This window comes from Struthio camelus, chromosome 11, assembly GCF_040807025.1.
Source record: "Struthio camelus isolate bStrCam1 chromosome 11, bStrCam1.hap1, whole genome shotgun sequence".
Classification (NCBI taxonomy): Eukaryota; Metazoa; Chordata; class Aves; order Struthioniformes; family Struthionidae; genus Struthio; species Struthio camelus.
Genome location: NC_090952.1, coordinates 2633424 through 2700162, shown reverse-complemented (window position 1 = coordinate 2700162; position 66739 = coordinate 2633424).

Genomic DNA, 66739 nt, shown 5'->3' with positions numbered 1-66739 from the left:
GCCCCGACGCAGTGGTTTTAGGCTTGATGGAGTGGTTTCAGCCCCGACGGAGGGGTTTTAGGCTTGATGGAGTGGTTTCAGCCCCGACGCAGTGGTTTTGGTCCTGGCACAGTGGTTTCAGCCCCGACGCAGTGGTTTCAGGCTCGGCGGAGTGGTTTCAGGCCCGACGGAGTGGTTTTAGGCTTGGTGGAGTGGTTTCAGGCTTGGTGGAGTGGTTTTAGGCCTGACGCAGTGGTTTCAGGCTCGGCGGAGTGATTTCAGCCCCGACAGAGTGCTTTTCGGCTTCACGCAGGGGTTTCAGCCCCGACAGAGCGGTTTCAGCACTGGTGGAGTGGTTTTGGCCCCGACGGAGTTGTTTCAGGCTCGGCGGAGTGGTTTTGGCCCCGACGGAGTTGTTTCAGGCTCGGCGGAGTTGTTTCAGCCCTGGCGGAGTGGTTTCAGCCCCGACGGAGTGGTTTCAGCCCCGACGGAGTGGTTTCAGCCCCGACGGAGTGGTTTCAGCCCCGACGGAGTGGTTTCAGCCCCGACGGAGTGGTTTTGGCCTCGGCGGAGTGGTTTCAGGCTTGGTGGAGTGGTTTCAGGCTTGGTGGAGTGGTTTTGGCCCTGACGGAGTTGTTTTGGGCCTGACGCACTAGTTTCAGCCCCGACGGAGGGGTTTTAGGCTTGATGGAGTGGTTTCAGCCCCGACGCAGTGGTTTTGGCCCAGGCGGAGTGGTTTCAGCCCCGACGCAGTGGTTCTGGCCCTGGCAGAGTGGTTTCAACCCCGACGCTGTGCTTTTAGGCTCGGCGGAGTGGTTTTAAGGTCAGACGAGTGGTTTTGGCCCTGGCGGAGTGGTTTCAGCCCCGACGCAGTGGTTTTCGGCTTGGCGGAGTGGTTTTGGCTCAGCGGAGTGGTTTCAGCCCCGATGCAGTGCTTTTAGGCTCGGCGGAGTGGTTTTAAGGTCAGACGAGTGGTTTTGGCCCTGACGCAGTAGTTTCAGCCCCGACGCAGTGGTTTTAGGCTTGATGGAGTGGTTTCAGCCCCGACGGAGGGGTTTTAGGCTTGATGGAGTGGTTTCAGCCCCGACGCAGTGGTTTTAGGCTTGATGGAGTGGTTTCAGCCCCGACGGAGGGGTTTTAGGCTTGATGGAGTGGTTTCAGCCCCGACGCAGTGGTTTTGGTCCTGGCACAGTGGTTTCAGCCCCGACGCAGTGGTTTCAGGCTCGGCGGAGTGGTTTCAGGCCCGACGGAGTGGTTTTAGGCTTGGTGGAGTGGTTTCAGGCTTGGTGGAGTGGTTTTAGGCCTGACGCAGTGGTTTCAGGCTCGGCGGAGTGATTTCAGCCCCGACAGAGTGGTTTTAGGCTTGATGGAGTGGTTTCAGCCCCGACGGAGGGGTTTTAGGCTTGATGGAGTGGTTTCAGCCCCGACGCAGTGGTTTTGGCCCAGGCGGAGTGGTTTCAGCCCCGACGCAGTGGTTCTGGCCCTGGCAGAGTGGTTTCAACCCCGACGCTGTGCTTTTAGGCTCGGCGGAGTGGTTTTAAGGTCAGACGAGTGGTTTTGGCCCAGGCGGAGTGGTTTCCGCCCCGGCAGAGTGGTTTTGGCCCTGGCGGAGTGGTTTTAGGCTCGGCCGAGTGGTTTCAGCAACGACCGAGTGGCTTCTGCCCTGACGCAGTGCTTTCAGGCTCGGCGGAGTGGTTTTCAGCCTGACGGAGCAGTTTCAGCCCCGACGCAGTGCTTTTAGGCTCGGCGGAGTGGTTTTAAGGTCAGCTGAGTGGTTTCAGCCCCGACGCAGTGGTTTCAGGCTTGGCACAGTGGTTTCAGCACTGTTGGGGTGGTTTTGGCCCTGATGGAGTTGTTTTGCGCCTGACGCAGTGGTTTCAGCCCCGACGGAGGGGTTTTAGGCTTGATGGAGTGGTTTCAGCCCCGACAGAGTGGTTTTAGGCTTGATGGAGTGGTTTCAGCCCCGACGGAGGGGTTTTAGGCTTGATGGAGTGGTTTCAGCCCCGACGGAGGGGTTTTAGGCTTGATGGAGTGGTTTCAGCCCCGACGGAGGGGTTTTAGGCTTGATGGAGTGGTTTCAGCCCCGACGCAGTGGTTTTAGGCTTGATGGAGTGGTTTCAGCCCCGACGGAGGGGTTTTGGTCCTGGCACAGTGGTTTCAGCCCCGACGCAGTGGTTTTCGGCCTGATGCAGTGGTTTTAGGCTTGGTGGAGCGGTTTCAGCCCTGACGCTCTGCTTTTAGGCTCGGCAGCGTGGTTTTGGCCCTGACGGATTTGTTTTGGCCCCGACATAGTGGTTTCAGGCTTGGCCGAGTGGTTTCAGCCCCGAAGCAGTGGTTTTAATGTCGGCGGAGTGGTTTCAGCCCTGATGCACTGGTTTTAGGCTCGGCGGCGTGGTTTTGGCTCTGACGGAGTGGTTTTGGCCCTGGCGGAGTGGTTTGAGCCTCGATGAAGTGGTTTTAGGCTTGGCGCAGTGGTTTTTATGTCGGCGGAGTGGTTTTGGCCCTGGTGGAGTGGGTTTCGGCTTGACGCAGTGCTTTTCAGCCTGACGGAGCAGTTTCTGCCCCAGCACTGTGGTTTCAGCCCCGACGGAGTGGTTCTTGGCTTGATGGAGTGGTTTTAAGGTCAGCCGAGTGCCCTTGGCCCTGGTGGAGTGGTTTCAGCCCCGACGGAGTGGTTTTGGCCCTGACGCAGTGGTTTTAGGCTCGGCGGAGTGGTTTCAGCCCCGACACAGTGGTTTCAGGCTTGATGGAGTGGTTTTGGCCCTGGCGGAGTTGTTCTCGCGCCGGCGGAGTGGTTTCAGCCCCAACGGAGTGGTTTTGGGCTCGGCGGAGTGATCTTGGCCCCGACGGAGTAGTTTTAACTTGGCGCAGTGGTTTTTATGTCGGCGGAGTGGTTTTGGCTCTGGTGGAGTGGTTTTCGGCCTGACGCAGTGCTTTTCAGCCTGACGGAGCAGTTTCTGCCCCAGCACTGTGGTTTCAGCCCCGACGGAGTGGTTCTTGGCTTGATGGAGTGGTTTTAAGGTCAGCCGAGTGCTTTTGGCCCTGGTGGAGTGGTTTCAGCCCCGACGGAGTGGTTTTGGCCCTGACGCAGTGGTTTTAGGCTCGGCGGAGTGGTTTCAGCCCCGACGGAGTTGTTTTAGGCTCAGCGGAGTGGTTTTGGCCCTGGCGGAGTTGTTTTTGGCCTGACGCACTAGTTTCAGCCCCGACGGAGGGGTTTTAGGCTTGATGGAGTGGTTTCAGCCCCGACGGAGTGGTTTTGGCTCAGCGGAGTGGTTTCAGCCCCGATGCAGTGCTTTTAGGCTCGGCGGAGTGGTTTTAAGGTCAGACGAGTGGTTTTGGCCCTGACGCAGTAGTTTCAGCCCCGACACAGTGGTTTTAGGCTTGATGGAGTGGTTTCAGCCCCGACGGAGGGGTTTTAGGCTTGATGGAGTGGTTTCAGCCCCGACGCAGTGGTTTTGGTCCTGGCACAGTGGTTTCAGCCCCGATGGAGTTGTTTTAGGCTCAGCGGAGTGGTTTTGGCCCTGGCGGAGTTGTTCTCGCGCCGGCGGAGTGGTTTCAGCCCCGACAGAGTGGTTTTAGGCTTGATGGAGTGGTTTCAGCCCCGACGGAGGGGTTTTAATTTGGCGCAGTGGTTTTTATGTCGGCGGAGTGGTTTTGGCCCTGGTGGAGTGGGTTTCGGCCTGACGCAGTGCTTTTCGGCCTGACGCAGTGCTTTTCAGCCTGACGGAGCAGTTTCTGCCCCAGCACTGTGGTTTCAGCCCCGACGGAGTGGTTCTTGGCTTGATGGAGTGGTTTTAAGGTCAGCCGAGTGCTTTTGGCCCTGGTGGAGTGGTTTCAGCCCCGACGGAGTGGTTTTGGTCCTGGCACAGTGGTTTCAGCCCTGATGGAGTGGTTTTCGGCTCGGCGGAGTCGTTTCAGCCCCGACGCAGTGGTTTTCGGCCTGATGGAGTGGTTTTCAGCTCGGCGGAGTCGTTTCAGCCCCGACGGAGTGGTTTTCGGCCTGATGCAGTGGTTTTAGGCTTGGTGGAGCGGTTTCAGCCCTGACGCTCTGCTTTTAGGCTCGGCGGCGTGGTTTTGGCCCTGACGGATTTGTTTTGGCCCCGACAGAGTGGTTTCAGCCCCGACGGAGAGATTTCCGGCTTGGCGGAGTGGTTTCAGCCCCGACGCAGTGGTTTTGGCCCCAACACAGTGGTTTCAGCCCCGACGGAGTGGATTTGGTCCTGGCACAGTGGTTACAGCCCCGACGGAGTGGTTTTAGGCTCGGCGGAGTGGTTTCTGCCCCGACGCAGTGGTTTTAGGCTTGATGGAGTGGTTTCAGCCCCGACGGAGGGGTTTTAGGCTTGGCGCAGTGGTGTTAATGTCGGCGGAGTGGTTTTGGCCCTGGTGGAGTGGTTTCAGCCCCGACGCAGTGGTTTTAGGCTTGGCGGAGTGGTTTCAGCCCCGACGCAGTGGTTTTCGGCTTGGCACAGTGGTTTCAGCCCCGACGCAGTGGTTTTCGGCTTGGCACAGTGGTTTCAGCCCCGACGCAGTGGTTTTGGCCCCAACACAGTGGTTTCAGCCCCGACGCAGTGGTTTCTGGCCCCGACGCAGTGCTTTTAGGCTCGGCGGAGTGGTTTCAGCCCCGACAGAGTGGTTTTAGGCTTGATGGAGTGGTTTCAGCCCCGACGGAGGGGTTTTAGGCTTGATGGAGTGGTTTCAGCCCCGACGGAGGGGTTTTAGGCTTGATGGAGTGGTTTCAGCCCCGACGGAGGGGTTTTAGGCTTGATGGAGTGGTTTCAGCCCCGACAGAGTTGTTTTAGGCTTGATGGAGTGGTTTCAGCCCCGACGGAGTGCTTTTTGGCCCCAACACAGTGGTTTTAGGCTCGGCGGAGTGGTTTCAGCCCCGACAGAGTGGTTTTAGGCTTGATGGAGTGGTTTCAGCCCCGACGGAGGGGTTTTAGGCTTGATGGAGTGGTTTCAGCCCCGACGCAGTGGACTTGGTCCTGGCACAGTGGTTTCAGCCCCGACGCAGTGGTTTTCGGCCTGATGCAGTGGTTTTAGGCTTGGTGGAGCGGTTTCAGCCCTGACGCTCTGCTTTTAGGCTCGGCAGCGTGGTTTTGGCCCTGACGGATTTGTTTTGGCCCCGACATAGTGGTTTCAGGCTTGGCCGAGTGGTTTCAGCCCCGAAGCAGTGGTTTTAATGTCGGCGGAGTGGTTTCAGCCCTGATGCACTGGTTTTAGGCTCGGCGGCGTGGTTTTGGCTCTGACGGAGTGGTTTTGGCCCTGGCGGAGTGGTTTGAGCCTCGATGAAGTGGTTTTAGGCTTGGCGCAGTGGTTTTTATGTCGGCGGAGTGGTTTTGGCCCTGGTGGAGTGGTTTTCGGCTTGACGCAGTGCTTTTCAGCCTGACGGAGCAGTTTCCGCCCCAGCACAGTGGTTTCAGCCCCGACGGAGGGGTTTTAATGTCAGCGGAGTGGTTCCAGCCCTGACGGAATGGTTTTAATGTCAGCGGAGGGGTTTTGGCCCTGGCAGAGTGGTTTCGGCCCCGACGCAGTGGTTTCAGGCTTGGCGGAGTGGTTTCAGCCCCGACAGAGTGCTTTTCGGCTTCACGCAGGGGTTTCAGCCCCGACAGAGCGGTTTCAGCACTGGTGGAGTGGTTTTGGCCCCGACGGAGTTGTTTCAGGCTCGGCGGAGTGGTTTTGGCCCCGACGGAGTTGTTTCAGGCTCGGCGGAGTGGTTTCAGCCCTGGCGGAGCGGTTTCAGCCCCGACGGAGTGGTTTCAGCCCCGACGGAGTGGTTTCAGCCCCGACGGAGTGGTTTCGGCCCTGGCGGAGTGGTTTCGGCCCTGGCGGAGTGGTTTTGGCCTCGGCGGAGTGGTTTTGGCCTCGGCGGAGTGGTTTTGGCCTCGGCGGAGTGGTTTTGGCCTCGGCGGAGTGGTTTCAGGCTTGGTGGAGTGGTTTTGGCCCTGACGGAGTTGTTTTGGGCCTGACGCACTAGTTTCAGCCCCGACGGAGGGGTTTTAGGCTTGATGGAGTGGTTTCAGCCCCGACGCAGTGGTTTTGGCCCAGGCGGAGTGGTTTCAGCCCCGACGCAGTGGTTCTGGCCCTGGCAGAGTGGTTTCAACCCCGACGCTGTGCTTTTAGGCTCGGCGGAGTGGTTTTAAGGTCAGACGAGTGGTTTTGGCCCTGGCGGAGTGGTTTCAGCCCCGACGCAGTGGTTTTCGGCTTGGCGGAGTGGTTTTGGCTCAGCGGAGTGGTTTCAGCCCCGATGCAGTGCTTTTAGGCTCGGCGGAGTGGTTTTAAGGTCAGACGAGTGGTTTTGGCCCTGACGCAGTAGTTTCAGCCCCGACGCAGTGGTTTTAGGCTTGATGGAGTGGTTTCAGCCCCGACGGAGGGGTTTTAGGCTTGATGGAGTGGTTTCAGCCCCGACGCAGTGGTTTTGGTCCTGGCACAGTGGTTTCAGCCCCGATGGAGTTGTTTTAGGCTCAGCGGAGTGGTTTTGGCCCTGGCGGAGTTGTTCTCGCGCCGGCGGAGTGCTTTCAGCCCCGACAGAGTGGTTTTAGGCTTGATGGAGTGGTTTCAGCCCCGACGGAGGGGTTTTAATTTGGCGCAGTGGTTTTTATGTCGGCGGAGTGGTTTTGGCCCTGGTGGAGTGGGCTTCGGCCTGACGCAGTGCTTTTCGGCCTGACGCAGTGCTTTTCAGCCTGACGGAGCAGTTTCCGCCCCAGCACTGTGGTTTCAGCCCCGACGGAGTGGTTCTTGGCTTGATGGAGTGGTTTTAAGGTCAGCCGAGTGCTTTTGGCCCTGGTGGAGTGGTTTCAGCCCCGACGGAGTGGTTTTGGTCCTGGCACAGTGGTTTCAGCCCTGATGGAGTGGTTTTCGGCTCGGCGGAGTCGTTTCAGCCCCGACGCAGTGGTTTTCGGCCTGATGGAGTGGTTTTCAGCTCGGCGGAGTCGTTTCAGCCCCGACGGAGTGGTTTTCGGCCTGATGCAGTGGTTTTAGGCTTGGTGGAGCGGTTTCAGCCCTGACGCTCTGCTTTTAGGCTCGGCGGCGTGGTTTTGGCCCTGACGGATTTGTTTTGGCCCCGACAGAGTGGTTTCAGCCCCGACGGAGAGATTTCCGGCTTGGCGGAGTGGTTTCAGCCCCGACGCAGTGGTTTTGGCCCCAACACAGTGGTTTCAGCCCCGACGGAGTGGATTTGGTCCTGGCACAGTGGTTACAGCCCCGACGGAGTGGTTTTAGGCTCGGCGGAGTGGTTTCTGCCCCGACGCAGTGGTTTTAGGCTTGATGGAGTGGTTTCAGCCCCGACGGAGGGGTTTTAGGCTTGGCGCAGTGGTGTTAATGTCGGCGGAGTGGTTTTGGCCCTGGTGGAGTGGTTTCAGCCCCGACGCAGTGGTTTTAGGCTTGGCGGAGTGGTTTCAGCCCCGACGCAGTGGTTTTCGGCTTGGCACAGTGGTTTCAGCCCCGACGCAGTGGTTTTCGGCTTGGCACAGTGGTTTCAGCCCCGACGCAGTGGTTTTGGCCCCAACACAGTGGTTTCAGCCCCGACGCAGTGGTTTCTGGCCCCGACGCAGTGCTTTTAGGCTCGGCGGAGTGGTTTCAGCCCCGACAGAGTGGTTTTAGGCTTGATGGAGTGGTTTCAGCCCCGACGGAGGGGTTTTAGGCTTGATGGAGTGGTTTCAGCCCCGACGGAGGGGTTTTAGGCTTGATGGAGTGGTTTCAGCCCCGACAGAGTTGTTTTAGGCTAGATGGAGTGGTTTCAGCCCCGACGGAGTGCTTTTTGGCCCCAACACAGTGGTTTTAGGCTCGGCGGAGTGGTTTCAGCCCCGACAGAGTGGTTTTAGGCTTGATGGAGTGGTTTCAGCCCCGACGGAGGGGTTTTAGGCTTGATGGAGTGGTTTCAGCCCCGACGCAGTGGACTTGGTCCTGGCACAGTGGTTTCAGCCCCGACGCAGTGGTTTTCGGCCTGATGCAGTGGTTTTAGGCTTGGTGGAGCGGTTTCAGCCCTGACGCTCTGCTTTTAGGCTCGGCAGCGTGGTTTTGGCCCTGACGGATTTGTTTTGGCCCCGACATAGTGGTTTCAGGCTTGGCCGAGTGGTTTCAGCCCCGAAGCAGTGGTTTTAATGTCGGCGGAGTGGTTTCAGCCCTGATGCACTGGTTTTAGGCTCGGCGGCGTGGTTTTGGCTCTGACGGAGTGGTTTTGGCCCTGGCGGAGTGGTTTGAGCCTCGATGAAGTGGTTTTAGGCTTGGCGCAGTGGTTTTTATGTCGGCGGAGTGGTTTTGGCCCTGGTGGAGTGGTTTTCGGCTTGACGCAGTGCTTTTCAGCCTGACGGAGCAGTTTCCGCCCCAGCACAGTGGTTTCAGCCCCGACGGAGGGGTTTTAATGTCAGCGGAGTGGTTCCAGCCCTGACGGAATGGTTTTAATGTCAGCCGAGGGGTTTTGGCCCTGGCAGAGTGGTTTCGGCCCCGACGCAGTGGTTTCAGGCTTGGCGGAGTGGTTTCAGCCCCGACAGAGTGCTTTTCGGCTTCACGGAGGGGTTTCAGCCCCGACAGAGCGGTTTCAGCACTGGTGGAGTGGTTTTGGCCCCGACGGAGTTGTTTCAGGCTCGGCGGAGTGGTTTTGGCCCCGACGGAGTTGTTTCAGGCTCGGCGGAGTTGTTTCAGCCCTGGCGGAGTGGTTTCAGCCCCGACGGAGTGGTTTCAGCCCCGACGGAGTGGTTTTGGCCCTGGCGGAGTGGTTTTGGCCTCGGCGGAGTGGTTTCAGGCTTGGTGGAGTGGTTTCAGGCTTGGTGGAGTGGTTTTGGCCCTGACGGAGTTGTTTTGGGCCTGACGCACTAGTTTCAGCCCCGACGGAGGGGTTTTAGGCTTGATGGAGTGGTTTCAGCCCCGACGCAGTGGTTTTGGCCCAGGCGGAGTGGTTTCAGCCCCGACGCAGTGGTTCTGGCCCTGGCAGAGTGGTTTCAACCCCGACGCTGTGCTTTTAGGCTCGGCGGAGTGGTTTTAAGGTCAGACGAGTGGTTTTGGCCCTGGCGGAGTGGTTTCAGCCCCGACGCAGTGGTTTTCGGCTTGGCGGAGTGGTTTTGGCTCAGCGGAGTGGTTTCAGCCCCGATGCAGTGCTTTTAGGCTCGGCGGAGTGGTTTTAAGGTCAGACGAGTGGTTTTGGCCCTGACGCAGTAGTTTCAGCCCCGACGCAGTGGTTTTAGGCTTGATGGAGTGGTTTCAGCCCCGACGGAGGGGTTTAGGCTTGATGGAGTGGTTTCAGCCCCGACGCAGTGGTTTTGGTCCTGGCACAGTGGTTTCAGCCCCGACGCAGTGGTTTCAGGCTCGGCGGAGTGGTTTCAGCCCCGACGGAGTTGTTTTAGGCTCAGCGGAGTGGTTTCAGCCCCGATGCAGTTGTTTTAGGCTCGGCGGAGTGGTTTTCAGCCTGACGGAGCAGTTTCAGCCCCGACGCAGTGCTTTCAGGCTTGATGGAGTGGTTTTGGCCCTGACGCAGTGGTTTTAGGCTCGGCGGAGTGGTTTCAGCCCCAACGGAGTGGTTTTGGGCTCGGCGGAGTGATCTCGGCCCCGACGGAGTGGTTTTAACTTGGCGCAGTGGTTTTTATGTCGGCGGAGTGGTTTTGGCTCTGGTGGAGTGGTTTTCGGCTTGACGCAGTGCTTTTCAGCCTGACGGAGCAGTTTCTGCCCCAGCACTGTGGTTTCAGCCCCGACGGAGTGGTTCTTGGCTTGATGGAGTGGTTTTAAGGTCAGCCGAGTGCTTTTGGCCCTGGTGGAGTGGTTTCAGCCCCGACGGAGTGGTTTTGGTCCTGGCACAGTGGTTTCAGCCCTGATGGAGTGGTTTTGGCCCTGGCGGAGTGGTTTCAGCCCCGACGCAGTGGTTTTCGGCTTGGCGGAGTGGTTTTGGCTCAGCGGAGTGGTTTCAGCCCCGATGCAGTGCTTTTAGGCTCGGCGGAGTGGTTTTAAGGTCAGACGAGTGGTTTTGGCCCTGATGCAGTAGTTTCAGCCCCGACGCAGTGGTTTTAGGCTTGATGGAGTGGTTTCAGCCCCGACGGAGGGGTTTTAGGCTTGATGGAGTGGTTTCAGCCCCGACGCAGTGGTTTTGGTCCTGGCACAGTGGTTTCAGCCCCGACGCAGTGGTTTCAGGCTCGGCGGAGTGGTTTCAGGCCCGACGGAGTGGTTTTAGGCTTGGTGGAGTGGTTTCAGGCTTGGTGGAGTGGTTTTAGGCCTGACGCAGTGGTTTCAGGCTCGGCGGAGTGATTTCAGCCCCGACAGAGTGGTTTTAGGCTTGATGGAGTGGTTTCAGCCCCGACGGAGGGGTTTTAGGCTTGATGGAGTGGTTTCAGCCCCGACGCAGTGGTTTTGGCCCAGGCGGAGTGGTTTCAGCCCCGACGCAGTGGTTCTGGCCCTGGCAGAGTGGTTTCAACCCCGACGCTGTGCTTTTAGGCTCGGCGGAGTGGTTTTAAGGTCAGACGAGTGGTTTTGGCCCAGGCGGAGTGGTTTCCGCCCCGGCAGAGTGGTTTTGGCCCTGGCGGAGTGGTTTTAGGCTCGGCCGATTGGTTTCAGCAACGACCGAGTGGCTTCTGCCCTGACGCAGTGCTTTCAGGCTCGACGGAGTGGTTTTCAGCCTGACGGAGCAGTTTCAGCCCCGACGCAGTGCTTTTAGGCTCGGCGGAGTGGTTTTAAGGTCAGCTGAGTGGTTTCAGCCCCGACGCAGTGGTTTCAGGCTTGGCACAGTGGTTTCAGCACTGTTGGGGTGGTTTTGGCCCTGACGGAGTTGTTTTGCGCCTGACGCAGTGGTTTCAGCCCCGACGGAGGGGTTTTAGGCTTGATGGAGTGGTTTCAGCCCCGACAGAGTGGTTTTAGGCTTGATGGAGTGGTTTCAGCCCCGACGGAGGGGTTTTAGGCTTGATGGAGTGGTTTCAGCCCCGACGGAGGGGTTTTAGGCTTGATGGAGTGGTTTCAGCCCCGACGGAGGGGTTTTAGGCTTGATGGAGTGGTTTCAGCCCCGACGCAGTGGTTTTAGGCTTGATGGAGTGGTTTCAGCCCCGACGGAGGGGTTTTGGTCCTGGCACAGTGGTTTCAGCCCCGACGCAGTGGTTTTCGGCCTGATGCAGTGGTTTTAGGCTTGGTGGAGCGGTTTCAGCCCTGACGCTCTGCTTTTAGGCTCGGCAGCGTGGTTTTGGCCCTGACGGATTTGTTTTGGCCCCGACATAGTGGTTTCAGGCTTGGCCGAGTGGTTTCAGCCCCGAAGCAGTGGTTTTAATGTCGGCGGAGTGGTTTCAGCCCTGATGCACTGGTTTTAGGCTCGGCGGCGTGGTTTTGGCTCTGACGGAGTGGTTTTGGCCCTGGCGGAGTGGTTTGAGCCTCGATGAAGTGGTTTTAGGCTTGGCGCAGTGGTTTTTATGTCGGCGGAGTGGTTTTGGCCCTGGTGGAGTGGGTTTCGGCTTGACGCAGTGCTTTTCAGCCTGACGGAGCAGTTTCTGCCCCAGCACTGTGGTTTCAGCCCCGACGGAGTGGTTCTTGGCTTGATGGAGTGGTTTTAAGGTCAGCCGAGTGCCCTTGGCCCTGGTGGAGTGGTTTCAGCCCCGACGGAGTGGTTTTGGCCCTGACGCAGTGGTTTTAGGCTCGGCGGAGTGGTTTCAGCCCCGACACAGTGGTTTCAGGCTTGATGGAGTGGTTTTGGCCCTGGCGGAGTTGTTCTCGCGCCGGCGGAGTGGTTTCAGCCCCAACGGAGTGGTTTTGGGCTCGGCGGAGTGATCTTGGCCCCGACGGAGTAGTTTTAACTTGGCGCAGTGGTTTTTATGTCGGCGGAGTGGTTTTGGCTCTGGTGGAGTGGTTTTCGGCTTGACGCAGTGCTTTTCAGCCTGACGGAGCAGTTTCTGCCCCAGCACTGTGGTTTCAGCCCCGACGGAGTGGTTCTTGGCTTGATGGAGTGGTTTTAAGGTCAGCCGAGTGCTTTTGGCCCTGGTGGAGTGGTTTCAGCCCCGACGGAGTGGTTTTGGCCCTGACGCAGTGGTTTTAGGCTCGGCGGAGTGGTTTCAGCCCCGACGGAGTTGTTTTAGGCTCAGCGGAGTGGTTTTGGCCCTGGCGGAGTTGTTTTGGGCCTGACGCACTAGTTTCAGCCCCGACGGAGGGGTTTTAGGCTTGATGGAGTGGTTTCAGCCCCGACGGAGTGGTTTTGGCCCTGGCGGAGTGGTTTCAGCCCCGATGCAGTGCTTTTAGGCTCGGCGGAGTGGTTTTAAGGTCAGACGAGTGGTTTTGGCCCTGACGCAGTAGTTTCAGCCCCGACGCAGTGGTTTTAGGCTTGATGGAGTGGTTTCAGCCCCGACGGAGGGGTTTTAGGCTTGATGGAGTGGTTTCAGCCCCGACGCAGTGGTTTTGGTCCTGGCACAGTGGTTTCAGCCCCGATGGAGTTGTTTTAGGCTCAGCGGAGTGGTTTTGGCCCTGGCGGAGTTGTTCTCGCGCCGGCGGAGTGCTTTCAGCCCCGACAGAGTGGTTTTAGGCTTGATGGAGTGGTTTCAGCCCCGACGGAGGGGTTTTAATTTGGCGCAGTGGTTTTTATGTCGGCGGAGTGGTTTTGGCCCTGGTGGAGTGGGTTTCGGCCTGACGCAGTGCTTTTCGGCCTGACGCAGTGCTTTTCAGCCTGACGGAGCAGTTTCTGCCCCAGCACTGTGGTTTCAGCCCCGACGGAGTGGTTCTTGGCTTGATGGAGTGGTTTTAAGGTCAGCCGAGTGCTTTTGGCCCTGGTGGAGTGGTTTCAGCCCCGACGGAGTGGTTTTGGTCCTGGCACAGTGGTTTCAGCCCTGATGGAGTGGTTTTCGGCTCGGCGGAGTCGTTTCAGCCCCGACGCAGTGGTTTTCGGCCTGATGGAGTGGTTTTCAGCTCGGCGGAGTCGTTTCAGCCCCGACGGAGTGGTTTTCGGCCTGATGCAGTGGTTTTAGGCTTGGTGGAGCGGTTTCAGCCCTGACGCTCTGCTTTTAGGCTCGGCGGCGTGGTTTTGGCCCTGACGGATTTGTTTTGGCCCCGACAGAGTGGTTTCAGCGCCGACGGAGAGATTTCCGGCTTGGCGGAGTGGTTTCAGCCCCGACGCAGTGGTTTTGGCCCCAACACAGTGGTTTCAGCCCCGACGGAGTGGATTTGGTCCTGGCACAGTGGTTACAGCCCCGACGGAGTGGTTTTAGGCTCGGCGGAGTGGTTTCTGCCCCGACGCAGTGGTTTTAGGCTTGATGGAGTGGTTTCAGCCCCGACGGAGGGGTTTTAGGCTTGGCGCAGTGGTGTTAATGTCGGCGGAGTGGTTTTGGCCCTGGTGGAGTGGTTTCAGCCCCGACGCAGTGGTTTTAGGCTTGGCGGAGTGGTTTCAGCCCCGACGCAGTGGTTTTCGGCTTGGCACAGTGGTTTCAGCCCCGACGCAGTGGTTTTCGGCTTGGCACAGTGGTTTCAGCCCCGACGCAGTGGTTTTGGCCCCAACACAGTGGTTTCAGCCCCGACGCAGTGGTTTCTGGCCCCGACGCAGTGCTTTTAGGCTCGGCGGAGTGGTTTCAGCCCCGACAGAGTGGTTTTAGGCTTGATGGAGTGGTTTCAGCCCCGACGGAGGGGTTTTAGGCTTGATGGAGTGGTTTCAGCCCCGACGGAGGGGTTTTAGGCTTGATGGAGTGGTTTCAGCCCCGACAGAGTTGTTTTAGGCTAGATGGAGTGGTTTCAGCCCCGACGGAGTGCTTTTTGGCCCCAACACAGTGGTTTTAGGCTCGGCGGAGTGGTTTCAGCCCCGACAGAGTGGTTTTAGGCTTGATGGAGTGGTTTCAGCCCCGACGGAGGGGTTTTAGGCTTGATGGAGTGGTTTCAGCCCCGACGCAGTGGACTTGGTCCTGGCACAGTGGTTTCAGCCCCGACGCAGTGGTTTTCGGCCTGATGCAGTGGTTTTAGGCTTGGTGGAGCGGTGTCAGCCCTGACGCTCTGCTTTTAGGCTCGGCAGCGTGGTTTTGGCCCTGACGGATTTGTTTTGGCCCCGACATAGTGGTTTCAGGCTTGGCCGAGTGGTTTCAGCCCCGAAGCAGTGGTTTTAATGTCGGCGGAGTGGTTTCAGCCCTGATGCACTGGTTTTAGGCTCGGCGGCGTGGTTTTGGCTCTGACGGAGTGGTTTTGGCCCTGGCGGAGTGGTTTGAGCCTCGATGAAGTGGTTTTAGGCTTGGCGCAGTGGTTTTTATGTCGGCGGAGTGGTTTTGGCCCTGGTGGAGTGGTTTTCGGCTTGACGCAGTGCTTTTCAGCCTGACGGAGCAGTTTCCGCCCCAGCACAGTGGTTTCAGCCCCGACGGAGGGGTTTTAATGTCAGCGGAGTGGTTCCAGCCCTGACGGAATGGTTTTAATGTCAGCGGAGGGGTTTTGGCCCTGGCAGAGTGGTTTCGGCCCCGACGCAGTGGTTTCAGGCTTGTCGGAGTGGTTTCAGCCCCGACAGAGTGCTTTTCGGCTTCACGCAGGGGTTTCAGCCCCGACAGAGCGGTTTCAGCACTGGTGGAGTGGTTTTGGCCCCGACGGAGTTGTTTCAGGCTCGGCGGAGTGGTTTTGGCCCCGACGGAGTTGTTTCAGGCTCGGCGGAGTTGTTTCAGCCCTGGCGGAGTGGTTTCAGCCCCGACGGAGTGGTTTCAGCCCCGACGGAGTGGTTTTGGCCCTGGCGGAGTGGTTTTGGCCTCGGCGGAGTGGTTTTGGCCTCGGCGGAGTGGTTTTGGCCTCGGCGGAGTGGTTTTGGCCTCGGCGGAGTGGTTTCAGGCTTGGTGGAGTGGTTTCAGGCTTGGTGGAGTGGTTTTGGCCCTGACGGAGTTGTTTTGGGCCTGACGCACTAGTTTCAGCCCCGACGGAGGGGTTTTAGGCTTGATGGAGTGGTTTCAGCCCCGACGCAGTGGTTTTGGCCCAGGCGGAGTGGTTTCAGCCCCGACGCAGTGGTTCTGGCCCTGGCAGAGTGGTTTCAACCCCGACGCTGTGCTTTTAGGCTCGGCGGAGTGGTTTTAAGGTCAGACGAGTGGTTTTGGCCCTGGCGGAGTGGTTTCAGCCCCGACGCAGTGGTTTTCGGCTTGGCGGAGTGGTTTTGGCTCAGCGGAGTGGTTTCAGCCCCGATGCAGTGCTTTTAGGCTCGGCGGAGTGGTTTTAAGGTCAGACGAGTGGTTTTGGCCCTGACGCAGTAGTTTCAGCCCCGACGCAGTGGTTTTAGGCTTGATGGAGTGGTTTCAGCCCCGACGGAGGGGTTTTAGGCTTGATGGAGTGGTTTCAGCCCCGACGCAGTGGTTTTGGTCCTGGCACAGTGGTTTCAGCCCCGATGGAGTTGTTTTAGGCTCAGCGGAGTGGTTTTGGCCCTGGCGGAGTTGTTCTCGCGCCGGCGGAGTGGTTTCAGCCCCGACAGAGTGGTTTTAGGCTTGATGGAGTGGTTTCAGCCCCGACGGAGTGGTTTTAATTTGGCGCAGTGGTTTTTATGTCGGCGGAGTGGTTTTGGCCCTGGTGGAGTGGGTTTCGGCCTGACGCAGTGCTTTTCGGCCTGACGCAGTGCTTTTCAGCCTGACGGAGCAGTTTCTGCCCCAGCACTGTGGTTTCAGCCCCGACGGAGTGGTTCTTGGCTTGATGGAGTGGTTTTAAGGTCAGCCGAGTGCTTTTGGCCCTGGTGGAGTGGTTTCAGCCCCGACGGAGTGGTTTTGGTCCTGGCACAGTGGTTTCAGCCCTGATGGAGTGGTTTTCGGCTCGGCGGAGTCGTTTCAGCCCCGACGCAGTGGTTTCAGCCCTGATGGAGTGGTTTTCGGCTCGGCGGAGTCGTTTCAGCCCCGACGCAGTGGTTTTCGGCCTGATGGAGTGGTTTTCAGCTCGGCGGAGTCGTTTCAGCCCCGACGGAGTGGTTTTCGGCCTGATGCAGTGGTTTTAGGCTTGGTGGAGCGGTTTCAGCCCTGACGCTCTGCTTTTAGGCTCGGCGGCGTGGTTTTGGCCCTGACGGATTTGTTTTGGCCCCGACAGAGTGGTTTCAGCCCCGACGGAGAGATTTCCGGCTTGGCGGAGTGGTTTCAGCCCCGACGCAGTGGTTTTGGCCCCAACACAGTGGTTTCAGCCCCGACGGAGTGGATTTGGTCCTGGCACAGTGGTTACAGCCCCGACGCAGTGGTTTTAGGCTCGGCGGAGTGGTTTCTGCCCCGACGCAGTGGTTTTAGGCTTGATGGAGTGGTTTCAGCCCCGACGGAGGGGTTTTAGGCTTGGCGCAGTGGTGTTAATGTCGGCGGAGTGGTTTTGGCCCTGGTGGAGTGGTTTCAGCCCCGACGCAGTGGTTTTAGGCTTGGCGGAGTGGTTTCAGCCCCGACGCAGTGGTTTTCGGCTTGGCACAGTGGTTTCAGCCCCGACGCAGTGGTTTTCGGCTTGGCACAGTGGTTTCAGCCCCGACGCAGTGGTTTTGGCCCCAACACAGTGGTTTCAGCCCCGACGCAGTGGTTTCTGGCCCCGACGCAGTGCTTTTAGGCTCGGCGGAGTGGTTTCAGCCCCGACAGAGTGGTTTTAGGCTTGATGGAGTGGTTTCAGCCCCGACGGAGGGGTTTTAGGCTTGATGGAGTGGTTTCAGCCCCGACGGAGGGGTTTTAGGCTTGATGGAGTGGTTTCAGCCCCGACAGAGTTGTTTTAGGCTTGATGGAGTGGTTTCAGCCCCGACAGAGTTGTTTTAGGCTAGATGGAGTGGTTTCAGCCCCGACGGAGTGCTTTTTGGCCCCAACACAGTGGTTTTAGGCTCGGCGGAGTGGTTTCAGCCCCGACAGAGTGGTTTTAGGCTTGATGGAGTGGTTTCAGCCCCGACGGAGGGGTTTTAGGCTTGATGGAGTGGTTTCAGCCCCGACGCAGTGGACTTGGTCCTGGCACAGTGGTTTCAGCCCCGACGCAGTGGTTTTCGGCCTGATGCAGTGGTTTTAGGCTTGGTGGAGCGGTTTCAGCCCTGACGCTCTGCTTTTAGGCTCGGCAGCGTGGTTTTGGCCCTGACGGATTTGTTTTGGCCCCGACATAGTGGTTTCAGGCTTGGCCGAGTGGTTTCAGCCCCGAAGCAGTGGTTTTAATGTCAGCGGAGTGGTTTCAGCCCTGATGCACTGGTTTTAGGCTCGGCGGCGTGGTTTTGGCTCTGACGGAGTGGTTTTGGCCCTGGCGGAGTGGTTTGAGCCTCGATGAAGTGGTTTTAGGCTTGGCGCAGTGGTTTTTATGTCGGCGGAGTGGTTTTGGCCCTGGTGGAGTGGTTTTCGGCTTGACGCAGTGCTTTTCAGCCTGACGGAGCAGTTTCCGCCCCAGCACAGTGGTTTCAGCCCCGACGGAGGGGTTTTAATGTCAGCGGAGCGGTTCCAGCCCTGACGGAATGGTTTTAATGTCAGCGGAGGGGTTTTGGCCCTGGCAGAGTGGTTTCGGCCCCGACGCAGTGGTTTCAGGCTTGGCGGAGTGGTTTCAGCCCCGACAGAGTGCTTTTCGGCTTCACGCAGGGCTTTCAGCCCCGACAGAGCGGTTTCAGCACTGGTGGAGTGGTTTTGGCCCCGACGGAGTTGTTTCAGGCTCGGCGGAGTGGTTTTGGCCCCGACGGAGTTGTTTCAGGCTCGGCGGAGTTGTTTCAGCCCTGGCGGAGTGGTTTCAGCCCTGGCGGAGCGGTTTCAGCCCCGACGGAGCGGTTTCAGCCCCGACGGAGTGGTTTCAGCCCCGACGGAGTGGTTTCGGCCCTGGCGGAGTGGTTTTGGCCTCGGCGGAGTGGTTTTGGCCTCGGCGGAGTGGTTTTGGCCTCGGCGGAGTGGTTTCAGCACTGGTGGAGTGGTTTTGGCCCTGACGGAGTTGTTTTGGGCCTGACGCACTAGTTTCAGCCCCGACGGAGGGGTTTTAGGCTTGATGGAGTGGTTTCAGCCCCGACGCAGTGGTTTTGGCCCAGGCGGAGTGGTTTCAGCCCCGACGCAGTGGTTCTGGCCCTGGCAGAGTGGTTTCAACCCCGACGCTGTGCTTTTAGGCTCGGCGGAGTGGTTTTAAGGTCAGACGAGTGGTTTTGGCCCTGGCGGAGTGGTTTCAGCCCCGACGCAGTGGTTTTCGGCTTGGCGGAGTGGTTTTGGCTCAGCGGAGTGGTTTCAGCCCCGATGCAGTGCTTTTAGGCTCGGCGGAGTGGTTTTAAGGTCAGACGAGTGGTTTTGGCCCTGACGCAGTAGTTTCAGCCCCGACGCAGTGGTTTTAGGCTTGATGGAGTGGTTTCAGCCCCGACGGAGGGGTTTAGGCTTGATGGAGTGGTTTCAGCCCCGACGCAGTGGTTTTGGTCCTGGCACAGTGGTTTCAGCCCCGACGCAGTGGTTTCAGGCTCGGCGGAGTGGTTTCAGCCCCGACGGAGTTGTTTTAGGCTCAGCGGAGTGGTTTCAGCCCCGATGCAGTGGTTTTAGGCTCGGCGGAGTGGTTTTCAGCCTGACGGAGCAGTTTCAGCCCCGACGCAGTGCTTTTAGGCTTGATGGAGTGGTTTTGGCCCTGACGCAGTGGTTTTAGGCTCGGCGGAGTGGTTTCAGCCCCGACACAGTGGTTTCAGGCTTGATGGAGTGGTTTTGGCCCTGGCGGAGTTGTTCTCACGCCGGCGGAGTGGTTTCAGCCCCAACGGAGTGGTTTTGGGCTCGGCGGAGTGATCTCGGCCCCGACGGAGTGGTTTTAACTTGGCGCAGTGGTTTTTATGTCGGCGGAGTGGTTTTGGCTCTGGTGGAGTGGGTTTCGGCTTGACGCAGTGCTTTTCAGCCTGACGGAGCAGTTTCTGCCCCAGCACTGTGGTTTCAGCCCCGACGGAGTGGCTCTTGGCTTGATGGAGTGGTTTTAAGGTCAGCCGAGTGCTTTTGGCCCTGGTGGAGTGGTTTCAGCCCCGACGGAGTGGTTTTGGTCCTGGCACAGTGGTTTCAGCCCTGATGGAGTGGTTTTGGCCCTGGCGGAGTGGTTTCAGCCCCGACGCAGTGGTTTTCGGCTTGGCGGAGTGGTTTTGGCTCAGCGGAGTGGTTTCAGCCCCGATGCAGTGCTTTTAGGCTCGGCGGAGTGGTTTTAAGGTCAGACGAGTGGTTTTGGCCCTGACGCAGTAGTTTCAGCCCCGACGCAGTGGTTTTAGGCTTGATGGAGTGGTTTCAGCCCCGACGGAGGGGTTTTAGGCTTGATGGAGTGGTTTCAGCCCCGACGCAGTGGTTTTGGTCCTGGCACAGTGGTTTCAGCCCCGACGCAGTGGTTTCAGGCTCGGCGGAGTGGTTTCAGGCCCAACGCAGTGGTTTTAGGCTCGGCGGAGTGGTTTCAGCCCCGACAGAGTGGTTTTAGGCTTGATGGAGTGGTTTCAGCCCCGACGGAGGGGTTTTAGGCTTGATGGAGTGGTTTCAGCCCCGACGCAGTGGTTTTGGCCCAGGCGGAGTGGTTTCAGCCCCGACGCAGTGGTTCTGGCCCTGGCAGAGTGGTTTCAACCCCGACGCTGTGCTTTTAGGCTCGGCGGAGTGGTTTTAAGGTCAGACGAGTGGTTTTGGCCCAGGCGGAGTGGTTTCCGCCCCGGCAGAGTGGTTTTGGCCCTGGCGGAGTGGTTTTAGGCTCGGCCGAGTGGTTTCAGCAACGACCGAGTGGCTTCTGCCCTGACGCAGTGCTTTCAGGCTCGACGGAGTGGTTTTCAGCCTGACGGAGCAGTTTCAGCCCCGACGCAGTGCTTTTAGGCTCGGCGGAGTGGTTTTAAGGTCAGCTGAGTGGTTTCAGCCCCGACGCAGTGGTTTCAGGCTTGGCACAGTGGTTTCAGCACTGTTGGGGTGGTTTTGGCCCTGACGGAGTTGTTTTGCGCCTGACGCAGTGGTTTCAGCCCCGACGGAGGGGTTTTAGGCTTGATGGAGTGGTTTCAGCCCCGACAGAGTGGTTTTAGGCTTGATGGAGTGGTTTCAGCCCCGACGGAGGGGTTTTAGGCTTGATGGAGTGGTTTCAGCCCCGACGGAGGGGTTTTAGGCTTGATGGAGTGGTTTCAGCCCCGACGGAGGGGTTTTAGGCTTGATGGAGTGGTTTCAGCCCCGACGGAGGGGTTTTAGGCTTGATGGAGTGGTTTCAGCCCCGACGGAGGGGTTTTAGGCTTGATGGAGTGGTTTCAGCCCCGACGGAGGGGTTTTGGTCCTGGCACAGTGGTTTCAGCCCCGACGCAGTGGTTTTCGGCCTGATGCAGTGGTTTTAGGCTTGGTGGAGCGGTTTCAGCCCTGACGCTCTGCTTTTAGGCTCGGCAGCGTGGTTTTGGCCCTGACGGATTTGTTTTGGCCCCGACATAGTGGTTTCAGGCTTGGCCGAGTGGTTTCAGCCCCGAAGCAGTGGTTTTAATGTTGGCGGAGTGGTTTCAGCCCTGATGCACTGGTTTTAGGCTCGGCGGCGTGGTTTTGGCTCTGACGGAGTGGTTTTGGCCCTGGCGGAGTGGTTTGAGCCTCGATGAAGTGGTTTTAGGCTTGGCGCAGTGGTTTTTATGTCGGCGGAGTGGTTTTGGCCCTGGTGGAGTGGTTTTCGGCCTGACGCAGTGCTTTTCAGCCTGACGGAGCAGTTTCTGCCCCAGCACAGTGGTTTCAGCCCCAACGGAGGGGTTTTAACTTGCCGCAGTGGTTTTTATGTCGGCGGAGTGGTTTTGGCCCTGGTGGAGTGGGTTTCGGCTTGACGCAGTGCTTTTCAGCCTGACGGAGCAGTTTCTGCCCCAGCACTGTGGTTTCAGCCCCCACGGAGTGGTTCTTGGCTTGATGGAGTGGTTTTAAGGTCAGCCGAGTGCTTTTGGCCCTGGTGGAGTGGTTTCAGCCCCGACGGAGTGGTTTTGGCCCTGACGCAGTGGTTTTAGGCTCGGCGGAGTGGTTTCAGCCCCGACACAGTGGTTTCAGGCTTGATGGAGTGGTTTTGGCCCTGGCGGAGTTGTTCTCGCGCCGGCGGAGTGGTTTCAGCCCCAACGGAGTGGTTTTGGGCTCAGCGGAGTGATCTCGGCCCCGACGGAGTGGTTTTAATTTGGCGCAGTGGTTTTTATGTCGGCGGAGTGGTTTTGGCCCTGGTGGAGTGGGTTTCGGCCTGACGCAGTGCTTTTCGGCCTGACGCAGTGCTTTTCAGCCTGACGGAGCAGTTTCTGCCCCAGCACTGTGGTTTCAGCCCCGACGGAGTGGTTCTTGGCTTGATGGAGTGGTTTTAAGGTCAGCCAAGTGCTTTTGGCCCTGGTGGAGTGGTTTCAGCCCCGACGGAGTGGTTTTGGTCCTGGCACAGTGGTTTCAGCCCTGATAGAGTGGTTTTCGGCTCGGCGGAGTCGTTTCAGCCCCGACGCAGTGGTTTTCGGCCTGATGGAGTGGTTTTCAGCTCGGCGGAGTCGTTTCAGCCCCGACGCAGTGGTTTTCGGCCTGATGGAGTGGTTTTCAGCTCGGCGGAGTCGTTTCAGCCCCGACGGAGTGGTTTTCGGCCTGATGCAGTGGTTTTAGGCTTGGTGGAGCGGTTTCAGCCCTGACGCTCTGCTTTTAGGCTCGGCGGCGTGGTTTTGGCCCTGACGGATTTGTTTTGGCCCCGACAGAGTGGTTTCAGCCCCGACGGAGAGATTTCCGGCTTGGCGGAGTGGTTTCAGCCCCGACGCAGTGGTTTTGGCCCCAACACAGTGGTTTCAGCCCCGACGGAGTGGATTTGGTCCTGGCACAGTGGTTACAGCCCCGACGGAGTGGTTTTAGGCTCGGCGGAGTGGTTTCTGCCCCGACGCAGTGGTTTTAGGCTTGATGGAGTGGTTTCAGCCCCGACGGAGGGGTTTTAGGCTTGATGGAGTGGTTTCAGCCCCGACGGAGGGGTTTTAGGCTTGATGGAGTGGTTTCAGCCCCGACAGAGTGGTTTTAGGCTTGATGGAGTGGTTTCAGCCCCGACGGAGTGCTTTTTGGCCCCAATACAGTGGTTTTAGGCTCGGCGGAGTGGTTTCAGCCCCGACATAGTGGTTTTAGGCTTGATGGAGTGGTTTCAGCCCCGACGGAGGGGTTTTAGGCTTGATGGAGTGGTTTCAGCCCCGACGGAGTGGTTTTAGGCTCGGTGGAGTGGTTTCAGCCCCGACGGAGGGGTTTTGGTCCTGGCACAGTGGTTTCAGCCCCGACGCAGTGGTTTTCGGCCTGATGCAGTGGTTTTAGGCTTGGTGGAGCGGTTTCAGCCCTGACGCTCTGCTTTTAGCCTCGGCAGCGTGGTTTTGGCCCTGACGGATTTGTTTTGGCCCCGACATAATGGTTTCAGGCTTGGCCGAGTGGTTTCAGCCCCGAAGCAGTGGTTTTAATGTCGGCGGAGTGGTTTCAGCCCTGATGCACTGGTTTTAGGCTCGGCGGCGTGGTTTTGGCTCTGACGGAGTGGTTTTGGCTCTGACGGAGTGGTTTTGGCCCTGGCGGAGTGGTTTGAGCCTCGATGAAGTGGTTTTAGGCTTGGCGCAGTGGTTTTTATGTCGGCGGAGTGGTTTTGGCCCTGGTGGAGTGGTTTTCGGCTTGACGCAGTGCTTTTCAGCCTGACGGAGCAGTTTCCGCCCCAGCACAGTGGTTTCAGCCCCGACAGAGGGGTTTTAATGTCAGCGGAGTGGTTCCAGCCCTGACGGAATGGTTTTAATGTCAGCGGAGGGGTTTCGGCCCCGGCGGAGTGGTTTCGGCCCCGACGCAGTGGTTTCAGGCTTGGCGGAGTGGTTTCAGCCCCGACAGAGTGCTTTTCGGCTTCACGCAGGGGTTTCAGCCCCGACAGAGCGGTTTCAGCACTGGTGGAGTGGTTTTGGCCACGACAGAGTGGTTTCAGGCTCGGCGGAGTGGTTTTGGCCCCGACGGAGTTGTTTCAGGCTCGGCGGAGTTGTTTCAGCCCTGACGCAGTGGTTTCAGCCCCGACGCAGTGGTTTTGGCCCTGGCGGAGTGGTTTCAGCCCCAACGCAGTGGTTTTGGCCCTGGCGGAGTGGTTTTAGGCTCGGCGGAGTGGTTTTGGCCCCGACGGAGTTGTTTCAGGCTCGGCGGAGTGGTTTTGGCCCCGACGGAGTTGTTTCAGGCTCGGCGGAGTTGTTTCAGCCCTGACGCAGTGGTTTCAGCCCCGACGCAGTGGTTTTGGCCCTGGCGGAGTGGTTTCAGCCCCAACGCAGTGGTTTTGGCCCTGGCGGAGTGGTTTCAGCCCCGACGGAGTGGTTTTGGCCTCGGCGGAGTGGTTTCAGGCCTGACGCAGTGGTTTCAGGCTTGGTGGAGTGGTTTCAGCACTGGTGGAGTGGTTTTGGCCCTGACGGAGTTGTTTTGGGCCTGACGCACTAGTTTCAGCCCCGACGGAGGGGTTTTAGGCTTGATGGAGTGGTTTCAGCCCCGACGCAGTGGTTTTGGCCCAGGCGGAGTGGTTTCAGCCCCGACGCAGTGGTTCTGGCCCTGGCAGAGTGGTTTCAACCCCGACGCTGTGCTTTTAGGCTCGGCGGAGTGGTTTTAAGGTCAGACGAGTGGTTTTGGCCCAGGCGGAGTGGTTTCTGCCCCGGCAGAGTGGTTTTGGCCCTGGCGGAGTGGTTTTAGGCTCGGCCGAGTGGTTTCAGCAACGACCGAGTGGCTTCTGCCCTGACGCAGTGCTTTCAGGCTCGGCGGAGTGGTTTTCAGCCTGACGGAGCAGTTTCAGCCCCGACGCAGTGCTTTTAGGCTCGGCGGAGTGGTTTTAAGGTCAGCTGAGTGGTTTCAGCCCCGACGCAGTGGTTTCAGGCTTGGCACAGTGGTTTCAGCACTGTTGGGGTGGTTTTGGCCCTGACGGAGTTGTTTTGCGCCTGACGCAGTGGTTTCAGCCCCGACGGAGGGGTTTTAGGCTTGATGGAGTGGTTTCAGCCCCGACGGAGGGGTTTTGGTCCTGGCACAGTGGTTTCAGCCCCGACGCAGTGGTTTTCGGCCTGATGCAGTGGTTTTAGGCTTGGTGGAGCGGTTTCAGCCCTGACGCTCTGCTTTTAGGCTCGGCAGCGTGGTTTTGGCCCTGACGGATTTGTTTTGGCCCCGACATAGTGGTTTCAGGCTTGGCCGAGTGGTTTCAGCCCCGAAGCAGTGGTTTTAATGTCGGCGGAGTGGTTTCAGCCCTGATGCACTGGTTTTAGGCTCGGCGGCGTGGTTTTGGCTCTGACGGAGTGGTTTTGGCCCTGGCGGAGTGGTTTGAGCCTCGATGAAGTGGTTTTAGGCTTGGCGCAGTGGTTTTTATGTCGGCGGAGTGGTTTTGGCCCTGGTGGAGTGGTTTTCGGCTTGACGCAGTGCTTTTCAGCCTGACGGAGCAGTTTCCGCCCCAGCACAGTGGTTTCAGCCCCGACGGAGGGGTTTTAATGTCAGCGGAGTGGTTCCAGCCCTGACGGAATGGTTTTAATGTCAGCGGAGGGGTTTCGGCCCTGGCGGAGTGGTTTCGGCCCCGACGCAGTGGTTTCAGGCTTGGCGGAGTGGTTTCAGCCCCGACAGAGTGCTTTTCGGCTTCACGCAGGGGTTTCAGCCCCGACAGAGCGGTTTCAGCACTGGTGGAGTGGTTTTGGCCCCAACGGAGTTGTTTCAGGCTCGGCGGAGTTGTTTCAGCCCTGACGCAGTGGTTTCAGCCCCGACGCAGTGGTTTTGGCCCTGGCGGAGTGGTTTCAGCCCCGACGGAGTGGTTTTGGCCCTGGTGGAGTGGTTTTGGCCTCGGCGGAGTGGTTTCAGGCCTGACGCAGTGGTTTCAGGCTTGGTGGAGTGGTTTTGGCCCTGACGGAGTTGTTTTGGGCCTGACGCACGAGTTTCAGCCCCAACGGGGGGTTTTAGGCTTGATGGAGTGGTTTCAGCCCCGACGCAGTGGTTTTGGCCCAGGCGGAGTGGTTTCAGCCCCGACGCAGTGGTTTTGGCCCTGGCGGAGTGGTTTTGGCCCTGGCGGAGTGGTTTTGGCCTCGGCGGAGTGGTTTCAGGCCTGACGCAGTGGTTTCAGGCTTGGTGGAGTGGTTTCAGCACTGGTGGAGTGGTTTTGGCCCTGACGGAGTTGTTTTGGGCCTGACGCACTAGTTTCAGCCCCGACGGAGGGGTTTTAGGCTTGATGGAGTGGTTTCAGCCCCGACGCAGTGGTTTTGGCCCAGGCGGAGTGGTTTCAGCCCCGACGCAGTGGTTCTGGCCCTGGCAGAGTGGTTTCAACCCCGACGCTGTGCTTTTAGGCTCGGCGGAGTGGTTTTAAGGTCAGACGAGTGGTTTTGGCCCTGGCGGAGTGGTTTCAGCCCCGACGCAGTGGTTTTCGGCTTGGCGGAGTGGTTTTGGTTCAGCGGAGTGGTTTCAGCCCCGATGCAGTGCTTTTAGGCTCGGCGGAGTGGTTTTGGCCCCGACGGAGTTGTTTCAGGCTCGGCGGAGTGGTTTTGGCCCCGACGGAGTTGTTTCAGGCTCGGCGGAGTTGTTTCAGCCCTGACGCAGTGGTTTCAGCCCCGACGCAGTGGTTTTGGCCCTGGCGGAGTGGTTTCAGCCCCAACGCAGTGGTTTTGGCCCTGGCGGAGTGGTTTCAGCCCCGACGGAGTGGTTTTGGCCCTGGCGGAGTGGTTTTGGCCTCGGCTGAGTGGTTTCAGGCCTGACGCAGTGGTTTCAGGCTTGGTGGAGTGGTTTCAGCACTGGTGGAGTGGTTTTGGCCCTGACGGAGTTGTTTTGGGCCTGACGCACTAGTTTCAGCCCCGACGGAGGGGTTTTAGGCTTGATGGAGTGGTTTCAGCCCCGACGCAGTGGTTTTGGCCCAGGCGGAGTGGTTTCAGCCCCGACGCAGTGGTTCTGGCCCTGGCACTGTGGTTTCAACCCCGACGCTGTGCTTTTAGGCTCGGCGGAGTGGTTTTAAGGTCAGACGAGTGGTTTTGGCCCAGGCGGAGTGGTTTCTGCCCCGGCAGAGTGGTTTTGGCCCTGGCGGAGTGGTTTTAGGCTCGGCCGAGTGGTTTCAGCAACGACCGAGTGGCTTCTGCCCTGACGCAGTGCTTTCAGGCTCGGCGGAGTGGTTTTCAGCCTGACGGAGCAGTTTCAGCCCCGACGCAGTGCTTTTAGGCTCGGCGGAGTGGTTTTAAGGTCAGCTGAGTGGTTTCAGCCCCGACGCAGTGGTTTCAGGCTTGGCACAGTGGTTTCAGCACTGTTGGGGTGGTTTTGGCCCTGACGGAGTTGTTTTGCGCCTGACGCAGTGGTTTCAGCCCCGACGGAGGGGTTTTAGGCTTGATGGAGTGGTTTCAGCCCCGACGGAGGGGTTTTGGTCCTGGCACAGTGGTTTCAGCCCCGACGCAGTGGTTTTCGGCCTGATGCAGTGGTTTTAGGCTTGGTGGAGCGGTTTCAGCCCTGACGCTCTGCTTTTAGGCTCGGCAGCGTGGTTTTGGCCCTGACGGATTTGTTTTGGCCCCGACATAGTGGTTTCAGGCTTGGCCGAGTGGTTTCAGCCCCGAAGCAGTGGTTTTAATGTCGGCGGAGTGGTTTCAGCCCTGATGCACTGGTTTTAGGCTCGGCGGCGTGGTTTTGGCTCTGACGGAGTGGTTTTGGCCCTGGCGGAGTGGTTTGAGCCTCGATGAAGTGGTTTTAGGCTTGGCGCAGTGGTTTTTATGTCCGCGGAGTGGTTTTGGCCCTGGTGGAGTGGTTTTCGGCTTGACGCAGTGCTTTTCAGCCTGACGGAGCAGTTTCCGCCCCAGCACAGTGGTTTCAGCCCCGACGGAGGGGTTTTAATGTCAGCGGAGTGGTTCCAGCCCTGACGGAATGGTTTTAATGTCAGCGGAGGGGTTTCGGCCCTGGCGGAGTGGTTTCGGCCCCGACGCAGTGGTTTCAGGCTTGGCGGAGTGGTTTCAGCCCCGACAGAGTGCTTTTCGGCTTCATGCAGGGGTTTCAGCCCCGACAGAGCGGTTTCAGCACTGGTGGAGTGGTTTTGGCCCCAACGGAGTTGTTTCAGGCTCGGCGGAGTTGTTTCAGCCCTGACGCAGTGGTTTCAGCCCCGACGCAGTGGTTTTGGCCCTGGCGGAGTGGTTTCAGCCCCGACGGAGTGGTTTTGGCCCTGGTGGAGTGGTTTTGGCCTCGGCGGAGTGGTTTCAGGCCTGACGCAGTGGTTTCAGGCTTGGTGGAGTGGTTTTGGCCCTGACGGAGTTGTTTTGGGCCTGACGCACGAGTTTCAGCCCCAACGGGGGGGTTTTAGGCTTGATGGAGTGGTTTCAGCCCCGACGCAGTGGTTTTGGCCCAGGCGGAGTGGTTTCAGCCCCGACGCAGTGGTTTTGGCCCTGGCGGAGTGGTTTTGGCCCTGGCGGAGTGGTTTTGGCCTCGGCGGAGTGGTTTCAGGCCTGACGCAGTGGTTTCAGGCTTGGTGGAGTGGTTTCAGCACTGGTGGAGTGGTTTTGGCCCTGACGGAGTTGTTTTGGGCCTGACGCACTAGTTTCAGCCCCGACGGAGGGGTTTTAGGCTTGATGGAGTGGTTTCAGCCCCGACGCAGTGGTTTTGGCCCAGGCGGAGTGGTTTCAGCCCCGACGCAGTGGTTCTGGCCCTGGCAGAGTGGTTTCAACCCCGACGCTGTGCTTTTAGGCTCGGCGGAGTGGTTTTAAGGTCAGACGAGTGGTTTTGGCCCTGGCGGAGTGGTTTCAGCCCCGACGCAGTGGTTTTCGGCTTGGCGGAGTGGTTTTGGTTCAGCGGAGTGGTTTCAGCCCCGATGCAGTGCTTTTAGGCTCGGCGGAGTGGTTTTAAGGTCAGACGAGTGGTTTTGGCCCTGACGCAGTAGTTTCTGCCCCGACGCAGTGGTTTTAGACTCGGCGGAGTGGTTTCAGCCCCGACAGAGTGGTTTTAGGCTTGATGGAGTGGTTTCAGCCCCGACGGAGGGGTTTTAGGGTTGATTGAGTGGTTTCAGCCCCGACGGAGGGGTTTTAATGTCAGCGGAGTGGTTCCAGCCCCGACGCAGTGGTTTTAATGTCAGCGGAGGGGTTTTGGCCCTGGCAGAGTGGTTTCGGCCCCGACGCAGTGGTTTCAGGCTTGGCGGAGTGGTTTCAGCCCCGACAGAGTGCTTTTCGGCTTCACGCAGGGGTTTCAGCCCCGACAGAGCGGTTTCAGCACTGGTGGAGTGGTTTTGGCCCCGACGGAGTTGTTTTAGGCTCGGCGGAGTGGTTTTGGCCCCGACGGAGTTGTTTCAGGCTCGGCGGAGTTGTTTCAGCCCTGACGCAGTGGTTTCAGCCCCAACGCAGTGGTTTTGGCCCCGGCGGAGTGGTTTCAGCCCCAACGGAGTGGTTTTGGCCCTGGCGGAGTGGTTTTGGCCTCGGCGGAGTGGTTTTGGCCTCGGCGGAGTGGTTTCAGGCTTGGTGGAGTGGTTTCAGCACTGGTGGAGTGGTTTTGGCCCTGACGGAGTTGTTTTGGGCCTGACGCACTAGTTTCAGCCCCGACGGAGGGGTTTTAGGCTTGATGGAGTGGTTTCAGCCCCGACGCAGTGGTTTTGGCCCAGGCGGAGTGGTTTCAGCCCCGACGCAGTGGTTCTGGCCCTGGCAGAGTGGTTTCAGCCCTGATGCAGTGCTTTTAGGCTCGGCGGAGTGGTTTTAAGGTCAGACGAGTGGTTTTGGCCCTGGCGGAGTGGTTTCAGCCCCGACGCAGTGGTTTTCGGCTTGGCGGAGTGGTTTTGGCTCAGCGGAGTGGTTTCAGCCCCGATGCAGTGCTTTTAGGCTCGGCGGAGTGGTTTTAAGGTCAGACGAGTGGTTTTGGCCCTGACGCAGTAGTTTCAGCCCCGACGCAGTGGTTTTAGGCTTGATGGAGTGGTTTCAGCCCCGACGGAGGGGTTTTAGGCTTGATGGAGTGGTTTCAGCCCCGACGCAGTGGTTTTGGTCCTGGCACAGTGGTTTCAGCCCCGACGCAGTGGTTTCAGGCTCAGCGGAGTGGTTTCAGCCCCGACGGAGTTGTTTTAGGCTCAGCGGAGTGGTTTCAGCCCCGATGCAGTGGTTTTAGGCTCGGCGGAGTGGTTTTCAGCCTGACGGAGCAGTTTCAGCCCCGACGCAGTGCTTTTAGGCTTGATGGAGTGGTTTTGGCCCTGACGCAGTGGTTTTAGGCTCGGCGGAGTGGTTTCAGCCCCGACACAGTGGTTTCAGGCTTGATGGAGTGGTTTTGGCCCTGGCGGAGTTGTTCTCGCGCCGGCGGAGTGGTTTCAGCCCCAACGGAGTAGTTTTGGGCTCGGCGGAGTGATCTCGGCCCCGACGGAGTGGTTTTAATTTGGCGCAGTGGTTTTTATGTCGGCGGAGTGGTTTTGGCCCTGGTGGAGTGGGTTTCGGCCTGACGCAGTGCTTTTCGGCCTGACGCAGTGCTTTTCAGCCTGACGGAGCAGTTTCTGCCCCAGCACTGTGGTTTCAGCCCCGACGGAGTGGTTCTTGGCTTGATGGAGTGGTTTTAAGGTCAGCCGAGTGCTTTTGGCCCTGGTGGAGTGGTTTCAGCCCCGACGGAGTGGTTTTGGTCCTGGCACAGTGGTTTCAGCCCTGATGGAGTGGTTTTCGGCTCGGCGGAGTCGTTTCAGCCCCGACGCAGTGGTTTTCGGCCTGATGGAGTGGTTTTCAGCTCGGCGGAGTCGTTTCAGCCCCGACGGAGTGGTTTTCGGCCTGATGCAGTGGTTTTAGGCTTGGTGGAGCGGTTTCAGCCCTGACGCTCTGCTTTTAGGCTCGGCGGCGTGGTTTTGGCCCTGACGGATTTGTTTTGGCCCCAACACAGTGGTTTCAGCCCCGACGGAGTGGATTTGGTCCTGGCACAGTGGTTACAGCCCCGACGGAGTGGTTTTAGGCTCGGCGGAGTGGTTTCTGCCCCGACGGAGGGGTTTTAGGCTTGATGGAGTGGTTTCAGCCCCGACGCAGTGGTTTTAGGCTTGATGGAGTGGTTTCAGCCCCGACGGAGGGGTTTTAGGGTTGATGGAGTGGTTTCAGCCCCGACGGAGGGGTTTTGGTCCTGGCACAGTGGTTTCAGCCCCGACGCAGTGTTTTCAGGCTCGGCGGAGTGGTTTAAGGCCCAACGCAGTGGTTTTAGGCTCGGCGGAGTGGTTTCAGCCCCGACAGAGTGGTTTTAGGCTTGATGGAGTGGTTTCAGCCCCGACGGAGGGGTTTTAGGCTTGATGGAGTGGTTTCAGCCCCGACGCAGTGGTTTTCGGCTCGGCGGAGTGGTTTCAGCCCCGACGGAGGGGTTTTGGTCCTGGCACAGTGGTTTCAGCCCCGACGCAGTGGTTTTCGGCCTGATGCAGTGGTTTTAGGCTTGGTGGAGCGGTTTCAGCCCTGACGCTCTGCTTTTAGCCTCGGCAGCGTGGTTTTGGCCCTGACAGATTTGTTTTGGCCCCGACATAGTGGTTTCAGGCTTGGCCGAGTGGTTTCAGCCCCGAAGCAGTGGTTTTAATGTCGGCGGAGTGGTTTCAGCCCTGATGCACTGGTTTTAGGCTCGGCGGCGTGGTTTTGGCTCTGACGGAGTGGTTTTGGCCCTGGCGGAGTGGTTTGAGCCTCGATGAAGTGGTTTTAGGCTTGGCGCAGTGGTTTTTATGTCCGCGGAGTGGTTTTGGCCCTGGTGGAGTGGTTTTCAGCTTGACGCAGTGCTTTTCAGCCTGACGGAGCAGTTTCCGCCCCAGCACAGTGGTTTCAGCCCCGACGGAGGGGTTTTAATGTCAGCGGAGTGGTTCCAGCCCTGACGGAATGGTTTTAATGTCAGCGGAGGGGTTTTGGCCCTGGCAGAGTGGTTTCGGCCCCGACGCAGTGGTTTCAGGCTTGGCGGAGTGGTTTCAGCCCCGACAGAGTGCTTTTCGGCTTCACGCAGGGGTTTCAGCCCCGACAGAGTGGTTTCAGGCTCGGCGGAGTGGTTTCAGCCCCGACAGAGTGGTTTCAGGCTCGGCGGAGTGGTTTCAGCCCCGACAGAGTGGTTTCAGGCTCGGCGGAGTGGTTTTGGCCCCGACGGAGTTGTTTCAGGCTCGGCGGAGTGGTTTTGGCCCCGACGGAGTTGTTTCAGGCTCGGCGGAGTGGTTTTGGCCCCGACGGAGTTGTTTCAGGCTCGGCGGAGTTGTTTCAGCCCTGACGCAGTGGTTTCAGCCCCGACGCAGTGGTTTTGGCCCTGGCGGAGTGGTTTCAGCCCCGACGCAGTGGTTTTGGCCCTGGCGGAGTGGTTTTGGCCTCGGCGGAGTGGTTTCAGGCCTGACGCAGTGGTTTCAGGCTTGGCACAGTGGTTTCAGCACTGTTGGGGTGGTTTTGGCCCTGACGGAGTTGTTTTGCGCCTGACGCACTAGTTTCAGCCCCGACGGAGGGGTTTTAGGCTTGATGGAGTGGTTTCAGCCCCGACGCAGTGGTTTTGGCCCAGGCGGAGTGGTTTCAGCCCCGACGCAGTGGTTCTGGCCCTGGCAGAGTGGTTTCAACCCCGACGCTGTGCTTTTAGGCTCGGCGGAGTGGTTTTAAGGTCAGACGAGTGGTTTTGGCCCAGGCGGAGTGGTTTCCGCCCCGGCAGAGTGGTTTTGGCCCTGGCGGAGTGGTTTTAGGCTCGGCCAAGTGGTTTCAGCAACGACCGAGTGGCTTCTGCCCTGACGCAGTGCTTTCAGGCTCGACGGAGTGGTTTTCAGCCTGACGGAGCAGTTTCAGCCCCGACGCAGTGCTTTTAGGCTCGGCGGAGTGGTTTTAAGGTCAGCTGAGTGGTTTCAGCCCCGACGCAGTGGTTTCAGGCTTGGCACAGTGGTTTCAGCACTGTTGGGGTGGTTTTGGCCCTGACGGAGTTGTTTTGCGCCTGACGCAGTGGTTTCAGCCCCGACGGAGGGGTTTTAGGCTTGATGGAGTGGTTTCAGCCCCGACGGAGGGGTTTTAGGCTTGATGGAGTGGTTTCAGCCCCGACGGAGGGGTTTTGGTCTTGGCACAGTGGTTTCAGCCCCGACGCAGTGGTTTTCGGCCTGATGCAGTGGTTTTAGGCTTGGTGGAGCGGTTTCAGCCCTTACGCTCTGCTTTTAGCCTCGGCAGCGTGGTTTTGGCCCTGACGGATTTGTTTTGGCCCCGACATAGTGGTTTCAGGCTTGGCCGAGTGGTTTCAGCCCCAAAGCAGTGGTTTTAATGTCGGCGGAGTGGTTTCAGCCCTGATGCACTGGTTTTAGGCTCGGCGGCGTGGTTTTGGCTCTGACGGAGTGGTTTTGGCCCTGGCGGAGTGGTTTGAGCCTCGATGAAGTGGTTTTAGGCTTGGCGCAGTGGTTTTTATGTCGGCGGAGTGGTTTTGGCCCTGGTGGAGTGGTTTTCGGCTTGACGCAGTGCTTTTCAGCCTGACGGAGCAGTTTCCGCCCCAGCACAGTGGTTTCAGCCCCGACGGAGGGGTTTTAATGTCAGCGGAGTGGTTCCAGCCCTGACGGAATGGTTTTAATGTCAGCGGAGGGGTTTCGGCCCTGGCGGAGTGGTTTCGGCCCCGACGCAGTGGTTTCAGGCTTGGCGGAGTGGTTTCAGCCCCGACAGAGTGCTTTTCGGCTTCACGCAGGGGTTTCAGCCCCGACAGAGCGGTTTCAGCACTGGTGGAGTGGTTTTGGCCCCGACGGAGTTGTTTCAGGCTCGGCGGAGTTGTTTCAGCCCTGACGCAGTGGTTTCAGCCCCGACGCAGTGGTTTTGGCCCTGGCGGAGTGGTTTCAGCCCCGACGGAGTGGTTTTGGCCCTGGCGGAGTGGTTTTGGCCTCGGCGGAGTGGTTTCAGGCCTGACGCAGTGGTTTCAGGCTTGGTGGAGTGGTTTTGGCCCTGACGGAGTTGTTTTGGGCCTGACGCACTAGTTTCAGCCCCGACGGAGGGGTTTTAGGCTTGATGGAGTGGTTTCAGCCCCGACGCAGTGGTTTTGGCCCAGGCGGAGTGGTTTCAGCCCCGACGCAGTGGTTCTGGCCCTGGCAGAGTGGTTTCAACCCCGACGCTGTGCTTTTAGGCTCGGCGGAGTGGTTTTAAGGTCAGACAAGTGGTTTTGGCCCTGGCGGAGTGGTTTCAGCCCCGACGCAGTGGTTTTCGGCTTGGCGGAGTGGTTTTGGCTCAGCGGAGTGGTTTCAGCCCCGATGCAGTGCTTTTAGGCTCGGCGGAGTGGTTTTAAGGTCAGACGAGTGGTTTTGGCCCTGACGCAGTAGTTTCAGCCCCGACGCAGTGGTTTTAGGCTTGATGGAGTGGTTTCAGCCCCGACGGAGGGGTTTTAGGCTTGATGGAGTGGTTTCAGCCCCGACGCAGTGGTTTTGGTCCTGGCACAGTGGTTTCAGCCCCGACGCAGTGGTTTCAGGCTCAGCGGAGTGGTTTCAGCCCCGACGGAGTTGTTTTAGGCTCAGCGGAGTGGTTTCAGCCCCGATGCAGTGGTTTTAGGCTCGGCGGAGTGGTTTTCAGCCTGACGGAGCAGTTTCTGCCCCGACGCAGTGCTTTTAGGCTTGATGGAGTGGTTTTGGCCCTGACGCAGTGGTTTTAGGCTCGGCGGAGTGGTTTCAGCCCCGACACAGTGGTTTCAGGCTTGATGGAGTGGTTTTGGCCCTGGCGGAGTTGTTCTCACGCCGGCGGAGTGGTTTCAGCCCCAACGGAGTAGTTTTGGGCTCAGCGGAGTGATCTCGGCCCCGACGGAGTGGTTTTAATTTGGCGCAGTGGTTTTTATGTCGGCGGAGTGGTTTTGGCCCTGGTGGAGTGGGTTTCGGCCTGACGCAGTGCTTTTCGGCCTGACGCAGTGCTTTTCAGCCTGACGGAGCAGTTTCTGCCCCAGCACTGTGGTTTCAGCCCCGACGGAGTGGTTCTTGGCTTGATGGAGTGGTTTTAAGGTCAGCCGAGTGCTTTTGGCCCTGGTGGAGTGGTTTCAGCCCCGACGGAGTGGTTTTGGTCCTGGCACAGTGGTTTCAGCCCTGATGGAGTGGTTTTCGGCTCGGCGGAGTCGTTTCAGCCCCGACGCAGTGGTTTTCGGCCTGATGGAGTGGTTTTCAGCTCGGCGGAGTCGTTTCAGCCCCGACGGAGTGGTTTTCGGCCTGATGCAGTGGTTTTAGGCTTGGTGGAGCGGTTTCAGCCCTGACGCTCTGCTTTTAGGCTCGGCGGCGTGGTTTTGGCCCTGACGGATTTGTTTTGGCCCCAACACAGTGGTTTCAGCCCCGACGGAGTGGATTTGGTCCTGGCACAGTGGTTACAGCCCCGACGGAGTGGTTTTAGGCTCGGCGGAGTGGTTTCTGCCCCGACGGAGGGGTTTTAGGCTTGATGGAGTGGTTTCAGCCCCGACGGAGGGGTTTTAGGCTTGATGGAGTGGTTTCAGCCCCGACGGAGGGGTTTTAGGGTTGATGGAGTGGTTTCAGCCCCGACGGAGGGGTTTTGGTCCTGGCACAGTGGTTTCAGCCCCGACGCAGTGTTTTCAGGCTCGGCGGAGTGGTTTAAGGCCCAACGCAGTGGTTTTAGGCTCGGCGGAGTGGTTTCAGCCCCGACAGAGTGGTTTTAGGCTTGATGGAGTGGTTTCAGCCCCGACGGAGGGGTTTTAGGCTTGATGGAGTGGTTTCAGCCCCGACGCAGTGGTTTTCGGCTCGGCGGAGTGGTTTCAGCCCCGACGGAGGGGTTTTGGTCCTGGCACAGTGGTTTCAGCCCCGACGCAGTGGTTTTCGGCCTGATGCAGTGGTTTTAGGCTTGGTGGAGCGGTTTCAGCCCTGACGCTCTGCTTTTAGGCTCGGCAGCGTGGTTTTGGCCCTGACGGATTTGTTTTGGCCCCGACATAGTGGTTTCAGGCTTGGCCGAGTGGTTTCAGCCCCGAAGCAGTGGTTTTAATGTCGGCGGAGTGGTTTCAGCCCTGATGCACTGGTTTTAGGCTCGGCGGCGTGGTTTTGGCTCTGACGGAGTGGTTTTGGCCCTGGCGGAGTGGTTTGAGCCTCGATGAAGTGGTTTTAGGCTTGGCGCAGTGGTTTTTATGTCGGCGGAGTGGTTTTGGCCCTGGTGGAGTGGTTTTCGGCTTGACGCAGTGCTTTTCAGCCTGACGGAGCAGTTTCCGCCCCAGCACAGTGGTTTCAGCCCCGACGGAGGGGTTTTAATGTCAGCGGAGTGGTTCCAGCCCTGACGGAATGGTTTTAATGTCAGCGGAGGGGTTTTGGCCCTGGCAGAGTGGTTTCGGCCCCGACGCAGTGGTTTCAGGCTTGGCGGAGTGGTTTCAGCCCCGACAGAGTGCTTTTCGGCTTCACGCAGGGGTTTCAGCCCCGACAGAGTGGTTTCAGGCTCGGCGGAGTGGTTTCAGCCCCGACAGAGTGGTTTCAGGCTCGGCGGAGTGGTTTTGGCCCCGACGGAGTTGTTTCAGGCTCGGCGGAGTGGTTTTGGCCCCGACGGAGTTGTTTCAGGCTCGGCGGAGTGGTTTTGGCCCCGACGGAGTTGTTTCAGGCTCGGCGGAGTTGTTTCAGCCCTGACGCAGTGGTTTCAGCCCCGACGCAGTGGTTTTGGCCCTGGCGGAGTGGTTTCAGCCCCGACGCAGTGGTTTTGGGCCTGGCGGAGTGGTTTTGGCCTCGGCGGAGTGGTTTCAGGCCTGACGCAGTGGTTTCAGGCTTGGCACAGTGGTTTCAGCACTGTTGGGGTGGTTTTGGCCCTGACGGAGTTGTTTTGCGCCTGACGCAGTGGTTTCAGCCCCGACGGAGGGGTTTTAGGCTTGATGGAGTGGTTTCAGCCCCGACGCAGTGGTTTTGGCCCAGGCGGAGTGGTTTCAGCCCCGACGCAGTGGTTCTGGCCCTGGCAGAGTGGTTTCAACCCCGACGCTGTGCTTTTAGGCTCGGCGGAGTGGTTTTAAGGTCAGACGAGTGGTTTTGGCCCAGGCGGAGTGGTTTCCGCCCCGGCAGAGTGGTTTTGGCCCTGGCGGAGTGGTTTTAGGCTCGGCCAAGTGGTTTCAGCAACGACCGAGTGGCTTCTGCCCTGACGCAGTGCTTTCAGGCTCGACGGAGTGGTTTTCAGCCTGACGGAGCAGTTTCAGCCCCGACGCAGTGCTTTTAGGCTCGGCGGAGTGGTTTTAAGGTCAGCTGAGTGGTTTCAGCCCCGACGCAGTGGTTTCAGGCTTGGCACAGTGGTTTCAGCACTGTTGGGGTGGTTTTGGCCCTGACGGAGTTGTTTTGCGCCTGACGCAGTGGTTTCAGCCCCGACGGAGGGGTTTTAGGCTTGATGGAGTGGTTTCAGCCCCGACGGAGGGGTTTTAGGCTTGATGGAGTGGTTTCAGCCCCGACGGAGGGGTTTTGGTCTTGGCACAGTGGTTTCAGCCCCGACGCAGTGGTTTTCGGCCTGATGCAGTGGTTTTAGGCTTGGTGGAGCGGTTTCAGCCCTTACGCTCTGCTTTTAGGCTCGGCAGCGTGGTTTTGGCCCTGACGGATTTGTTTTGGCCCCGACATAGTGGTTTCAGGCTTGGCCGAGTGGTTTCAGCCCCAAAGCAGTGGTTTTAATGTCGGCGGAGTGGTTTCAGCCCTGATGCACTGGTTTTAGGCTCGGCGGCGTGGTTTTGGCTCTGACGGAGTGGTTTTGGCCCTGGCGGAGTGGTTTGAGCCTCGATGAAGTGGTTTTAGGCTTGGCGCAGTGGTTTTTATGTCGGCGGAGTGGTTTTGGCCCTGGTGGAGTGGTTTTCGGCTTGACGCAGTGCTTTTCAGCCTGACGGAGCAGTTTCCGCCCCAGCACAGTGGTTTCAGCCCCGACGGAGGGGTTTTAATGTCAGCGGAGTGGTTCCAGCCCTGACGGAATGGTTTTAATGTCAGCCGAGGGGTTTCGGCCCTGGCGGAGTGGTTTCGGCCCCGACGCAGTGGTTTCAGGCTTGGCGGAGTGGTTTCAGCCCCGACAGAGTGCTTTTCGGCTTCACGCAGGGGTTTCAGCCCCGACAGAGCGGTTTCAGCACTGGTGGAGTGGTTTTGGCCCCAACGGAGTTGTTTCAGGCTCGGCGGAGTTGTTTCAGCCCTGACGCAGTGGTTTCAGCCCCGACGCAGTGGTTTTGGCCCTGGCGGAGTGGTTTCAGCCCCGACGGAGTGGTTTTGGCCCTGGCGGAGTGGTTTTGGCCTCGGCGGAGTGGTTTCAGGCTTGGTGGAGTGGTTTCAGCACTGGTGGAGTGGTTTTGGCCCTGACGGAGTTGTTTTGGGCCTGACGCACTAGTTTCAGCCCCGACGGAGGGGTTTTAGGCTTGATGGAGTGGTTTCAGCCCCGACGCAGTGGTTTTGGCCCAGGCGGAGTGGTTTCAGCCCCGACGCAGTGGTTCTGGCCCTGGCAGAGTGGTTTCAACCCCGACGCTGTGCTTTTAGGCTCGGCGGAGTGGTTTTAAGGTCAGACGAGTGGTTTTGGCCCTGGCGGAGTGGTTTCAGCCCCGACGCAGTGGTTTTCGGCTTGGCGGAGTGGTTTTGGCTCAGCGGAGTGGTTTCAGCCCCGATGCAGTGCTTTTAGGCTCGGCGGAGTGGTTTTAAGGTCAGACGAGTGGTTTTGGCCCTGACGCAGTAGTTTCAGCCCCGACGCAGTGGTTTTAGGCTTGATGGAGTGGTTTCAGCCCCGACGGAGGGGTTTTAGGCTTGATGGAGTGGTTTCAGCCCCGACGGAGGGGTTTTAGGCTTGATGGAGTGGTTTCAGCCCCGACGCAGTGGTTTCAGGCTCAGCGGAGTGGTTTCAGCCCCGACGGAGTTGTTTTAGGCTCAGCGGAGTGGTTTCAGCCCCGATGCAGTGGTTTTAATGTCGGCGGAGTGGTTTCAGCCCTGATGCACTGGTTTTAGGCTCGGCGGCGTGGTTTTGGCTCTGACGGAGTGGTTTTGGCCCTGGCGGAGTGGTTTGAGCCTCGATGAAGTGGTTTTAGGCTTGGCGCAGTGGTTTTTATGTCGGCGGAGTGGTTTTGGCCCTGGTGGAGTGGTTTTCGGCTTGACGCAGTGCTTTTCAGCCTGACGGAGCAGTTTCCGCCCCAGCACAGTGGTTTCAGCCCCGACGGAGGGGTTTTAATGTCAGCGGAGTGGTTCCAGCCCTGACGGAATGGTTTTAATGTCAGCCGAGGGGTTTCGGCCCTGGCAGAGTGGTTTCGGCCCCGACGCAGTGGTTTCAGGCTTGGCGGAGTGGTTTCAGCCCCGACAGAGTGCTTTTCGGCTTCATGCAGGGGTTTCAGCCCCGACAGAGCGGTTTCAGCACTGGTGGAGTGGTTTTGGCCCCAACGGAGTTGTTTCAGGCTCGGCGGAGTTGTTTCAGCCCTGACGCAGTGGTTTCAGCCCCGACGCAGTGGTTTTGGCCCTGGCGGAGTGGTTTCAGCCCCGACGGAGTGGTTTTGGCCCTGGTGGAGTGGTTTTGGCCTCGGCGGAGTGGTTTCAGGCCTGACGCAGTGGTTTCAGGCTTGGTGGAGTGGTTTTGGCCCTGACGGAGTTGTTTTGGGCCTGACGCACGAGTTTCAGCCCCAACGGGGGGTTTTAGGCTTGATGGAGTGGTTTCAGCCCCGACGCAGTGGTTTTGGCCCAGGCGGAGTGGTTTCAGCCCCGACGCAGTGGTTTTGGCCCTGGCGGAGTGGTTTTGGCCCTGGCGGAGTGGTTTTGGCCTCGGCGGAGTGGTTTCAGGCCTGACGCAGTGGTTTCAGGCTTGGTGGAGTGGTTTCAGCACTGGTGGAGTGGTTTTGGCCCTGACGGAGTTGTTTTGGGCCTGACGCACTAGTTTCAGCCCCGACGGAGGGGTTTTAGGCTTGATGGAGTGGTTTCAGCCCCGACGCAGTGGTTTTGGCCCAGGCGGAGTGGTTTCAGCCCCGACGCAGTGGTTCTGGCCCTGGCAGAGTGGTTTCAACCCCGACGCTGTGCTTTTAGGCTCGGCGGAGTGGTTTTAAGGTCAGACGAGTGGTTTTGGCCCTGGCGGAGTGGTTTCAGCCCCGACGCAGTGGTTTTCGGCTTGGCGGAGTGGTTTTGGTTCAGCGGAGTGGTTTCAGCCCCGATGCAGTGCTTTTAGGCTCGGCGGAGTGGTTTTGGCCCCGACGGAGTTGTTTCAGGCTCGGCGGAGTGGTTTTGGCCCCGACGGAGTTGTTTCAGGCTCGGCGGAGTTGTTTCAGCCCTGACGCAGTGGTTTCAGCCCCGACGCAGTGGTTTTGGCCCTGGCGGAGTGGTTTCAGCCCCAACGCAGTGGTTTTGGCCCTGGCGGAGTGGTTTCAGCCCCGACGGAGTGGTTTTGGCCCTGGCGGAGTGGTTTTGGCCTCGGCGGAGTGGTTTCAGGCCTGACGCAGTGGTTTCAGGCTTGGTGGAGTGGTTTCAGCACTGGTGGAGTGGTTTTGGCCCTGACGGAGTTGTTTTGGGCCTGACGCACTAGTTTCAGCCCCGACGGAGGGGTTTTAGGCTTGATGGAGTGGTTTCAGCCCCGACGCAGTGGTTTTGGCCCAGGCGGAGTGGTTTCAGCCCCGACGCAGTGGTTCTGGCCCTGGCAGAGTGGTTTCAACCCCGACGCTGTGCTTTTAGGCTCGGCGGAGTGGTTTTAAGGTCAGACGAGTGGTTTTGGCCCAGGCGGAGTGGTTTCTGCCCCGGCAGAGTGGTTTTGGCCCTGGCGGAGTGGTTTTAGGCTCGGCCGAGTGGTTTCAGCAACGACCGAGTGGCTTCTGCCCTGACGCAGTGCTTTCAGGCTCGGCGGAGTGGTTTTCAGCCTGACGGAGCAGTTTCAGCCCCGACGCAGTGCTTTTAGGCTCGGCGGAGTGGTTTTAAGGTCAGCTGAGTGGTTTCAGCCCCGACGCAGTGGTTTCAGGCTTGGCACAGTGGTTTCAGCACTGTTGGGGTGGTTTTGGCCCTGACGGAGTTGTTTTGCGCCTGACGCAGTGGTTTCAGCCCCGACGGAGGGGTTTTAGGCTTGATGGAGTGGTTTCAGCCCCGACGGAGGGGTTTTGGTCCTGGCACAGTGGTTTCAGCCCCGACGCAGTGGTTTTCGGCCTGATGCAGTGGTTTTAGGCTTGGTGGAGCGGTTTCAGCCCTGACGCTCTGCTTTTAGGCTCGGCAGCGTGGTTTTGGCCCTGACGGATTTGTTTTGGCCCCGACATAGTGGTTTCAGGCTTGGCCGAGTGGTTTCAGCCCCGAAGCAGTGGTTTTAATGTCGGCGGAGTGGTTTCAGCCCTGATGCACTGGTTTTAGGCTCGGCGGCGTGGTTTTGGCTCTGACGGAGTGGTTTTGGCCCTGGCGGAGTGGTTTGAGCCTCGATGAAGTGGTTTTAGGCTTGGCGCAGTGGTTTTTATGTCCGCGGAGTGGTTTTGGCCCTGGTGGAGTGGTTTTCGGCTTGACGCAGTGCTTTTCAGCCTGACGGAGCAGTTTCCGCCCCAGCACAGTGGTTTCAGCCCCGACGGAGGGGTTTTAATGTCAGCGGAGTGGTTCCAGCCCTGACGGAATGGTTTTAATGTCAGCGGAGGGGTTTCGGCCCTGGCGGAGTGGTTTCGGCCCCGACGCAGTGGTTTCAGGCTTGGCGGAGTGGTTTCAGCCCCGACAGAGTGCTTTTCGGCTTCACGCAGGGGTTTCAGCCCCGACAGAGCGGTTTCAGCACTGGTGGAGTGGTTTTGGCCCCAACGGAGTTGTTTCAGGCTCGGCGGAGTTGTTTCAGCCCTGACGCAGTGGTTTCAGCCCCGACGCAGTGGTTTTGGCCCTGGCGGAGTGGTTTCAGCCCCGACGGAGTGGTTTTGGCCCTGGTGGAGTGGTTTTGGCCTCGGCGGAGTGGTTTCAGGCCTGACGCAGTGGTTTTAGGCTTGGTGGAGTGGTTTTTGTCCTGACGGAGTTGTTTTGGGCCTGACGCACGAGTTTCAGCCCCAACGGGGGGGTTTTAGGCTTGATGGAGTGGTTTCAGCCCCGACGCAGTGGTTTTGGCCCAGGCGGAGTGGTTTCAGCCCCGACGCAGTGGTTTTGGCCCTGGCGGAGTGGTTTTGGCCCTGGCGGAGTGGTTTTGGCCTCGGCGGAGTGGTTTCAGGCCTGACGCAGTGGTTTCAGGCTTGGTGGAGTGGTTTCAGCACTGGTGGAGTGGTTTTGGCCCTGACGGAGTTGTTTTGGGCCTGACGCACTAGTTTCAGCCCCGACGGAGGGGTTTTAGGCTTGATGGAGTGGTTTCAGCCCCGACGCAGTGGTTTTGGCCCAGGCGGAGTGGTTTCAGCCCCGACGCAGTGGTTCTGGCCCTGGCAGAGTGGTTTCAACCCCGACGCTGTGCTTTTAGGCTCGGCGGAGTGGTTTTAAGGTCAGACGAGTGGTTTTGGCCCTGGCGGAGTGGTTTCAGCCCCGACGCAGTGGTTTTCGGCTTGGCGGAGTGGTTTTGGTTCAGCGGAGTGGTTTCAGCCCCGATGCAGTGCTTTTAGGCTCGGCGGAGTGGTTTTGGCCCCGACGGAGTTGTTTCAGGCTCGGCGGAGTGGTTTTGGCCCCGACGGAGTTGTTTCAGGCTCGGCGGAGTTGTTTCAGCCCTGACGCAGTGGTTTCAGCCCCGACGCAGTGGTTTTGGCCCTGGCGGAGTGGTTTCAGCCCCAACGCAGTGGTTTTGGCCCTGGCGGAGTGGTTTCAGCCCCGACGGAGTGGTTTTGGCCCTGGCGGAGTGGTTTTGGCCTCGGCTGAGTGGTTTCAGGCCTGACGCAGTGGTTTCAGGCTTGGTGGAGTGGTTTCAGCACTGGTGGAGTGGTTTTGGCCCTGACGGAGTTGTTTTGGGCCTGACGCACTAGTTTCAGCCCCGACGGAGGGGTTTTAGGCTTGATGGAGTGGTTTCAGCCCCGACGCAGTGGTTTTGGCCCAGGCGGAGTGGTTTCAGCCCCGACGCAGTGGTTCTGGCCCTGGCAGAGTGGTTTCAACCCCGACGCTGTGCTTTTAGGCTCGGCGGAGTGGTTTTAAGGTCAGACGAGTGGTTTTGGCCCAGGCGGAGTGGTTTCTGCCCCGGCAGAGTGGTTTTGGCCCTGGCGGAGTGGTTTTAGGCTCGGCCGAGTGGTTTCAGCAACGACCGAGTGGCTTCTGCCCTGACGCAGTGCTTTCAGGCTCGGCGGAGTGGTTTTCAGCCTGACGGAGCAGTTTCAGCCCCGACGCAGTGCTTTTAGGCTCGGCGGAGTGGTTTTAAGGTCAGCTGAGTGGTTTCAGCCCCGACGCAGTGGTTTCAGGCTTGGCACAGTGGTTTCAGCACTGTTGGGGTGGTTTTGGCCCTGACGGAGTTGTTTTGCGCCTGACGCAGTGGTTTCAGCCCCGACGGAGGGGTTTTAGGCTTGATGGAGTGGTTTCAGCCCCGACGGAGGGGTTTTGGTCCTGGCACAGTGGTTTCAGCCCCGACGCAGTGGTTTTCGGCCTGATGCAGTGGTTTTAGGCTTGGTGGAGCGGTTTCAGCCCTGACGCTCTGCTTTTAGGCTCGGCAGCGTGGTTTTGGCCCTGACGGATTTGTTTTGGCCCCGACATAGTGGTTTCAGGCTTGGCCGAGTGGTTTCAGCCCCGAAGCAGTGGTTTTAATGTCGGCGGAGTGGTTTCAGCCCTGATGCACTGGTTTTAGGCTCGGCGGCGTGGTTTTGGCTCTGACGGAGTGGTTTTGGCCCTGGCGGAGTGGTTTGAGCCTCGATGAAGTGGTTTTAGGCTTGGCGCAGTGGTTTTTATGTCCGCGGAGTGGTTTTGGCCCTGGTGGAGTGGTTTTCGGCTTGACGCAGTGCTTTTCAGCCTGACGGAGCAGTTTCCGCCCCAGCACAGTGGTTTCAGCCCCGACGGAGGGGTTTTAATGTCAGCGGAGTGGTTCCAGCCCTGACGAAATGGTTTTAATGTCAGCGGAGGGGTTTCGGCCCTGGCGGAGTGGTTTCGGCCCCGACGCAGTGGTTTCAGGCTTGGCGGAGTGGTTTCAGCCCCGACAGAGTGCTTTTCGGCTTCACGCAGGGGTTTCAGCCCCGACAGAGCGGTTTCAGCACTGGTGGAGTGGTTTTGGCCCCAACGGAGTTGTTTCAGGCTCGGCGGAGTTGTTTCAGCCCTGACGCAGTGGTTTCAGCCCCGACGCAGTGGTTTTGGCCCTGGCGGAGTGGTTTCAGCCCCGACGGAGTGGTTTTGGCCCTGGTGGAGTGGTTTTGGCCTCGGCGGAGTGGTTTCAGGCCTGACGCAGTGGTTTTAGGCTTGGTGGAGTGGTTTTTGTCCTGACGGAGTTGTTTTGGGCCTGACGCACGAGTTTCAGCCCCAACGGGGGGGTTTTAGGCTTGATGGAGTGGTTTCAGCCCCGACGCAGTGGTTTTGGCCCAGGCGGAGTGGTTTCAGCCCCGACGCAGTGGTTTTGGCCCTGGCGGAGTGGTTTTGGCCCTGGCGGAGTGGTTTTGGCCTCGGCGGAGTGGTTTCAGGCCTGACGCAGTGGTTTCAGGCTTGGTGGAGTGGTTTCAGCACTGGTGGAGTGGTTTTGGCCCTGACGGAGTTGTTTTGGGCCTGACGCACTAGTTTCAGCCCCGACGGAGGGGTTTTAGGCTTGATGGAGTGGTTTCAGCCCCGACGCAGTGGTTTTGGCCCAGGCGGAGTGGTTTCAGCCCCGACGCAGTGGTTCTGGCCCTGGCAGAGTGGTTTCAACCCCGACGCTGTGCTTTTAGGCTCGGCGGAGTGGTTTTAAGGTCAGACGAGTGGTTTTGGCCCTGGCGGAGTGGTTTCAGCCCCGACGCAGTGGTTTTCGGCTTGGCGGAGTGGTTTTGGTTCAGCGGAGTGGTTTCAGCCCCGATGCAGTGCTTTTAGGCTCGGCGGAGTGGTTTTGGCCCCGACGGAGTTGTTTCAGGCTCGGCGGAGTGGTTTTGGCCCCGACGGAGTTGTTTCAGGCTCGGCGGAGTTGTTTCAGCCCTGACGCAGTGGTTTCAGCCCCGACGCAGTGGTTTTGGCCCTGGCGGAGTGGTTTCAGCCCCAACGCAGTGGTTTTGGCCCTGGCGGAGTGGTTTCAGCCCCGACGGAGTGGTTTTGGCCCTGGCGGAGTGGTTTTGGCCTCGGCTGAGTGGTTTCAGGCCTGACGCAGTGGTTTCAGGCTTGGTGGAGTGGTTTCAGCACTGGTGGAGTGGTTTTGGCCCTGACGGAGTTGTTTTGGGCCTGACGCACTAGTTTCAGCCCCGACGGAGGGGTTTTAGGCTTGATGGAGTGGTTTCAGCCCCGACGCAGTGGTTTTGGCCCAGGCGGAGTGGTTTCAGCCCCGACGCAGTGGTTCTGGCCCTGGCAGAGTGGTTTCAACCCCGACGCTGTGCTTTTAGGCTCGGCGGAGTGGTTTTAAGGTCAGACGAGTGGTTTTGGCCCAGGCGGAGTGGTTTCTGCCCCGGCAGAGTGGTTTTGGCCCTGGCGGAGTGGTTTTAGGCTCGGCCGAGTGGTTTCAGCAACGACCGAGTGGCTTCTGCCCTGACGCAGTGCTTTCAGGCTCGGCGGAGTGGTTTTCAGCCTGACGGAGCAGTTTCAGCCCCGACGCAGTGCTTTTAGGCTCGGCGGAGTGGTTTTAAGGTCAGCTGAGTGGTTTCAGCCCCGACGCAGTGGTTTCAGGCTTGGCACAGTGGTTTCAGCACTGTTGGGGTGGTTTTGGCCCTGACGGAGTTGTTTTGCGCCTGACGCAGTGGTTTCAGCCCCGACGGAGGGGTTTTAGGCTTGATGGAGTGGTTTCAGCCCCGACGGAGGGGTTTTGGTCCTGGCACAGTGGTTTCAGCCCCGACGCAGTGGTTTTCGGCCTGATGCAGTGGTTTTAGGCTTGGTGGAGCGGTTTCAGCCCTGACGCTCTGCTTTTAGGCTCGGCAGCGTGGTTTTGGCCCTGACGGATTTGTTTTGGCCCCGACATAGTGGTTTCAGGCTTGGCCGAGTGGTTTCAGCCCCGAAGCAGTGGTTTTAATGTCGGCGGAGTGGTTTCAGCCCTGATGCACTGGTTTTAGGCTCGGCGGCGTGGTTTTGGCTCTGACGGAGTGGTTTTGGCCCTGGCGGAGTGGTTTGAGCCTCGATGAAGTGGTTTTAGGCTTGGCGCAGTGGTTTTTATGTCCGCGGAGTGGTTTTGGCCCTGGTGGAGTGGTTTTCGGCTTGACGCAGTGCTTTTCAGCCTGACGGAGCAGTTTCCGCCCCAGCACAGTGGTTTCAGCCCCGACGGAGGGGTTTTAATGTCAGCGGAGTGGTTCCAGCCCTGACGGAATGGTTTTAATGTCAGCGGAGGGGTTTCGGCCCTGGAGGAGTGGTTTCGGCCCCGACGCAGTGGTTTCAGGCTTGGCGGAGTGGTTTCAGCCCCGACAGAGTGCTTTTCGGCTTCACGGAGGGGTTTCAGCCCCGACAGAGCGGTTTCAGCACTGGTGGAGTGGTTTTGGCCCCAACGGAGTTGTTTCAGGCTCGGCGGAGTTGTTTCAGCCCTGACGCAGTGGTTTCAGCCCCGACGCAGTGGTTTTGGCCCTGGCGGAGTGGTTTCAGCCCCGACGGAGTGGTTTTGGCCCTGGTGGAGTGGTTTTGGCCTCGGCGGAGTGGTTTCAGGCCTGACGCAGTGGTTTTAGGCTTGGTGGAGTGGTTTTTGTCCTGACGGAGTTGTTTTGGGCCTGACGCACGAGTTTCAGCCCCAACGGGGGGGTTTTAGGCTTGATGGAGTGGTTTCAGCCCCGACGCAGTGGTTTTGGCCCAGGCGGAGTGGTTTCAGCCCCGACGCAGTGGTTTTGGCCCTGGCGGAGTGGTTTTGGCCCTGGCGGAGTGGTTTTGGCCTCGGCGGAGTGGTTTCAGGCCTGACGCAGTGGTTTCAGGCTTGGTGGAGTGGTTTCAGCACTGGTGGAGTGGTTTTGGCCCTGACGGAGTTGTTTTGGGCCTGACGCACTAGTTTCAGCCCCGACGGAGGGGTTTTAGGCTTGATGGAGTGGTTTCAGCCCCGACGCAGTGGTTTTGGCCCAGGCGGAGTGGTTTCAGCCCCGACGCAGTGGTTCTGGCCCTGGCAGAGTGGTTTCAACCCCGACGCTGTGCTTTTAGGCTCGGCGGAGTGGTTTTAAGGTCAGACGAGTGGTTTTGGCCCTGGCGGAGTGGTTTCAGCCCCGACGCAGTGGTTTTCGGCTTGGCGGAGTGGTTTTGGTTCAGCGGAGTGGTTTCAGCCCCGATGCAGTGCTTTTAGGCTCGGCGGAGTGGTTTTAAGGTCAGACGAGTGGTTTTGGCCCTGACGCAGTAGTTTCTGCCCCGACGCAGTGGTTTTAGACTCGGCGGAGTGGTTTCAGCCCCGACAGAGTGGTTTTAGGCTTGATGGAGTGGTTTCAGCCCCGACGGAGGGGTTTTAGGGTTGATTGAGTGGTTTCAGCCCCGACGGAGGGGTTTTAATGTCAGCGGAGTGGTTCCAGCCCTGACGGAATGGTTTTAATGTCAGCGGAGGGGTTTTGGCCCTGGCAGAGTGGTTTCGGCCCCGACGCAGTGGTTTCAGGCTTGGCGGAGTGGTTTCAGCCCCGACAGAGTGCTTTTCGGCTTCACGCAGGGGTTTCAGCCCCGACAGAGCGGTTTCAGCACTGGTGGAGTGGTTTTGGCCCCGACGGAGTTGTTTTAGGCTCGGCGGAGTGGTTTTGGCCCCGACGGAGTTGTTTCAGGCTCGGCGGAGTTGTTTCAGCCCTGACGCAGTGGTTTCAGCCCCAACGCAGTGGTTTTGGCCCCGGCGGAGTGGTTTCAGCCCCAACGGAGTGGTTTTGGCCCTGGCGGAGTGGTTTTGGCCTCGGCGGAGTGGTTTTGGCCTCGGCGGAGTGGTTTCAGGCTTGGTGGAGTGGTTTCAGCACTGGTGGAGTGGTTTTGGCCCTGACGGAGTTGTTTTGGGCCTGACGCACTAGTTTCAGCCCCGACGGAGGGGTTTTAGGCTTGATGGAGTGGTTTCAGCCCCGACGCAGTGGTTTTGGCCCAGGCGGAGTGGTTTCAGCCCCGACGCAGTGGTTCTGGCCCTGGCAGAGTGGTTTCAGCCCTGATGCAGTGCTTTTAGGCTCGGCGGAGTGGTTTTAAGGTCAGACGAGTGGTTTTGGCCCTGGCGGAGTGGTTTCAGCCCCGACGCAGTGGTTTTCGGCTTGGCAGAGTGGTTTTGGCTCAGCGGAGTGGTTTCAGCCCCGATGCAGTGCTTTTAGGCTCGGCGGAGTGGTTTTAAGGTCAGACGAGTGGTTTTGGCCCTGACGCAGTAGTTTCAGCCCCGACGCAGTGGTTTTAGGCTTGATGGAGTGGTTTCAGCCCCGACGGAGGGGTTTTAGGCTTGATGGAGTGGTTTCAGCCCCGACGGAGGGGTTTTAGGCTTGATGGAGTGGTTTCAGCCCCGACGCAGTGGTTTCAGGCTCAGCGGAGTGGTTTCAGCCCTGACGGAGTTGTTTTAGGCTCAGCGGAGTGGTTTCAGCCCCGATGCAGTGGTTTTAGGCTCGGCGGAGTGGTTTTCAGCCTGACGGAGCAGTTTCAGCCCCGACGCAGTGCTTTTAGGCTTGATGGAGTGGTTTTGGCCCTGACGCAGTGGTTTTAGGCTCGGCGGAGTGGTTTCAGCCCCGACACAGTGGTTTCAGGCTTGATGGAGTGGTTTTGGCCCTGGCGGAGTTGTTCTCGCGCCGGCGGAGTGGTTTCAGCCCCAACGGAGTAGTTTTGGGCTCGGCGGAGTGATCTCGGCCCCGACGGAGTGGTTTTAATTTGGCGCAGTGGTTTTTATGTCGGCGGAGTGGTTTTGGCCCTGGTGGAGTGGGTTTCGGCCTGACGCAGTGCTTTTCGGCCTGACGCAGTGCTTTTCAGCCTGACGGAGCAGTTTCTGCCCCAGCACTGTGGTTTCAGCCCCGACGGAGTGGTTCTTGGCTTGATGGAGTGGTTTTAAGGTCAGCCGAGTGCTTTTGGCCCTGGTGGAGTGGTTTCAGCCCCGACGGAGTGGTTTTGGTCCTGGCACAGTGGTTTCAGCCCTGATGGAGTGGTTTTCGGCTCGGCGGAGTCGTTTCAGCCCCGACGCAGTGGTTTTCGGCCTGATGGAGTGGTTTTCAGCTCGGCGGAGTCGTTTCAGCCCCGACGGAGTGGTTTTCGGCCTGATGCAGTGGTTTTAGGCTTGGTGGAGCGGTTTCAGCCCTGACGCGCTGCTTTTAGGCTCGGCGGCGTGGTTTTGGCCCTGACGGATTTGTTTTGGCCCCAACACAGTGGTTTCAGCCCCGACGGAGTGGATTTGGTCCTGGCACAGTGGTTACAGCCCCGACGGAGTGGTTTTAGGCTCGGCGGAGTGGTTTCTGCCCCGACGCAGTGGTTTTAGGCTTGATGGAGTGGTTTCAGCCCCGACGGAGGGGTTTTAGGCTTGATGGAGTGGTTTCAGCCCCGACGGAGGGGTTTTAGGGTTGATGGAGTGGTTTCAGCCCCGACGGAGGGGTTTTGGTCCTGGCACAGTGGTTTCAGCCCCGACGCAGTGTTTTCAGGCTCGGCGGAGTGGTTTAAGGCCCAACGCAGTGGTTTTAGGCTCGGCGGAGTGGTTTCAGCCCCGACAGAGTGGTTTTAGGCTTGATGGAGTGGTTTCAGCCCCGACGGAGGGGTTTTAGGCTTGATGGAGTGGTTTCAGCCCCGACGCAGTGGTTTTCGGCTCGGCGGAGTGGTTTCAGCCCCGACGGAGGGGTTTTGGTCCTGGCACAGTGGTTTCAGCCCCGACGCAGTGGTTTTCGGCCTGATGCAGTGGTTTTAGGCTTGGTGGAGCGGTTTCAGCCCTTACGCTCTGCTTTTAGGCTCGGCAGCGTGGTTTTGGCCCTGACGGATTTGTTTTGGCCCCGACATAGTGGTTTCAGGCTTGGCCGAGTGGTTTCAGCCCCGAAGCAGTGGTTTTAATGTCGGCGGAGTGGTTTCAGCCCTGATGCACTGGTTTTAGGCTCGGCGGCGTGGTTTTGGCTCTGACGGAGTGGTTTTGGCCCTGGCGGAGTGGTTTGAGCCTCGATGAAGTGGTTTTAGGCTTGGCGCAGTGGTTTTTATGTCCGCGGAGTGGTTTTGGCCCTGGTGGAGTGGTTTTCAGCTTGACGCAGTGCTTTTCAGCCTGACGGAGCAGTTTCCGCCCCAGCACAGTGGTTTCAGCCCCGACGGAGGGGTTTTAATGTCAGCGGAGTGGTTCCAGCCCTGACGGAATGGTTTTAATGTCAGCGGAGGGGTTTTGGCCCTGGCAGAGTGGTTTCGGCCCCGACGCAGTGGTTTCAGGCTTGGCGGAGTGGTTTCAGCCCCGACAGAGTGCTTTTCGGCTTCACGCAGGGGTTTCAGCCCCGACAGAGTGGTTTCAGGCTCGGCGGAGTGGTTTCAGCCCCGACAGAGTGGTTTCAGGCTCGGCGGAGTGGTTTTGGCCCCGACGGAGTGGTTTCAGGCTCGGCGGAGTGGTTTTGGCCCCGACGGAGTTGTTTCAGGCTCGGCGGAGTGGTTTTGGCCCCGACGGAGTTGTTTCAGGCTCGGCGGAGTGGTTTTGGCCCCGACGGAGTTGTTTCAGGCTCGGCGGAGTTGTTTCAGCCCTGACGCAGTGGTTTCAGCCCCGACGCAGTGGTTTTGGCCCTGGCGGAGTGGTTTCAGCCCCGACGCAGTGGTTTTGGCCCTGGCGGAGTGGTTTTGGCCTCGGCGAAGTGGTTTCAGGCCTGACGCAGTGGTTTCAGGCTTGGCACAGTGGTTTCAGCACTGTTGGGGTGGTTTTGGCCCTGACGGAGTTGTTTTGCGCCTGACGCACTAGTTTCAGCCCCGACGGAGGGGTTTTAGGCTTGATGGAGTGGTTTCAGCCCCGACGCAGTGGTTTTGGCCCAGGCGGAGTGGTTTCAGCCCCGACGCAGTGGTTCTGGCCCTGGCAGAGTGGTTTCAACCCCGACGCTGTGCTTTTAGGCTCGGCGGAGTGGTTTTAAGGTCAGACGAGTGGTTTTGGCCCAGGCGGAGTGGTTTCCGCCCCGGCAGAGTGGTTTTGGCCCTGGCGGAGTGGTTTTAGGCTCGGCCAAGTGGTTTCAGCAACGACCGAGTGGCTTCTGCCCTGACGCAGTGCTTTCAGGCTCGACGGAGTGGTTTTCAGCCTGACGGAGCAGTTTCAGCCCCGACGCAGTGCTTTTAGGCTCGGCGGAGTGGTTTTAAGGTCAGCTGAGTGGTTTCAGCCCCGACGCAGTGGTTTCAGGCTTGGCACAGTGGTTTCAGCACTGTTGGGGTGGTTTTGGCCCTGACGGAGTTGTTTTGCGCCTGACGCAGTGGTTTCAGCCCCGACGGAGGGGTTTTAGGCTTGATGGAGTGGTTTCAGCCCCGACGGAGGGGTTTTAGGCTTGATGGAGTGGTTTCAGCCCCGACGGAGGGGTTTTGGTCTTGGCACAGTGGTTTCAGCCCCGACGCAGTGGTTTTCGGCCTGATGCAGTGGTTTTAGGCTTGGTGGAGCGGTTTCAGCCCTTACGCTCTGCTTTTAGGCTCGGCAGCGTGGTTTTGGCCCTGACGGATTTGTTTTGGCCCCGACATAGTGGTTTCAGGCTTGGCCGAGTGGTTTCAGCCCCAAAGCAGTGGTTTTAATGTCGGCGGAGTGGTTTCAGCCCTGATGCACTGGTTTTAGGCTCGGCGGCGTGGTTTTGGCTCTGACGGAGTGGTTTTGGCCCTGGCGGAGTGGTTTGAGCCTCGATGAAGTGGTTTTAGGCTTGGCGCAGTGGTTTTTATGTCGGCGGAGTGGTTTTGGCCCTGGTGGAGTGGTTTTCGGCTTGACGCAGTGCTTTTCAGCCTGACGGAGCAGTTTCCGCCCCAGCACAGTGGTTTCAGCCCCGACGGAGGGGTTTTAATGTCAGCGGAGTGGTTCCAGCCCTGACGGAATGGTTTTAATGTCAGCGGAGGGGTTTCGGCCCTGGCGGAGTGGTTTCGGCCCCGACGCAGTGGTTTTGGCCCCGGCGGAGTGGTTTCAGCCCCAACGGAGTGGTTTTGGCCCTGGCGGAGTGGTTTTGGCCTCGGCGGAGTGGTTTTGGCCTCGGCGGAGTGGTTTCAGGCTTGGTGGAGTGGTTTCAGCACTGGTGGAGTGGTTTTGGCCCTGACGGAGTTGTTTTGGGCCTGACGCACTAGTTTCAGCCCCGACGGAGGGGTTTTAGGCTTGATGGAGTGGTTTCAGCCCCGACGCAGTGGTTTTGGCCCAGGCGGAGTGGTTTCAGCCCCGACGCAGTGGTTCTGGCCCTGGCAGAGTGGTTTCAGCCCTGATGCAGTGCTTTTAGGCTCGGCGGAGTGGTTTTAAGGTCAGACGAGTGGTTTTGGCCCTGGCGGAGTGGTTTCAGCCCCGACGCAGTGGTTTTCGGCTTGGCGGAGTGGTTTTGGCTCAGCGGAGTGGTTTCAGCCCCGATGCAGTGCTTTTAGGCTCGGCGGAGTGGTTTTAAGGTCAGACGAGTGGTTTTGGCCCTGACGCAGTAGTTTCAGCCCCGACGCAGTGGTTTTAGGCTTGATGGAGTGGTTTCAGCCCCGACGGAGGGGTTTTAGGCTTGATGGAGTGGTTTCAGCCCCGACGCAGTGGTTTTGGTCCTGGCACAGTGGTTTCAGCCCCGACGCAGTGGTTTCAGGCTCAGCGGAGTGGTTTCAGCCCTGACGGAGTTGTTTTAGGCTCAGCGGAGTGGTTTCAGCCCCGATGCAGTGGTTTTAGGCTCGGCGGAGTGGTTTTCAGCCTGACGGAGCAGTTTCAGCCCCGACGCAGTGCTTTTAGGCTTGATGGAGTGGTTTTGGCCCTGACGCAGTGGTTTTAGGCTCGGCGGAGTGGTTTCAGCCCCGACACAGTGGTTTCAGGCTTGATGGAGTGGTTTTGGCCCTGGCGGAGTTGTTCTCGCGCCGGCGGAGTGGTTTCAGCCCCAACGGAGTAGTTTTGGGCTCGGCGGAGTGATCTCGGCCCCGACGGAGTGGTTTTAATTTGGCGCAGTGGTTTTTATGTCGGCGGAGTGGTTTTGGCCCTGGTGGAGTGGGTTTCGGCCTGACGCAGTGCTTTTCGGCCTGACGCAGTGCTTTTCAGCCTGACGGAGCAGTTTCTGCCCCAGCACTGTGGTTTCAGCCCCGACGGAGTGGTTCTTGGCTTGATGGAGTGGTTTTAAGGTCAGCCGAGTGCTTTTGGCCCTGGTGGAGTGGTTTCAGCCCCGACGGAGTGGTTTTGGTCCTGGCACAGTGGTTTCAGCCCTGATGGAGTGGTTTTCGGCTCGGCGGAGTCGTTTCAGCCCCGACGCAGTGGTTTTCGGCCTGATGGAGTGGTTTTCAGCTCGGCGGAGTCGTTTCAGCCCCGACGGAGTGGTTTTCGGCCTGATGCAGTGGTTTTAGGCTTGGTGGAGCGGTTTCAGCCCTGACGCGCTGCTTTTAGGCTCGGCGGCGTGGTTTTGGCCCTGACGGATTTGTTTTGGCCCCAACACAGTGGTTTCAGCCCCGACGGAGTGGATTTGGTCCTGGCACAGTGGTTACAGCCCCGACGGAGTGGTTTTAGGCTCGGCGGAGTGGTTTCTGCCCCGACGGAGGGGTTTTAGGCTTGATGGAGTGGTTTCAGCCCCGACGCAGTGGTTTTAGGCTTGATGGAGTGGTTTCAGCCCCGACGGAGGGGTTTTAGGGTTGATGGAGTGGTTTCAGCCCCGACGGAGGGGTTTTGGTCCTGGCACAGTGGTTTCAGCCCCGACGCAGTGTTTTCAGGCTCGGCGGAGTGGTTTAAGGCCCAACGCAGTGGTTTTAGGCTCGGCGGAGTGGTTTCAGCCCCGACAGAGTGGTTTTAGGCTTGATGGAGTGGTTTCAGCCCCGACGGAGGGGTTTTAGGCTTGATGGAGTGGTTTCAGCCCCGACGCAGTGGTTTTCGGCTCGGCGGAGTGGTTTCAGCCCCGACGGAGGGGTTTTGGTCCTGGCACAGTGGTTTCAGCCCCGACGCAGTGGTTTTCGGCCTGATGCAGTGGTTTTAGGCTTGGTGGAGCGGTTTCAGCCCTGACGCTCTGCTTTTAGCCTCGGCAGCGTGGTTTTGGCCCTGACAGATTTGTTTTGGCCCCGACATAGTGGTTTCAGGCTTGGCCGAGTGGTTTCAGCCCCGAAGCAGTGGTTTTAATGTCGGCGGAGTGGTTTCAGCCCTGATGCACTGGTTTTAGGCTCGGCGGCGTGGTTTTGGCTCTGACGGAGTGGTTTTGGCCCTGGCGGAGTGGTTTGAGCCTCGATGAAGTGGTTTTAGGCTTGGCGCAGTGGTTTTTATGTCCGCGGAGTGGTTTTGGCCCTGGTGGAGTGGTTTTCAGCTTGACGCAGTGCTTTTCAGCCTGACGGAGCAGTTTCCGCCCCAGCACAGTGGTTTCAGCCCCGACGGAGGGGTTTTAATGTCAGCGGAGTGGTTCCAGCCCTGACGGAATGGTTTTAATGTCAGCGGAGGGGTTTTGGCCCTGGCAGAGTGGTTTCGGCCCCGACGCAGTGGTTTCAGGCTTGGCGGAGTGGTTTCAGCCCCGACAGAGTGCTTTTCGGCTTCACGCAGGGGTTTCAGCCCCGACAGAGTGGTTTCAGGCTCGGCGGAGTGGTTTCAGCCCCGACAGAGTGGTTTCAGGCTCGGCGGAGTGGTTTTGGCCCCGACGGAGTGGTTTCAGGCTCGGCGGAGTGGTTTTGGCCCCGACGGAGTTGTTTCAGGCTCGGCGGAGTGGTTTTGGCCCCGACGGAGTTGTTTCAGGCTCGGCGGAGTGGTTTTGGCCCCGACGGAGTTGTTTCAGGCTCGGCGGAGTTGTTTCAGCCCTGACGCAGTGGTTTCAGCCCCGACGCAGTGGTTTTGGCCCTGGCGGAGTGGTTTCAGCCCCGACGCAGTGGTTTTGGCCCTGGCGGAGTGGTTTTGGCCTCGGCGAAGTGGTTTCAGGCCTGACGCAGTGGTTTCAGGCTTGGCACAGTGGTTTCAGCACTGTTGGGGTGGTTTTGGCCCTGACGGAGTTGTTTTGCGCCTGACGCACTAGTTTCAGCCCCGACGGAGGGGTTTTAGGCTTGATGGAGTGGTTTCAGCCCCGACGCAGTGGTTTTGGCCCAGGCGGAGTGGTTTCAGCCCCGACGCAGTGGTTCTGGCCCTGGCAGAGTGGTTTCAACCCCGACGCTGTGCTTTTAGGCTCGGCGGAGTGGTTTTAAGGTCAGACGAGTGGTTTTGGCCCAGGCGGAGTGGTTTCCGCCCCGGCAGAGTGGTTTTGGCCCTGGCGGAGTGGTTTTAGGCTCGGCCAAGTGGTTTCAGCAACGACCGAGTGGCTTCTGCCCTGACGCAGTGCTTTCAGGCTCGACGGAGTGGTTTTCAGCCTGACGGAGCAGTTTCAGCCCCGACGCAGTGCTTTTAGGCTCGGCGGAGTGGTTTTAAGGTCAGCTGAGTGGTTTCAGCCCCGACGCAGTGGTTTCAGGCTTGGCACAGTGGTTTCAGCACTGTTGGGGTGGTTTTGGCCCTGACGGAGTTGTTTTGCGCCTGACGCAGTGGTTTCAGCCCCGACGGAGGGGTTTTAGGCTTGATGGAGTGGTTTCAGCCCCGACGGAGGGGTTTTAGGCTTGATGGAGTGGTTTCAGCCCCGACGGAGGGGTTTTGGTCTTGGCACAGTGGTTTCAGCCCCGACGCAGTGGTTTTCGGCCTGATGCAGTGGTTTTAGGCTTGGTGGAGCGGTTTCAGCCCTTACGCTCTGCTTTTAGGCTCGGCAGCGTGGTTTTGGCCCTGACGGATTTGTTTTGGCCCCGACATAGTGGTTTCAGGCTTGGCCGAGTGGTTTCAGCCCCAAAGCAGTGGTTTTAATGTCGGCGGAGTGGTTTCAGCCCTGATGCACTGGTTTTAGGCTCGGCGGCGTGGTTTTGGCTCTGACGGAGTGGTTTTGGCCCTGGCGGAGTGGTTTGAGCCTCGATGAAGTGGTTTTAGGCTTGGCGCAGTGGTTTTTATGTCGGCGGAGTGGTTTTGGCCCTGGTGGAGTGGTTTTCGGCTTGACGCAGTGCTTTTCAGCCTGACGGAGCAGTTTCCGCCCCAGCACAGTGGTTTCAGCCCCGACGGAGGGGTTTTAATGTCAGCGGAGTGGTTCCAGCCCTGACGGAATGGTTTTAATGTCAGCGGAGGGGTTTCGGCCCTGGCGGAGTGGTTTCGGCCCCGACGCAGTGGTTTCAGGCTTGGCGGAGTGGTTTCAGCCCCGACAGAGTGCTTTTCGGCTTCACGCAGGGGTTTCAGCCCCGACAGAGCGGTTTCAGCACTGGTGGAGTGGTTTTGGCCCCAACGGAGTTGTTTCAGGCTCGGCGGAGTTGTTTCAGCCCTGACGCAGTGGTTTCAGCCCCGACGCAGTGGTTTTGGCCCTGGCGGAGTGGTTTCAGCCCCGACGGAGTGGTTTTGGCCCTGGCGGAGTGGTTTTGGCCTCGGCGGAGTGGTTTCAGGCCTGACGCAGTGGTTTCAGGCTTGGTGGAGTGGTTTTGGCCCTGACGGAGTTGTTTTGGGCCTGACGCACTAGTTTCAGCCCCGACGGAGGGGTTTTAGGCTTGATGGAGTGGTTTCAGCCCCGACGCAGTGGTTTTGGCCCAGGCGGAGTGGTTTCAGCCCCGACGCAGTGGTTCTGGCCCTGGCAGAGTGGTTTCAACCCCGACGCTGTGCTTTTAGGCTCGGCGGAGTGGTTTTAAGGTCAGACAAGTGGTTTTGGCCCTGGCGGAGTGGTTTCAGCCCCGACGCAGTGGTTTTCGGCTTGGCGGAGTGGTTTTGGCTCAGCGGAGTGGTTTCAGCCCCGATGCAGTGCTTTTAGGCTCGGCGGAGTGGTTTTAAGGTCAGACGAGTGGTTTTGGCCCTGACGCAGTAGTTTCAGCCCCGACGCAGTGGTTTTAGGCTTGATGGAGTGGTTTCAGCCCCGACGGAGGGGTTTTAGGCTTGATGGAGTGGTTTCAGCCCCGACGCAGTGGTTTTGGTCCTGGCACAGTGGTTTCAGCCCCGACGCAGTGGTTTCAGGCTCAGCGGAGTGGTTTCAGCCCTGACGGAGTTGTTTTAGGCTCAGCGGAGTGGTTTCAGCCCCGATGCAGTGGTTTTAGGCTCGGCGGAGTGGTTTTCAGCCTGACGGAGCAGTTTCAGCCCCGACGCAGTGCTTTTAGGCTTGATGGAGTGGTTTTGGCCCTGACGCAGTGGTTTTAGGCTCGGCGGAGTGGTTTCAGCCCCGACACAGTGGTTTCAGGCTTGATGGAGTGGTTTTGGCCCTGGCGGAGTTGTTCTCGCGCCGGCGGAGTGGTTTCAGCCCCAACGGAGTAGTTTTGGGCTCGGCGGAGTGATCTCGGCCCCGACGGAGTGGTTTTAATTTGGCGCAGTGGTTTTTATGTCGGCGGAGTGGTTTTGGCCCTGGTGGAGTGGGTTTCGGCCTGACGCAGTGCTTTTCGGCCTGACGCAGTGCTTTTCAGCCTGACGGAGCAGTTTCTGCCCCAGCACTGTGGTTTCAGCCCCGACGGAGTGGTTCTTGGCTTGATGGAGTGGTTTTAAGGTCAGCCGAGTGCTTTTGGCCCTGGTGGAGTGGTTTCAGCCCCGACGGAGTGGTTTTGGTCCTGGCACAGTGGTTTCAGCCCTGATGGAGTGGTTTTCGGCTCGGCGGAGTCGTTTCAGCCCCGACGCAGTGGTTTTCGGCCTGATGGAGTGGTTTTCAGCTCGGCGGAGTCGTTTCAGCCCCGACGGAGTGGTTTTCGGCCTGATGCAGTGGTTTTAGGCTTGGTGGAGCGGTTTCAGCCCTGACGCTCTGCTTTTAGGCTCGGCGGCGTGGTTTTGGCCCTGACGGATTTGTTTTGGCCCCAACACAGTGGTTTCAGCCCCGACGGAGTGGATTTGGTCCTGGCACAGTGGTTACAGCCCCGACGGAGTGGTTTTAGGCTCGGCGGAGTGGTTTCTGCCCCGACGGAGGGGTTTTAGGCTTGATGGAGTGGTTTCAGCCCCGACGCAGTGGTTTTAGGCTTGATGGAGTGGTTTCAGCCCCGACGGAGGGGTTTTAGGGTTGATGGAGTGGTTTCAGCCCCGACGGAGGGGTTTTGGTCCTGGCACAGTGGTTTCAGCCCCGACGCAGTGTTTTCAGGCTCGGCGGAGTGGTTTAAGGCCCAACGCAGTGGTTTTAGGCTCGGCGGAGTGGTTTCAGCCCCGACAGAGTGGTTTTAGGCTTGATGGAGTGGTTTCAGCCCCGACGGAGGGGTTTTAGGCTTGATGGAGTGGTTTCAGCCCCGACGCAGTGGTTTTCGGCTCGGCGGAGTGGTTTCAGCCCCGACGGAGGGGTTTTGGTCCTGGCACAGTGGTTTCAGCCCCGACGCAGTGGTTTTCGGCCTGATGCAGTGGTTTTAGGCTTGGTGGAGCGGTTTCAGCCCTGACGCTCTGCTTTTAGCCTCGGCAGCGTGGTTTTGGCCCTGACAGATTTGTTTTGGCCCCGACATAGTGGTTTCAGGCTTGGCCGAGTGGTTTCAGCCCCGAAGCAGTGGTTTTAATGTCGGCGGAGTGGTTTCAGCCCTGATGCACTGGTTTTAGGCTCGGCGGCGTGGTTTTGGCTCTGACGGAGTGGTTTTGGCCCTGGCGGAGTGGTTTGAGCCTCGATGAAGTGGTTTTAGGCTTGGCGCAGTGGTTTTTATGTCCGCGGAGTGGTTTTGGCCCTGGTGGAGTGGGTTTCGGCTTGACGCAGTGCTTTTCAGCCTGACGGAGCAGTTTCCGCCCCAGCACAGTGGTTTCAGCCCCGACGGAGGGGTTTTAATGTCAGCGGAGTGGTTCCAGCCCTGACGGAATGGTTTTAATGTCAGCGGAGGGGTTTCGGCCCCGGCGGAGTGGTTTCAGCCCCGACGCAGTGGTTTTGGCCCTGGCGGAGTGGTTTTGGCCCTGGCGGAGTGGTTTTGGCCTCGGCGGAGTGGTTTCAGGCCTGACGCAGTGGTTTCAGGCTTGGTGGAGTGGTTTCAGCACTGGTGGAGTGGTTTTGGCCCTGACGGAGTTGTTTTGGGCCTGACGCACTAGTTTCAGCCCCGACGGAGGGGTTTTAGGCTTGATGGAGTGGTTTCAGCCCCGACGCAGTGGTTTTGGCCCAGGCGGAGTGGTTTCAGCCCCGACGCAGTGGTTCTGGCCCTGGCAGAGTGGTTTCAACCCCGACGCTGTGCTTTTAGGCTCGGCGGAGTGGTTTTAAGGTCAGACGAGTGGTTTTGGCCCTGGCGGAGTGGTTTCAGCCCCGACGCAGTGGTTTTCGGCTTGGCGGAGTGGTTTTGGTTCAGCGGAGTGGTTTCAGCCCCGATGCAGTGCTTTTAGGCTCGGCGGAGTGGTTTTAAGGTCAGACGAGTGGTTTTGGCCCTGACGCAGTAGTTTCTGCCCCGACGCAGTGGTTTTAGACTCGGCGGAGTGGTTTCAGCCCCGACAGAGTGGTTTTAGGCTTGATGGAGTGGTTTCAGCCCCGACGGAGGGGTTTTAGGGTTGATTGAGTGGTTTCAGCCCCGACGGAGGGGTTTTAATGTCAGCGGAGTGGTTCCAGCCCTGACGGAATGGTTTTAATGTCAGCGGAGGGGTTTTGGCCCTGGCAGAGTGGTTTCGGCCCCGACGCAGTGGTTTCAGGCTTGGCGGAGTGGTTTCAGCCCCGACAGAGTGCTTTTCGGCTTCACGCAGGGGTTTCAGCCCCGACAGAGCGGTTTCAGCACTGGTGGAGTGGTTTTGGCCCCGACGGAGTTGTTTTAGGCTCGGCGGAGTGGTTTTGGCCCCGACGGAGTTGTTTCAGGCTCGGCGGAGTTGTTTCAGCCCTGACGCAGTGGTTTCAGCCCCAACGCAGTGGTTTTGGCCCCGGCGGAGTGGTTTCAGCCCCAACGGAGTGGTTTTGGCCCTGGCGGAGTGGTTTTGGCCTCGGCGGAGTGGTTTTGGCCTCGGCGGAGTGGTTTCAGGCTTGGTGGAGTGGTTTCAGCACTGGTGGAGTGGTTTTGGCCCTGACGGAGTTGTTTTGGGCCTGACGCACTAGTTTCAGCCCCGACGGAGGGGTTTTAGGCTTGATGGAGTGGTTTCAGCCCCGACGCAGTGGTTTTGGCCCAGGCGGAGTGGTTTCAGCCCCGACGCAGTGGTTCTGGCCCTGGCAGAGTGGTTTCAGCCCTGATGCAGTGCTTTTAGGCTCGGCGGAGTGGTTTTAAGGTCAGACGAGTGGTTTTGGCCCTGGCGGAGTGGTTTCAGCCCCGACGCAGTGGTTTTCGGCTTGGCAGAGTGGTTTTGGCTCAGCGGAGTGGTTTCAGCCCCGATGCAGTGCTTTTAGGCTCGGCGGAGTGGTTTTAAGGTCAGACGAGTGGTTTTGGCCCTGACGCAGTAGTTTCAGCCCCGACGCAGTGGTTTTAGGCTTGATGGAGTGGTTTCAGCCCCGACGGAGGGGTTTTAGGCTTGATGGAGTGGTTTCAGCCCCGACGGAGGGGTTTTAGGCTTGATGGAGTGGTTTCAGCCCCGACGCAGTGGTTTCAGGCTCAGCGGAGTGGTTTCAGCCCTGACGGAGTTGTTTTAGGCTCAGCGGAGTGGTTTCAGCCCCGATGCAGTGGTTTTAGGCTCGGCGGAGTGGTTTTCAGCCTGACGGAGCAGTTTCAGCCCCGACGCAGTGCTTTTAGGCTTGATGGAGTGGTTTTGGCCCTGACGCAGTGGTTTTAGGCTCGGCGGAGTGGTTTCAGCCCCGACACAGTGGTTTCAGGCTTGATGGAGTGGTTTTGGCCCTGGCGGAGTTGTTCTCGCGCCGGCGGAGTGGTTTCAGCCCCAACGGAGTAGTTTTGGGCTCGGCGGAGTGATCTCGGCCCCGACGGAGTGGTTTTAATTTGGCGCAGTGGTTTTTATGTCGGCGGAGTGGTTTTGGCCCTGGTGGAGTGGGTTTCGGCCTGACGCAGTGCTTTTCGGCCTGACGCAGTGCTTTTCAGCCTGACGGAGCAGTTTCTGCCCCAGCACTGTGGTTTCAGCCCCGACGGAGTGGTTCTTGGCTTGATGGAGTGGTTTTAAGGTCAGCCGAGTGCTTTTGGCCCTGGTGGAGTGGTTTCAGCCCCGACGGAGTGGTTTTGGTCCTGGCACAGTGGTTTCAGCCCTGATGGAGTGGTTTTCGGCTCGGCGGAGTCGTTTCAGCCCCGACGCAGTGGTTTTCGGCCTGATGGAGTGGTTTTCAGCTCGGCGGAGTCGTTTCAGCCCCGACGGAGTGGTTTTCGGCCTGATGCAGTGGTTTTAGGCTTGGTGGAGCGGTTTCAGCCCTGACGCGCTGCTTTTAGGCTCGGCGGCGTGGTTTTGGCCCTGACGGATTTGTTTTGGCCCCAACACAGTGGTTTCAGCCCCGACGGAGTGGATTTGGTCCTGGCACAGTGGTTACAGCCCCGACGGAGTGGTTTTAGGCTCGGCGGAGTGGTTTCTGCCCCGACGCAGTGGTTTTAGGCTTGATGGAGTGGTTTCAGCCCCGACGGAGGGGTTTTAGGCTTGATGGAGTGGTTTCAGCCCCGACGGAGGGGTTTTAGGGTTGATGGAGTGGTTTCAGCCCCGACGGAGGGGTTTTGGTCCTGGCACAGTGGTTTCAGCCCCGACGCAGTGTTTTCAGGCTCGGCGGAGTGGTTTAAGGCCCAACGCAGTGGTTTTAGGCTCGGCGGAGTGGTTTCAGCCCCGACAGAGTGGTTTTAGGCTTGATGGAGTGGTTTCAGCCCCGACGGAGGGGTTTTAGGCTTGATGGAGTGGTTTCAGCCCCGACGCAGTGGTTTTCGGCTCGGCGGAGTGGTTTCAGCCCCGACGGAGGGGTTTTGGTCCTGGCACAGTGGTTTCAGCCCCGACGCAGTGGTTTTCGGCCTGATGCAGTGGTTTTAGGCTTGGTGGAGCGGTTTCAGCCCTTACGCTCTGCTTTTAGGCTCGGCAGCGTGGTTTTGGCCCTGACGGATTTGTTTTGGCCCCGACATAGTGGTTTCAGGCTTGGCCGAGTGGTTTCAGCCCCGAAGCAGTGGTTTTAATGTCGGCGGAGTGGTTTCAGCCCTGATGCACTGGTTTTAGGCTCGGCGGCGTGGTTTTGGCTCTGACGGAGTGGTTTTGGCCCTGGCGGAGTGGTTTGAGCCTCGATGAAGTGGTTTTAGGCTTGGCGCAGTGGTTTTTATGTCCGCGGAGTGGTTTTGGCCCTGGTGGAGTGGTTTTCAGCTTGACGCAGTGCTTTTCAGCCTGACGGAGCAGTTTCCGCCCCAGCACAGTGGTTTCAGCCCCGACGGAGGGGTTTTAATGTCAGCGGAGTGGTTCCAGCCCTGACGGAATGGTTTTAATGTCAGCGGAGGGGTTTTGGCCCTGGCAGAGTGGTTTCGGCCCCGACGCAGTGGTTTCAGGCTTGGCGGAGTGGTTTCAGCCCCGACAGAGTGCTTTTCGGCTTCACGCAGGGGTTTCAGCCCCGACAGAGTGGTTTCAGGCTCGGCGGAGTGGTTTCAGCCCCGACAGAGTGGTTTCAGGCTCGGCGGAGTGGTTTTGGCCCCGACGGAGTGGTTTCAGGCTCGGCGGAGTGGTTTTGGCCCCGACGGAGTTGTTTCAGGCTCGGCGGAGTGGTTTTGGCCCCGACGGAGTTGTTTCAGGCTCGGCGGAGTGGTTTTGGCCCCGACGGAGTTGTTTCAGGCTCGGCGGAGTTGTTTCAGCCCTGACGCAGTGGTTTCAGCCCCGACGCAGTGGTTTTGGCCCTGGCGGAGTGGTTTCAGCCCCGACGCAGTGGTTTTGGCCCTGGCGGAGTGGTTTTGGCCTCGGCGAAGTGGTTTCAGGCCTGACGCAGTGGTTTCAGGCTTGGCACAGTGGTTTCAGCACTGTTGGGGTGGTTTTGGCCCTGACGGAGTTGTTTTGCGCCTGACGCACTAGTTTCAGCCCCGACGGAGGGGTTTTAGGCTTGATGGAGTGGTTTCAGCCCCGACGCAGTGGTTTTGGCCCAGGCGGAGTGGTTTCAGCCCCGACGCAGTGGTTCTGGCCCTGGCAGAGTGGTTTCAACCCCGACGCTGTGCTTTTAGGCTCGGCGGAGTGGTTTTAAGGTCAGACGAGTGGTTTTGGCCCAGGCGGAGTGGTTTCCGCCCCGGCAGAGTGGTTTTGGCCCTGGCGGAGTGGTTTTAGGCTCGGCCAAGTGGTTTCAGCAACGACCGAGTGGCTTCTGCCCTGACGCAGTGCTTTCAGGCTCGACGGAGTGGTTTTCAGCCTGACGGAGCAGTTTCAGCCCCGACGCAGTGCTTTTAGGCTCGGCGGAGTGGTTTTAAGGTCAGCTGAGTGGTTTCAGCCCCGACGCAGTGGTTTCAGGCTTGGCACAGTGGTTTCAGCACTGTTGGGGTGGTTTTGGCCCTGACGGAGTTGTTTTGCGCCTGACGCAGTGGTTTCAGCCCCGACGGAGGGGTTTTAGGCTTGATGGAGTGGTTTCAGCCCCGACGGAGGGGTTTTAGGCTTGATGGAGTGGTTTCAGCCCCGACGGAGGGGTTTTGGTCTTGGCACAGTGGTTTCAGCCCCGACGCAGTGGTTTTCGGCCTGATGCAGTGGTTTTAGGCTTGGTGGAGCGGTTTCAGCCCTTACGCTCTGCTTTTAGGCTCGGCAGCGTGGTTTTGGCCCTGACGGATTTGTTTTGGCCCCGACATAGTGGTTTCAGGCTTGGCCGAGTGGTTTCAGCCCCAAAGCAGTGGTTTTAATGTCGGCGGAGTGGTTTCAGCCCTGATGCACTGGTTTTAGGCTCGGCGGCGTGGTTTTGGCTCTGACGGAGTGGTTTTGGCCCTGGCGGAGTGGTTTGAGCCTCGATGAAGTGGTTTTAGGCTTGGCGCAGTGGTTTTTATGTCGGCGGAGTGGTTTTGGCCCTGGTGGAGTGGTTTTCGGCTTGACGCAGTGCTTTTCAGCCTGACGGAGCAGTTTCCGCCCCAGCACAGTGGTTTCAGCCCCGACGGAGGGGTTTTAATGTCAGCGGAGTGGTTCCAGCCCTGACGGAATGGTTTTAATGTCAGCGGAGGGGTTTCGGCCCTGGCGGAGTGGTTTCGGCCCCGACGCAGTGGTTTTGGCCCCGGCGGAGTGGTTTCAGCCCCAACGGAGTGGTTTTGGCCCTGGCGGAGTGGTTTTGGCCTCGGCGGAGTGGTTTTGGCCTCGGCGGAGTGGTTTCAGGCTTGGTGGAGTGGTTTCAGCACTGGTGGAGTGGTTTTGGCCCTGACGGAGTTGTTTTGGGCCTGACGCACTAGTTTCAGCCCCGACGGAGGGGTTTTAGGCTTGATGGAGTGGTTTCAGCCCCGACGCAGTGGTTTTGGCCCAGGCGGAGTGGTTTCAGCCCCGACGCAGTGGTTCTGGCCCTGGCAGAGTGGTTTCAGCCCTGATGCAGTGCTTTTAGGCTCGGCGGAGTGGTTTTAAGGTCAGACGAGTGGTTTTGGCCCTGGCGGAGTGGTTTCAGCCCCGACGCAGTGGTTTTCGGCTTGGCGGAGTGGTTTTGGCTCAGCGGAGTGGTTTCAGCCCCGATGCAGTGCTTTTAGGCTCGGCGGAGTGGTTTTAAGGTCAGACGAGTGGTTTTGGCCCTGACGCAGTAGTTTCAGCCCCGACGCAGTGGTTTTAGGCTTGATGGAGTGGTTTCAGCCCCGACGGAGGGGTTTTAGGCTTGATGGAGTGGTTTCAGCCCCGACGCAGTGGTTTTGGTCCTGGCACAGTGGTTTCAGCCCCGACGCAGTGGTTTCAGGCTCAGCGGAGTGGTTTCAGCCCTGACGGAGTTGTTTTAGGCTCAGCGGAGTGGTTTCAGCCCCGATGCAGTGGTTTTAGGCTCGGCGGAGTGGTTTTCAGCCTGACGGAGCAGTTTCAGCCCCGACGCAGTGCTTTTAGGCTTGATGGAGTGGTTTTGGCCCTGACGCAGTGGTTTTAGGCTCGGCGGAGTGGTTTCAGCCCCGACACAGTGGTTTCAGGCTTGATGGAGTGGTTTTGGCCCTGGCGGAGTTGTTCTCGCGCCGGCGGAGTGGTTTCAGCCCCAACGGAGTAGTTTTGGGCTCGGCGGAGTGATCTCGGCCCCGACGGAGTGGTTTTAATTTGGCGCAGTGGTTTTTATGTCGGCGGAGTGGTTTTGGCCCTGGTGGAGTGGGTTTCGGCCTGACGCAGTGCTTTTCGGCCTGACGCAGTGCTTTTCAGCCTGACGGAGCAGTTTCTGCCCCAGCACTGTGGTTTCAGCCCCGACGGAGTGGTTCTTGGCTTGATGGAGTGGTTTTAAGGTCAGCCGAGTGCTTTTGGCCCTGGTGGAGTGGTTTCAGCCCCGACGGAGTGGTTTTGGTCCTGGCACAGTGGTTTCAGCCCTGATGGAGTGGTTTTCGGCTCGGCGGAGTCGTTTCAGCCCCGACGCAGTGGTTTTCGGCCTGATGGAGTGGTTTTCAGCTCGGCGGAGTCGTTTCAGCCCCGACGGAGTGGTTTTCGGCCTGATGCAGTGGTTTTAGGCTTGGTGGAGCGGTTTCAGCCCTGACGCGCTGCTTTTAGGCTCGGCGGCGTGGTTTTGGCCCTGACGGATTTGTTTTGGCCCCAACACAGTGGTTTCAGCCCCGACGGAGTGGATTTGGTCCTGGCACAGTGGTTACAGCCCCGACGGAGTGGTTTTAGGCTCGGCGGAGTGGTTTCTGCCCCGACGGAGGGGTTTTAGGCTTGATGGAGTGGTTTCAGCCCCGACGCAGTGGTTTTAGGCTTGATGGAGTGGTTTCAGCCCCGACGGAGGGGTTTTAGGGTTGATGGAGTGGTTTCAGCCCCGACGGAGGGGTTTTGGTCCTGGCACAGTGGTTTCAGCCCCGACGCAGTGTTTTCAGGCTCGGCGGAGTGGTTTAAGGCCCAACGCAGTGGTTTTAGGCTCGGCGGAGTGGTTTCAGCCCCGACAGAGTGGTTTTAGGCTTGATGGAGTGGTTTCAGCCCCGACGGAGGGGTTTTAGGCTTGATGGAGTGGTTTCAGCCCCGACGCAGTGGTTTTCGGCTCGGCGGAGTGGTTTCAGCCCCGACGGAGGGGTTTTGGTCCTGGCACAGTGGTTTCAGCCCCGACGCAGTGGTTTTCGGCCTGATGCAGTGGTTTTAGGCTTGGTGGAGCGGTTTCAGCCCTGACGCTCTGCTTTTAGCCTCGGCAGCGTGGTTTTGGCCCTGACAGATTTGTTTTGGCCCCGACATAGTGGTTTCAGGCTTGGCCGAGTGGTTTCAGCCCCGAAGCAGTGGTTTTAATGTCGGCGGAGTGGTTTCAGCCCTGATGCACTGGTTTTAGGCTCGGCGGCGTGGTTTTGGCTCTGACGGAGTGGTTTTGGCCCTGGCGGAGTGGTTTGAGCCTCGATGAAGTGGTTTTAGGCTTGGCGCAGTGGTTTTTATGTCCGCGGAGTGGTTTTGGCCCTGGTGGAGTGGTTTTCAGCTTGACGCAGTGCTTTTCAGCCTGACGGAGCAGTTTCCGCCCCAGCACAGTGGTTTCAGCCCCGACGGAGGGGTTTTAATGTCAGCGGAGTGGTTCCAGCCCTGACGGAATGGTTTTAATGTCAGCGGAGGGGTTTTGGCCCTGGCAGAGTGGTTTCGGCCCCGACGCAGTGGTTTCAGGCTTGGCGGAGTGGTTTCAGCCCCGACAGAGTGCTTTTCGGCTTCACGCAGGGGTTTCAGCCCCGACAGAGTGGTTTCAGGCTCGGCGGAGTGGTTTCAGCCCCGACAGAGTGGTTTCAGGCTCGGCGGAGTGGTTTTGGCCCCGACGGAGTGGTTTCAGGCTCGGCGGAGTGGTTTTGGCCCCGACGGAGTTGTTTCAGGCTCGGCGGAGTGGTTTTGGCCCCGACGGAGTTGTTTCAGGCTCGGCGGAGTGGTTTTGGCCCCGACGGAGTTGTTTCAGGCTCGGCGGAGTTGTTTCAGCCCTGACGCAGTGGTTTCAGCCCCGACGCAGTGGTTTTGGCCCTGGCGGAGTGGTTTCAGCCCCGACGCAGTGGTTTTGGCCCTGGCGGAGTGGTTTTGGCCTCGGCGAAGTGGTTTCAGGCCTGACGCAGTGGTTTCAGGCTTGGCACAGTGGTTTCAGCACTGTTGGGGTGGTTTTGGCCCTGACGGAGTTGTTTTGCGCCTGACGCACTAGTTTCAGCCCCGACGGAGGGGTTTTAGGCTTGATGGAGTGGTTTCAGCCCCGACGCAGTGGTTTTGGCCCAGGCGGAGTGGTTTCAGCCCCGACGCAGTGGTTCTGGCCCTGGCAGAGTGGTTTCAACCCCGACGCTGTGCTTTTAGGCTCGGCGGAGTGGTTTTAAGGTCAGACGAGTGGTTTTGGCCCAGGCGGAGTGGTTTCCGCCCCGGCAGAGTGGTTTTGGCCCTGGCGGAGTGGTTTTAGGCTCGGCCAAGTGGTTTCAGCAACGACCGAGTGGCTTCTGCCCTGACGCAGTGCTTTCAGGCTCGACGGAGTGGTTTTCAGCCTGACGGAGCAGTTTCAGCCCCGACGCAGTGCTTTTAGGCTCGGCGGAGTGGTTTTAAGGTCAGCTGAGTGGTTTCAGCCCCGACGCAGTGGTTTCAGGCTTGGCACAGTGGTTTCAGCACTGTTGGGGTGGTTTTGGCCCTGACGGAGTTGTTTTGCGCCTGACGCAGTGGTTTCAGCCCCGACGGAGGGGTTTTAGGCTTGATGGAGTGGTTTCAGCCCCGACGGAGGGGTTTTAGGCTTGATGGAGTGGTTTCAGCCCCGACGGAGGGGTTTTGGTCTTGGCACAGTGGTTTCAGCCCCGACGCAGTGGTTTTCGGCCTGATGCAGTGGTTTTAGGCTTGGTGGAGCGGTTTCAGCCCTTACGCTCTGCTTTTAGGCTCGGCAGCGTGGTTTTGGCCCTGACGGATTTGTTTTGGCCCCGACATAGTGGTTTCAGGCTTGGCCGAGTGGTTTCAGCCCCAAAGCAGTGGTTTTAATGTCGGCGGAGTGGTTTCAGCCCTGATGCACTGGTTTTAGGCTCGGCGGCGTGGTTTTGGCTCTGACGGAGTGGTTTTGGCCCTGGCGGAGTGGTTTGAGCCTCGATGAAGTGGTTTTAGGCTTGGCGCAGTGGTTTTTATGTCGGCGGAGTGGTTTTGGCCCTGGTGGAGTGGTTTTCGGCTTGACGCAGTGCTTTTCAGCCTGACGGAGCAGTTTCCGCCCCAGCACAGTGGTTTCAGCCCCGACGGAGGGGTTTTAATGTCAGCGGAGTGGTTCCAGCCCTGACGGAATGGTTTTAATGTCAGCGGAGGGGTTTCGGCCCTGGCGGAGTG